Source organism: Peromyscus eremicus, chromosome 7 (genome assembly GCF_949786415.1).
Source record: "Peromyscus eremicus chromosome 7, PerEre_H2_v1, whole genome shotgun sequence".
NCBI classification, from domain to species: Eukaryota; Metazoa; Chordata; class Mammalia; order Rodentia; family Cricetidae; genus Peromyscus; species Peromyscus eremicus.
The window spans coordinates 52,872,550-52,944,305 of record NC_081422.1 but is presented as its reverse complement, the minus strand read 5'-3'; positions in this window follow the sequence as shown (position 1 = coordinate 52,944,305).

The following is a 71,756-nucleotide window of genomic DNA, read 5'->3' as shown; positions in this document are numbered from 1 at the left end:
GTGGTTTTTAGATTCTCACCGAGTCCTCTTCTCACACCACTCGTGTTTCTCAGGGCTGGAACATCCATGCCTCCTAAGCCCTTAACTGCATTTTCTTTTTTGGTTTTTTTGAGACAGAATTTCTCTGTGTAGCCATGGCTGTCCTGGAACTTTCTATATAGGCCAGGTTGGCCTTGAACTCACAGAGATCCTCATGCCTCTGCCTCCCAAGTGCTGGGATTAAAGGCTTGTGCCACCATGCCAGGATCTTGATTGCCTTTTCAATCTCTCAAGGAGGCTGTCTCTGGACATTTCCATGGTGATGACTTGCAGCTACTTCCAACCTAATGTGCCCATGTCTAAACCCACTGTCTTTCTCCTAGATATGTCCCTTTCTGTCTTACCGTCTCAGAGAATGGCTACCCCTTCACGAGCACCACAAACCTAAGGTGTTTCTGGTCTTCAGTTTCTCATATCTATGGAGTCACTCCATCCTGTTCCTTCTACCCTACTGATTGTAGTTACTGCAACTACTCGGCATTAGAGACTGCTTTCATCTTCTCTCTGCGGATGACAGACCTGGGCTTGTGTCCATCAGTCCCTACATGAGCCCATAACCTCCTGCTGGATCTTCCCATTTTTCAGATTTACCCTGAGGAGCCTCCCTCTTTCTCATCAAGACCCCCCAACCCTCATGTTGGAGTCAGCTAGCTTTCTTTCATAATTACCTTCCATTTCCTCCTTCTTTCCCTCCTCTGGGAGTCTCATATATTCCGGGCTATCCTCAAACTCCCCACGTAGCCAACAATGACCTTAAAAGTGTGATCCTTCTGCTTTTACCTCCTTATTCCTGGGATCATAGGGGAGTGCCACCATCCCTGGGGTGGACCCAGGGCTCATACATGTTAGGCAAGCAATGCACTTGATGAGTTACATTCTCCTGGTGCCAGCTTTCTGGCTTGCCCATTTATAATTACTTCAGGGCTTTCCTGCCCATACAAGATAAGTTCATCTCCTTAGTGTGGTATCAATGTCTTTTCTGGAGTTTGATTTTTTTTTTTTAAAGACAAGATCTCATGTGTACCCCTGGTCTAGAACTTACTATGTGGACCAGGCTGACATCAAACTCATGGAGATCTGCCTGCTTCTGTCTCCTTTGTGTTGGTATTAAGAGGTATGCTACTATGGCCTGCAGGAGCTTGCCCTTGGCTGGCATGCCAGTCTTGTTGCCCTTTATCACTCTTTGCTCCGTGCTCCTGAGGACTGAGCTACTCGAAGCCTCTCCCTGTTCACTCTCTGCCTGAAAAACTACCCTCTTCAGGTCAAACCCCAGGCCCTCTTGGAGCTACAAGAACAGTGTTTGTCACACGCTGGCACGGCAAATCCACTTTGTCGACAAGACAATAAGCTGCTGAGAGCAGGACTGTGCTTGCCCGTTCCCCCAAAGGCCAGCAGAATTGGCAGATGCATTGAACAAGTTGCCCCATGAGCCAAGGCCTTCAGTTCAATCTTCAATTGAACATTCTGTTGCTGTGGGTCAAAGTCTACAATTGAAAATTCTGTTGCCGTGAGTCAAATCTTTGTTAGAAAAAAAAATTCAGAATTTTCCTGGAAATGTGGCTTTATCTTCTGGTTTATAAAAAGTCACAGAGAAAGTGGCTGCTTCTATGCCTAGGAGTTCAGCTTCTAGGTATATGGTGGTGACCTGATACTTCATTGTTTTCTTTTCTTTTTTGCTTTTTTATTTGTTTGTTTGAGACAGGGTACTATGTAGCTCTGCCTGGTCTGGAACTTGATATATAGATCAGGCTGGTCTCAATCTCACAGAGATCCGCCTGCCTCTGCCTCCTGAGTGCTGGGATTAAAGGTGTGTACCACCTGCTGTTTCTTGGTCAGGTACACCAGCATTACTCTGGAGGTCAGGCCATTGCCAATATGAGTCTTGTTTTAGCCATCGTGCCCCAGAGAGGGAAATACAAGGTCTGAGTATTAGAGTTGCCATCCATCAACCAGTTAGTGAGCATTTGGACCTTGCTGGTAAGTGTTGCGCCCCAGCTTTGTGGCCTGCTTTTTGAATAGTTCAGCCAGGTTCTGCCACTTTCTCCAAAACACCCAGATTAGCTGTAGTGATCACAACTTCTTTTTCAAGTCATGCCCTTGGTGTCTGTGCCCAAGGCTCAAATGCTCCTGGAGGACTTTTTCTCAGAGTTCATGGTCATGTGTTGGATTCATGTTTGGCTGAATTATGTGGCATGAGGAACTGGGAAGTCTATGCCTTCATTCTCTTCACTGAGTATTTCACAACACTTTCCTGTCAACTGTGACAACATTTTGATTTTTGATTTTAATATGTTTACGTACAAATATCTGGAGACAACTTTTTCTATCCACTATATCTGAGAGACAAATTGCTCAATTGATCTGAGTTGGCTATTGTCAGTTTCAAGGTATGTTTTGTGAATATTGAATGAACTGCTAACCCATTTGTTTTAAATCTTTATGAAACAATATATTTTTGAGATGAACTAAGATGTAAAAAGCCAGAAGGCAGGAGCATGGTGCATAGCTCCGGGGGACCTCTCCTCCCTTCCCTGTAATTCCTATCCTATCCCAGGGGAGCCTTGTGCTGAGCCCTTCCTCACTGCTTGCCTCAGCCTCATCTGAGAATGGGATGTTCAGATACTCCAGGAAGACGGTATTCGGTGTGGCTCACAGCCACGCACACCGCCCCATCAGTCTGCCAACAGCCCTGGGAGCTGGGTGGTTGTCATCCCTGCTCCCTTCTGGGCTATCTTCTCCTGCTTTATTTCCTGCCTCTACTCTTCTGTCACTTAAATCTCCCTCTCTGTCTGTCTGTTTCTCAGCCCTGGCTCTTGTCCATCTGCATTTGAACCTGCTCTCCAGACTCTTCCATCTTAGAGCTGAGGCCTCACCGCCTCTCCTGGGGATCTTGGCTTCCTGCATAGCCAGACTTGCCCAGGAGTCCTTGCGTCTCTGCCTCTCCTGCCCCTGTTATATGCATTCCTCTTCCTTCAGCAATCTCCACTCACCTCCACCACTTACCTGAAAAACCTTCAAAGCTAAGGTCACCTTGACCTCCAAGATGCTCCATCCACAGGACACATTTGAGCCCACATTTGACTTTTCTTCCTGCTGCATTTGGACAATCAGCCACGCAGCTCTTGTCATCCATCACCTTTCCCACTGCTGGAGGACACCTGGACCTACCGGGTTTCTGCTGGCTCCAGGCTCACAGCTAATGGGCTCTCCACCTGCTCGTCTTTGAACTCTAGGGTTGCTTAGGGCTCAGCTCCGCATCTTTTTCTCTCCATCTTTCTCTTTCCCCTCCACACCCTCTTCTCTGGTGATAGCAGATCCCACTAGTGTGGCTCACTCCAAATCCAGATCTCTAGCCTTGGCTCTTCTCAGCTTCATGTGGCTTAGCTGTTATAATGAAGGACACTGCCTTCCCTGCTGGACCGACAGATACTGACTGATAAAGTTCAGGACAGTTAAGCAACTTGCTTGAGGTCACAGAGCTCATTTGTAGCAGGCTTCTTTTCAAATACCTTTAATTTTGATGCCTCTCTTAACACATATACATGTGTCTTTATTAACAGTAATCACACCTTATTGTAGCTGGATGTTCAATGATGCAGCTTCCCTGCTAAGCCATACTCCATTAAGCAAGGACCATACTGTCTTATTCATTCTTTTGGTCCCACTTTGGAGTTCAGCATTGGATGGGGATGGAGGACTATGTGTGTTGATTGACTTTTGGTTAACAAGGCTACCAACTTCTTTTCTAAATCTAATTTCCTACCAGGCACCAATGGACTTCCTTAGCTCAGCTATGGATTATGTCTCCTTTTAATTTTCATTCCACCGTAAGTCTTAGGAAGAATTACACTAATAACGAATAAGCTGGGTGGTGGCGGCACACACCTTTAATACCAGCACTTGGGAGGCAGAGGCAGGTGGCTCTCTTGAGGTCTATGCCAGCATGGTCTACAGATCGAGTTCTAAGACAGTCAAGGCTACACAAGAATCCTGTCTTGAAAAGCCAAAAACAAAACAAAACAACAACAATAAAAAAAAAACAAGAACAAAAAAATATACAAGAGGCTAGAAATGATTGTTGGCTCTGCAACATGCTCAGTGCTCCTACCCAATTCTGCCTTGTGGTCTTTCAGTCGCTCTTGCTGTGGCCACTTTCCCACTGCGGGATCCTGGCTAGGGGCACCCCAACCCCACTCTTTAAGAAATCCTCCTTTAGGGAGGTGGAGATGTTCCTCAGTTGGTGGAGTGTTTTTCTGGTGTGGGAGAAGCTGGGGGTGGAATCCCCAGCATTGCATAAACCCAGTGTGAGGCGACCACCAGTAATCGCACCTCTGAAAAGGGAGAGGCCAGAGGATTAGAAGTTCAAGACCATCCTTCACTGCATAGCCAGCTTTATGCCAGGTTGGGCTGCATGAGACTCCGCCTCCACCACAACAAAAAGATCTCCCACTCAAACCATAGTTACGTGTCTAGGAAATGGTCCCAAGGGGGTTGAAGTCTTAGCCGTGATGGGGAAACAGAGCAAGTGAGAGTTCAGAGTGATAACTGAGGTCTGCATTATTCCAGTGCCCGCAGAGCCTGACGGTACTTTTGCACTTCCCTAGAGAGCTTGGCCGCCTGGTCATTTATACCTTCTGGTTGAGAAGGGGAAGAACAGGGGCTTCAGGCTAGCTTGCTGGGGAGCCAGGGTTTGGGTGGATGAATTCAAAGGCGGAAGGTGTGAGACTGAAGACGAACTCCGGGAGGAAGGGCAGGAGCCTCCGGATGGAACAGCAGGTTCTTGTCAAACACACAATTTAATTCTGAGGCTGTAGTCCTTGTGCCTGGGAGATTTTCTAGCTTGCAATAGTGTCATTTACAGATGGATTTGCAGCGGTGAATTACGAGTTTGTAAGCAACAGCTTCTCTGACGCCTCGAAGAAAAAAAGCTTATCCCTCTGCAAATTATAAATTCATAACTAACAGTGTTATCCAACTGAATGCAAAACAAATTCATTACTGACTACATTATTCCATTGAACATCAAGTGAATGAACCAGGCAGGGGTTGTGGGATGGGGGATGTGACAGGAGATAGGAACCAAATAGTCCCCTCCTGCCTTTCTATTCTTTGTATCCTTTTGGGAATGTCTCAAGGTAAGCCAGAGTGGAGGTCCTGGGGCGATGATGTGTCCCATCAGTGACCACCACTACAGCATTCACACCTCGTTTCTGTGATGATAATCCAATCACTTCAGTGTTAGCTTATGATGCTCTGGTGGGAACTCACATGTGGAAGTCCTGAGTGCAAGACCTCAAAGGGGCATTGCTCCTTTACCGAGAGGCACGGGGCTGCCATGCCAAGAAGAGAGGTCAGAAGCCGGGTCTATGGTTAAGTATCAGAGTGGAGACATTCCTTATGTCTTTCTAGAACATTCCTCTCAGGGATCAGGCTTCAGGGTACGGAGATATCTATCTGGGTGCTTCTGGGTGGTGGGAACAAAGGAAGTGCCCACAATATGTAGATTTCAGGGTCTGTGGGAGAGGAAAAAACATGCTTTATAACCCAGATTCTGTATTCTGATGCTGTGATCAAGGTCCAATTAGTAGACCCTGGATTTTACCTCTTGTGTTGTGATTATTTTAGAAAATAAGAAAATACAAGTAAAACTAACATATATTATAAATATATAAAACGAATATAGATGTAATATATATTTATATATATACCACCCATAATTTTCTCCATTGGAAAGAGCCAGCTTTAGGGTGGATTAAACCTGAAACTCTACCTCAGTTCCCACAGGAGAATCATTCATTCAGGAACTTGAGGCTGGGCATTTAGCTTGGTAGAGTTGCTTGCTCAGCATGCATGAAGTCCAGAGCCTGATGGTACGTGCTTATGACCCTAACACTCAAGGGATGAAGGCAGGAGGATCAGAAATTCAAAATCATTCTCAGCTACAGGGAGAGAAGGCCAGCTGTACCCTGTCTCAAAAAAGGGAAAAAAAGAAAGAAAGAAAAACTGAGCATTTGATAGCCCTAAAATTTGATGTGGGGAAAGAGATAGTTACACAATTAGCTTTTTCTTTTCTTTTTCTTTTTCTTTTTGAGACAGGGTCTCACTGTGTAGTCCAGACTGGCCTTCATGGAGCTTGCTATAAAGATCAGGCAGGTTTTAAAATCACAAAGGTCTACCTGCCTCTGCCTTCTGAGTGGGATTAGAGGTGTGAGCCACCACTGCTGGGCCACAATCAACTTTTGAGAAAGAGCAGGCATCCCAGTGCCTAGAAGCTTCTCTGTACTCCCCAGCCCAGCGGGAGTTTCCTGGCATCTGTCTCTGCCTTGGTTTCTCCTCTTCTCTCTTCTCTGATGGTGTTGCCTCTCTCTGCCACCTTCCTCAGGAGCAAAGAGAAGTCCCTCTCATCCCATGCTTAGAGTTCTGTTACTGGCATATGTCTAAACAGTTGCCCCAAGAATTTTTTTTTTCACCGTAGAGTTTCCTGTTGAAGCAGAAATCTTAATGCCAACTCTTAAGATAAAATATTTTAACCTTGCCAGGTGACAATGGCACATGCCTTTAATCCCAGCACTTGGGAGGTAGAGCCAGGCAGATCTCTGTGAGTTCGAGTCTACAGAGCAAGATCCAGGACAGGCACCAAAACTACACAGAGAAACGCTGTCTCAAAAAACCAAAAAAAAAAAAAAATTTTTTTTAACCTTGTTTTGTGAGTGTATTTGTATTTTTAGGAACAGATGTTCTACACAGGAAATGTACCTTTATTCATTAGTATTATAGAGTCAGCCTATTTCTATGTCCATAGATGGGCCTTTGTTTTCTGTTTTAATGGCTGCATATTAATCCATATGGTTTCTTTAAACTTTTGTTGCTATGCATTTAGGCTGTTTCCAATTATTGCTATTGTAACACCCACATATCATCTTTGCACATTTATCTAATTATTTCCTCAGGGTATGTTCTTAGAAGTACAGTTTCTGAGAATGCACTTTCTGGAGGCTTTGCTATATTGTTACTTTTTTCCAAAAGTCCATGGCAACTTACACCCTCATCAGCAGCTTCTACCATAGGCACTCTAGCTTTGTCTCAGCCATGTCTCTGAGGTTTTCAGAAAGAGTACTAATGACTATTGTGGTAGAACAGTGACAAGTGCTAAGAGCTGCCCTAAGGATGCAGTGTCCCAGGAAGCAGGAATGGGAGACCCAGCTGCTCTTCCCAGACGAGGTTCTTGCATGGTGTCCATGAGAGGGTTGGAACTGGACTGACCAACTTTATGAGGGAAGACCGTTTTCTTTCACATGTTGGGGGCAGGTGGAGTAAGGGGCATTGATAGTGATGACATGTGATCTTGCTGTTGTGACATTCACGATGGTGAGAATGGTGGTAACTGTGGCAGATGGGAACAGGTGACCGTGGTGGAGATCACAAGCACAATGTCGTTGATAGTGATGGTGGTGGTGACCATGATCGTGGTCACGGGGAGGTTGAGTGGTGGTGATGTGGTAAAGGTAAATGTAGCATTGCTAAAGAGAGGAGGTAGTGGTCCCGATAGGACAGCAGTTACGGTGTAGCCATGTTGGTGAGTGTAAATTATGGAGAAGTTGAGGTTGTTTGTGGTGACAGAGGTGGAAGACATGGTGGCAACAGAGATGGCGGTCTTGGCACGGCAGAGAGCCATCGGCTGTGGTGTGAGATATAGTGAAAAGCAAGATGTAGAAAGCATTGTGCCTGCCTCGTCACCGGGCAGTGAGAAAGGGGTAAAGAGATGGGTGTCACACAGCGGTCTTCAGGAGACTTCCTGTGGAAGTATAAAAGTGGCTATGAACCAGGGCTTATGCATGGAGCAGACTCTGGCCTCCTCTCTCTTCCCCTGCTCCTGCCTCCCAGCAGTTCCTGAGTCTCTTCACTTAATAACATTGCCTGGGAAGAGCCTTTCTCTGAATCCCCAGGTACGGCAGGAAGCCTGCTGTGCGTGTGCACAAAGCCGCAGGACTCTCTCCTCAGGCAAGGACGTCTGGAAAACTTCAGGCTGTGGAAGGCACGTGTCTGAGAGGCCAACATCCTAGGCATCGAGGGGTTACTCTGTGCCTGGAGATGGAGCTCAGCCTCTCCTCTCAGACGGCCCACTGCTCCTGTGCAGAAGCCACTGGAGCCAAGTGGGGCTTCATTTTGGGGTGGGGAGAGGCTTTCCCCCTCTCCCATTTTAATGGTGCTAGTGACCTCAGAAGGTTTCCATGGTGACAAGACCAAGAATCCAGGGGGACTTGGTGAAGTAGGTCAAATAACCGCCCTCAGAGCGTTATCCTACACACTGGGATTGGGGAGGACTCTAATCGTGGGGCTTGAGGGAAAAAGACAGGGCTGAGAGCATGCAAGGCTAGGGCTCAGAGAGGGGCCTGCAGGAGAGTCCTGTGCCCACCTTTGTTACTGTGCCCATCTGACGCTCTCAGAAGGCTCCCTGTGGTGGCATCATGGAGCTGAGTGTGGTCCCTCCTAGGGAGAGCTGCCTGACACAGGACACCTACAGAGGGTAATTCCCAAGAGGCTGGTTCTTAGGCAAGAAGACAAGGCTAGCAGGAAACAGCAGAGAAGGGATGTGAAGGACAAGGAGGTTGGCCTTCGGTAGGGTTGGGATTGGCTACCACGGGCTGGGTTTTCTAAAGAACAGCTTGGGAACACGAGCAGTGGAATCCCTGTGACCAGGTTTAATCCAGATGTGCACACCGCCTGCACCCTGAGGTTGTGGGTTACCTGGGACATGATAAGCAACCTCCTGGCAGTGCTCACTGTGGTCTAGCCTTCTCTTCTTTCCTTCTTCCCTTCTCCAGACCACTCAGTGGTCATGACCTCCTGAAGGCTTCTGAAGGCCTCTACTGCTCCTCAGTGATTTCTAGCTTTCCGGCTGAGATGGCTTAGGCTGTGGACTCTCTCTGAGGGTAAGGAATAGAAGCCAGGAGTTGTCAGCTTGTGAGGGGAGTCATGTGTGCGTGTGTCAGGGCATGCTCTGCACGCTGCAGGTGAGTTCAAGTCTGCAGACTTCACTCTCTAAGTCGGGCCTGAAGAATTGAACAGCCATTATGACGGAAGCATGCTGCCCGATCAGGGTCCTCTGCCAAGCCCTGGGGTCAGAAGGCCAGGAGTGGGTGTCTGCCATCAGAGAAACCTGGATGTTGGCTGAATGGTTCTCTTTACAGAGGAAAAGTCCTCTTCGGAAAATCTGCCTCAGTGAATCCAGGGAGCCAGTCCTGGATTCATGGCTGACCCATGAATGTTCCAAGAAGCTCTTTAACTGGAACCTCAGTTACTGGGTCTGAGCCATGCAGAGAATGAGAGATCCCCATCATAGCCTATAGCCCAGAGCCCCCAGTGGGCATGAACTGTCCCTCAGTGATTCCAGGCTCAGTGGACTGTCTGTTACCGCTGCCCATGTCTCAAGGCCTGAGCTGTTGTTTGTCAGGGCTGCGAGGAACCAGGCCTGGGTCCTCCCCTCAGGACAGCTCCAGGCCAGGCCAAGGAAGATGGTCCAAGACACCCTCTTCCTTCCCATCCTCAGCTCTTTCTCCCCCTTTCTTTTCTTTCTTTTTGGATTTTAGACAAAGTCATATGTAGCCCAGGCTAGCCTCCAACTCACAGTGTAACTGAGGATGGCCCTGAACTTCTGGTCCTCCTGCCTCTATCATCTGAGCAGTGGGATTACAAGTCTGTGTCACCATGGCCCATTGTGTGTCTACATGTGTGCACCTACATGTGAAGGTCAGAGGATAATCTTTGGTGGTGTTCCCCAGGTGCCATCTACCTTTCTCTTCCTTGAAACAGGGTCTCTTCACTAAGTGGAACCATTAAGTAGGCTAGGTCAGCTGACTAGTGAGACCCAGGGACCTGGCTATTCTCCACTGCTGGGATTATAAGCATATGGGCCACCACCACAGCGCTCAATCTCTCTCTCTGTCTCTCTGTCTCTGTCTCTGTCTGTGTCTCTGTCTCTCTGTCTGTCTGTCTGTCTCTCTCTCTCTCTCTCTCTCTCTCTCTCTCTCTCTCTCTCTCTCATAGCATTGGGTCTAGGAATCAAATTCATGTCCTCATACTTAAAAGGCAAGCACCTCACTGACTAAACTATCTCTTCAGCCCATATGCCAGTTTTATGGGGGCTTGGGGTTCAAACCCAGGGTTTTATGATGTTAGGCAAGTACCTTATAAACTGAGCCATGACCTTGTTCTTCCTGTTTTTCTTTTGGTTCTGGGATTAACACACATAACCTTGCCTATTCTAAAACCAGGCTTTGCCACTGAGCCATACCTCAGCCTCCACCACTGAGCCGTACCCTAGCCTCCACCACTGAGCCGTATCCCAGCCTCTGCCACTGAACCATACCCTAGCCTCCACCACTGAGCCATACCTCAGCCTCTACCACTGAGCCATACCCTAGCCTCCACCACTGAGCCGTACCCCAGCCTCTGCCACTGAACCATACATACCCCAGCGTCCACCACTGAACCATACATAGCCCAGCATCTACCGCTGAGCTGTACTCTAGCCCCTAGCATTGAGCTGTATACCAGCCCCCAGCACCAAGCCGTCCCTCAGCCCCCAGCACCAAGCTGTACCCCAGCCTCCACCACTGAGCTGCACTCCAGCCCCAAAGGCTTATTCTTGAGCCTTGAATGCCCTTTAGTCTCCATTCATTCTGGAATCTCTTTTTTCTCTGTCTTAACGTTTTCCAACTGGGTTTTGCTAGTGTATCATTTTGACACTGGCCATCTTCCTGACCTCTTCCCTACTCTGTTATTAGTTTTTCAGTTGATTCTCTGGAGTTTTCTGAATAAACAATCCTATCATGTACAAATAATGATAGCAATTTCTCTTTCTTTTCAAATGTTACACTTCTTTTTCTCTTTTAATGTAATAATGTATTAGCTTCAACTTCCAGAACAATATAACATAATTATGGTAATAGCAGGCTTCCTTGTCCCACTGTGACTTAAATATGAAGGCCCCCCGATAGTGTTTTATTACTAAGAATGATGCTGATGTTGGCTGCAGATGTATTTTTTTTCATTGTATCGAGGAAATTTTTATTTGTGTTTTACTGAGTTTTAGCAGAGTGGCCAGTTCTATTAAATTCATTTCTGGTGTCTGTTAAGATGCACATTATCTTTCCCTTTCTGATAACTGATGTGATTAATTACATGGACCTGTTTTCTGCTAGGTCTTTCTCATCATTTCTGACACAATTCCTGTGCAATGGAGAGAAGATGTGTTGATCCCGGATCAGGGCAGGGAATTCAGGTGGGATCTGTACTATGCCTGAGTCCCTGGGGCTGCACTGTTCCTGGTTCCAGAGAGGAATCTCGGGAAAGCACCCTGTGATACCCAAGGCACTGAACAGGCTCAGGAGGGCCGGATGGGAGAATTAGTCACAGAGTGATCTTTCTAAAGTCCCACCAGGCTAGGCAACTTCCTTCAGTGGCTCTCTGCTGCCTTTAGCAGAAGACCCAAGCTCTTGGCCATTGCCTAGACCCTTTACAGCCAGCCTTTTTACTCATCTTCCCAGCAGCATCTACCCGCTAAGTGTTCAGAACTCCTGGCAGGTGGCACACCCGAGGAGCCTCCTCTGGAGGCTCTGACGCTTTCACATAGACGCTTCCCTGCTGGAATACCCTCCTTCCTCCCCAGGAAGGACCCACTGTCACTGCGAGGAGGGGGCTCCCCAACCTAGAGGCTCTAAGTCCCCGTGCCAAAGGCCTCTTTGGCACTTCCCTGGGTAGGGTGGGTCCTGTATTTCAGGAACCGCAGGGTGCTGAGGATCAGTCTGATCCCTCAGTCCTCTCTGAGCTCAGAGCCGTCTCCAGGACAAATGCTCAGCCAGCCTCAAGTGGAACACATTGTTTCCAATAGTGCTCACATCCTGCCTGCATCCCCTACACAGGGCAGTGACTGACCACAATCTCTGTCTCGGGGCTCCAGCAGCAGAGGATCCTGGGAGGCCTGAAGCCCTGGCACGCAGCTGCAGCTCCCTGGAGCCTCTTTAGAAAACGCAGCCGGCCTTGTTTCCTCCTCATAAACAGCGACTGAGCACAGCATCAGGCCCCAGGGGAGACTGTTCCCCCAAAGCTGCTGCCATTGGAGATGCAGGGAGGGGGGGGCAAGTGGGCCCAGGAGGAACCAGATGATTCTGGATCATGTCGGGAGGAGCAGGAGGGGGTATAATGGCTGTGACTGAATGCAGTACATTCTAGAGGTTGGTGTCTGATCCACTCTGTTTCCTTTCTTCATCTCTGTCCAGTCTCAGGCTAGTGTCCTGCCACCTCCTTCCAGGGTCTTGTCACCTGGACAATCACTTTGCTGTCTTTGCCATCACCCCGCAGCTAGCTGGAGCATGCTCAGTTCCTGGGACAAGCTGATACCCAGTGGAGGGCTGTTTGGTGGCTAAACCTGGAGTGTGTAGGCACAGCTCAGGCCGGCACCCTCTTCTTTGTTGAGCCCACCCCCACGTTTTATGACTCCAGGGGCATCAGCTTTGGTGGTGGGCTTAGACAGACCTTAGTTCAAGTCCTAGCTCCCCCTTTGTTAGCTGTGTGATGCTGAGCAGGGTTTTGTTTTTCTTTCCACCTCCTAGAACTTGTCTCTTCATCTCTAGCACAGAGGGCCCACCTCTAGACTTGTGAGGGTTTCATGAGGTGGCCGGGTGACCGTAAAACACTTAGCATGGGGCCGACACATAGTAGGAGCTCAGTTAACTTTAGTTATTGTTCCATAACCTAGGTCAAGGGAGGCTGGTTTTCTCACACATCCTCCTTTGCCGCTGAAGAAACTGAGGCCTAGAGAAAGGCAGGAGATGAAATTGCTATGTTCTTTCCTCCATCAGCTATACCCTAAGAGAGAAGGATCCACTGGAGTTAGAGCATTGGGCCCAAAGCCCCTACTACATCGGACCTTGGGTCTCTGGCTTCGTCTGCACATCCGAGCTGTGGTTAATTTGTCTAATAGACCTTTACCTGGTGCCCAGTGAGTGTCAGCACAGGTACATGCCCTTTGCATAGAAGAACTTCACATGTGATCAATAGCATTCAGGACGTATTCATCTTAATTCTTCTGACAAGCTCACAGAGGAGATGCAGTCATTATTCCATCTTACAGATGGGGAACTAGAGCAGCTCCATAGCGTTCCCAAGGACACACAGTGCACAGTGTGTGTGAGGGCCACTGTGGATGGGGACCTCACTGATGAGGTTCCCATCCTTGGATGTACCCAGACTAAGTTCTGTGATGGGGTCATAACAATTGTCAAGCACCCAAGCCTTCTAATGGTAATGGGGGGTCACAGGAGACATTATTGGGTGTGCTTGGCAGCCCGTGACTGGGTAGAGCAGAACATCACTTCCATCTTTTTGTTTTTTAAAGGGTCTTGTATGTCCTAGGCTGCCCTCAAACTTGCTGCATAGCTGAGGATGGCCTTGAACTTCTGATCCTCCTGCCTCCACATTTCAAGTGCTGGGATGACAGGCATGACTCCCTGTCCTGGTTTATGTGGTGCTGTGGATCAAACCCAGAGAGCTTCAGTGTATTAAGAAAACACTCTACTGAGCTACATTTCCATCCCTGCTTCGCCCTACAAATGCCAATCACGGAGGCCACCTCTCAGGCCATCACAAGTGTTTCCCTGGAGAGAGGACTGAGGAAACTCGGAACAGAAGAGCTCTTTATTATTCAGAATAACTGCACTATTTAATTTACTATTAATAACAGCTCTCCAGTCAACCTTCTCTTAAGATGTGAGAACTGGAGAGATGTCCCTCTCTTCCTGCGCCTCCTCCCTTCTTTTCACGGACTGCTGTGGACTCAGTCACGAGAGCATGAGCTGTTTGGGGGGTTGGTGTGGGCGGGATGGAGGGAGGCCCAGCTGATACATCCAGCCCAGCTACCATCCTCTTGTAGGGCCTGCTCTGGTGCCTTTCCCTGGCTTCTTTGGAGGCCGCTGCCTTGCTGTTGTCGGATCTGTAGCTGAGGGGAGCATGTCTGTCTTGTAGGCTGAGCAGGAAGGTCACGGTCTGATCTGGAAGTGATACTGCAGCTGAAGATGAGGGAAAGCTGTTGTCGGCAATCCTTGCCCTCCTGGACCTGAAAGCTGATGTGGGCTCGGGGGCCACAGGCAGACAGAGGGTTAAAGGGACCGGGGTTCTCTAAGTAAGTTCCCAAACTGTCCTATGGGGCCTAGTGTAAGAAGGAACATGTCCAGAGTGGGACAGGGCCTTTGAAGAGAACTAACCCCAAGCCAGGTGAATACTTGGCCCAGCAGTCGGAAGACTCAGGGGGACCAAGAATAATGCCATCAGAGTAGGAGGTCTGTCCATTTCACCTACAGCTCCACTCAGGGCCTTATTGTCCAGATGCTGGGAACATGAGGAGCTCCTGAGTGCAAAATACAATTGCTGCCACCATAGGGCAGTGGTGGGGCAGAGCCACTGGATCTGGATAGACATGAAGGTGAAGCAGAGATTCTTCCCCAGGGCTGAACTTGGCCCATACATATTAAGGTGACATCCCAGCTCTCAGTACCTATTGAACTTGACTCAGCCTTTCATATTCCAGCTCTGGTGTGATCTTGGCTTTGCTTGTTGGCCTACTAGTTACCCTACCAGACGATAAAGGTCCTTTACTTTCTCTTCTGACTTATCTGGCTGTGCAGAGCTAGAGGACAATAGCTGTCCCCAGGGAGAAGGTTGCTGTTAACATCCTGCCTCACGTCCTCTCATCCCTGGGACGTAGCCAGACAGCCTCGTCCTCTCTGTTTTGGACCCTTCCATGCCCTGGCCATCTGTAGAGTGGGTGAATCCTAGACACCCTTGCAGGGGGTGGGGGTGGAGGTTGAAGAGTGTGCTGTCACACAGTGCCGTGGGCTGGTTTCAGTCTGCTTGATGTAACACTGGCTTTTTTGCCAAGCCAGAGCCAGGTTTCATATACCTGCATGCACATACACACACACACACACACACACACACACACACACACACACACACACACACTCTCCTAACTATACACGCGACCAAGCAGGAAGGAAGCCTGGCTTGTTGTGAAGCCTCACTCTTTATTCAAGGAGCAGTCTTGGGTGTCTGAATGGATGCTTGAAGACTCCGTCTTTGCAATTAACACACTGCTGCAGTATTATTAGCCTCTGATAGGCAGGTCTGCCTTCGCCAGAAACTATAAATATGTGGGGCCAATGACTCAGCAAATCTGTTGCTATTTTTCTTGCAGGTCCGTGTGGATCTGTGTCTGTGTACACCATGGCCCCATCTCCCTGCAGCTCCCATGGCTAGTAACCATGGAAACACAGTCCTCCCCAATACCATACTCTGCTGACAAACACTGGGAGTCCCCCCAACCCCCTCCCCACCTCAGGGAAGGAGCATGGACCTCACGAGTTCCCAGCCAGCAAGGCATGGTACTGATGAAGAAGTATGACATCTGCTTTACGGCTTTGAAGGGCCAGGCCAGGCCTCCAAGTCCTTTTCCTGCTGGTTTGTGGTCAAGGCCTGGTCACTTGGCTAAGGCCAGTGCTCTGTACCCTAGTGGAATTGAGGATGGCGGGGCAGTTTGTGAATGCTATGGGCAATGTGGCAGGGGAGCTGGGGATGGAGTATAGCAGTGATGGTGGGCATTGAGGTTAATCGGTGTGGGGTAAATACTTGGGCCTCGTTCCTCCATTGAGAGAAGCAATGGAAGAGAATATGGGCTGCTAATCCTTCCTCTTTCCCTTCCCCCCTCCATCTATTCCTTCACAAAGGTTCCCATTCACACTTAACTCTGCTTGTGCCTGGCCCTGTGCTGGGTGTGAGCTCCCAGTGATGAATCAGATGCATCAGTTGGATCCCTCCTCCTTGGGACTCACTGGCTTGAAGACAAGACAGTTCCTTGAATGATTCTTGGGAGCCCTGGAGATCAGAGCAGAATAGAGGGGTGGGCATTGACTTCCTAGGGGCCTGAAGCCCATGGCGTGTGCCTGGAGGATGGGGTTCACCAGGTTGGGGGGTCACACTGGTAGGAGCTGCAGTGTTGAGTATGGGGTGGATGAGTGAGAGAGACACCTGAAGTTCTCATTCTGCTTCTAGCAGGGGCATCCCTTGAGGACGCTGCCTATGGTTGCTGACTTGTGAATGGGGATGGCCTACCTGGTTGGTCTCTGCTCCCAAGGACATGAGCGTTAGTGTACTACAGAGATGTCAGGACTGTCTTTATGTCCCCTGCTTTCTTCCCAGACGAGGGAGCTGGACTGGATGGCATGGAGACCCCCTGTCCTCAGTTTCTCCATGTTCCAAACCGGAAGAAGCAGCTTCTAACAGGGAGTTGGACTCTCACTGTGAATAGCAACAGTTGTTGGGAGCAACTTCTTCCTGCTTTGGGGAAAGCAGGGGCAGGACCACAGTTGCCACCTCTAAGGATATCATCCTTTCCCCTGGAGCTCCTCCAGGGACTGAAAAGCCCCAAGGCCAGCAGCCACCACTGTGCTGTCCTTCCCTTTCTACCCTTCTGCCTCAAGAGGGGAGAAAGGCATAAACACAGAGATGTGAGGGCCATCTGGCCAGCTCCTAGTCTCCAGGCCACTTAAATCCCAGTTCTCAGATTCCCTAGGTGCTTGAGGATCTGATACCACTTAGTATTTATTTGTCAGCTCATAGAGATGTCACAACAACCCTTTCACAGGGGTCGCCTAAGACTATTAAAATACAGATATTTACATGACAATTCATAACAGTAGCAAAATTGCAGTTACGATGTAGCAACAGAATTAATTTTAAGGCTGGAGGTCACCACAACAGGAGGAACTGTCATAAAGGGTCGCAGCATAGGAAGGTTGGGAACCACTGCCCCATTGATGTGGAGCTCCTATTGTTATTTCCAGATGGGAAATCTGAGACTCAGAGCTTAGAATCTGGTCCCAGGTCACACAGACGCAGGGCCAGGGCCAGGACTTCAGTCCAGGTCATCAGTGACCCTTTATGCCACTCGGCAGCACCCTGACACCATGATGAATTCCTACCAGTGGGGACCTGGAGAGGACAGAAATAGTATACACACAAGGCTGGAGAGATGGCTCAGTCAATAAAGCGACTGCTGCACAAGCATGGGGACCTGATTTTGGAACCCCAGAACCTACATAAAAACTCCGCATGACAACCAGGCATGATTACTCCTGTAATCCTGACACTAGGGAGGCAAAGACAGAAGATCCCCGGGGGTTTTTGCCCAGCAAGTCTAGCCTAATCAGTAAACTTCTGACTCAGTGAGAGACCCTGTCTCAAAAACCAAGGTGAAGAGTAATTGAGGAAGGTACTTGGCATTGACCTCTGGCCTCTACGCATATGAGCACACCTACGTGAGTTACACATTGTCGTGCACACAGAGTGGTATGTATGCGATTGTGAACTGAAAGCAGCTTGTCTGCAGGAGGACAGGTATTCAAAACAACTCCAAGGTGATGCCTATATAGTGTGACTCAGGGTGCAGATTTACCCCACCATTTCAACAGTCTGTTTTTCTAGGTTAGAGAAAAGTGAAGTGGGTTTGGGGAACTTGTCAGTTACAAAAGGCTGTACCTGTGTTTCACTTAAACAGTGAAAACAACGTACATGGGACATGGGTTCCAGGCTCCAGTGAGTACCAGGTGGGGCTATGGTAGGCAATGATCTTCAGAGGGGGAAATTCTTCAGACAGATGTTACTGTTATGGGCCAGGTCACTTCAAATGCTTTCTCTGTCCTTCAGTGATCCACAAAGCAGCTTCCCTGCCCATTTTAAAGATGGGAACTCTTACATCTATAGACAGCCTGGCCCCAGCAAAGACTCCTGGCAGCAGTGGATGCATAGCCAGAACGGGCTATCCCTTGTGATCAGATTGGTGACTACCCCAGTTGTCAGTGGAGAGTCTTCATCCAGTGACTGATGGAGGCAGGTTCAGAGACCCATAGCCAAACATTGGGCCAAGCTTGGCGAGTCCTGCTAAGGAGAGAGAGGAGAGGTTGTAGGAGCCAGGGGGTCAGGGTCATAGGAGGAAACCCCACAGAAATGGCTAGCTTGGCTCATGGGAACTCAGATTCTGAATCAACAACAAGGGAGCCTGCATGGGACCGACCTAGGCCCTCTGCATATAGGTGACAGTTGTGCAGCTTGGTCTATTTGTGGGACTCCTGGCAATAGGAGCAGGGCTGTCCCTGGTGCTTGGATTGGCTCTTGGGAACATATTCCTCACGCTGGATTGCTTTGCCCAGCCTGAATACGGGGGGGGGGGGGTGCTTGGTATTATGGCAGCTTGATATGCCATGCTTTGCTGATGCCCATGGGAAGCCTGGCCCTTTCTGAGCTAATACTGAGGAGGGGTGGATTGGGTAGTGGGGTGGGGGGAAGAGAGAGAGTGTAGGAGAAGAGGAGGGAGGGGAGGCTGTGATCGGGATGTAAAATAAATTCATAAATTATTTTTTTAAAAAAGGAAAGAAAAAAATAAAGCCAGCATGGTCTGAGGTCAAGCATTCCATGGCTGTGGCTTGGTTAGTCTTTGCTCCTGCCTAATGAGCAAATGCAGAGAACCTTGAGCTTTGTCTTCTGATGGTCCTGGTTGTGACTTAACACAGTCAGTCCCAGGTTCTCAGAGCTTTGGTTTTCCTGCCTGCAAAACCGCATGGCTGCAGCTGCCTTGAAGGGCCTTTGTGAGGGTCCAATGAGATCCAGCCTGCCAGGTGGCCACTAGGCGTTGGGAACTCTATTTAAGGACCACAGTTGACTTTTTCTTCCTCTTTGTCCTAGGCATGCCATTCTAGATGCCTGGTTCAGTGAGACACAGCTTCAGCCTGAACCCTGGCCTGGCTGTATAGAAACAACTATTACATGTGGAACACATAGGAGTCATGTTAAATGCCAAACACGTAAGGCCCCGATGCCACCCTGCCAACCTGTTATTTCCCCACTGGGCAGATGGGAAGTGGAGGTTTATGTTTTACTGGCCCCACAAAATGACTTAGATAGATTTCCCCCCTTTCCTAGCATAAATTTCTTTCTTCCTTTCCTTTTTCTTCTTTCTTTCCTTTTTTTTTTTTTTTTTTTTTTTTTTTTTTTTTTTTTGGTGAATTAAAATTGTCCAGATAAAGCCTCTAGGCCTGGAATACTTTCTAAGAGTAGAATTTTTGTTAATTCAATCTGAAGCTGGGTGTGGTGACCTTTAATTCCAGTGCTGTGTGGCAGAGGCAGGGGACTCTCTGAATTTGGGGCCAGCCTGGGCTACAGAGTGAGTTTCAGAACAGCCATGGCTACACAGAGAAACCCTGTCTTAAAAGAAACCACCACCAATAATAATAATAATAATAATAATAATAATAATAATAATAATAATAAAAGGAAAAAAAACAAATTCAGTCTGTTTACAAGTTCTGGGGTAATTCCTGTTTCCTATTCCTTCCTCTTTCTGTTTGGTAAGTTCCCTTCTATCAAGAAGGTGAGAACAGTTCCTACCTATCGGGCTCCTTGGGTGGAGACTCTGGGTTGATGAACTTGTACTTACTCTGTGTGTGTTGACAGATCAGCTGCTCTGTGCCTGGAACACAGCAGATCTCCTCACACGGCTTCTGGGTACTTAGTGTCACTTCTTTCTGTCAGAGCCGAAGAGGGCCAGGATGCAAGCCAGTGCCTCATTTGGGGTAGACTAGAAGTTTGTGTCCCCTACAAAATTCGTATTTTAAAATGCTAATCCTGGCGCTGGAGAGATAGCTTAGCGGTGAAGAGACTGTTCTTGCAGAGGACCCGAGTTCTACTCCTAGTACCTTCATCAAATGGTTCACAACTGCCCATGATTCCAGCTCCAGGAGATCCTGTGCTCTCTTCTGTGCAGAACACACACTCACATGCATAAACCCTAGGCAGACATACATATATATATATATATATATATATATATATATATATATATATATATACACACACATGATTAAAAAATAAAAATTTAAAAATTGCTAAGCCCTAATGTGATGGCATCAGAAGGTGGGGCCTTTGAAAGGTGATTGGGTCTTGGGAGCCTTCATGAATGTGGCCAGCACCTGCTTGAAATCCCAGGGCTGGCAAGATGGCTGAGTGGGTAAAGGTAATTGTCACAGAGCCTGATGACCTGATTCCTCCTGGGTCCCACATGGTGGAAAGTGAGAACCAACTCCTGCCATTTGTCTTCTGACCTCATGGGCTGTATCATGCATGTGTTCAAATGCCTGAACACAGACGCACACACGCACACACGCACACATGCACGTGCACACACACTGAATGTTAAAAAAAAGAAACCCTAGAGAATTCTCTTGACCCTTTTGCAATGTGAGCATAAATGGAAGACAACTTTTATATGATTCAGGAATGGGCCCTGTCCCCGCCCCCAAACTGGGAGATGGTCTTTGGTTAGGAAGCTTGACCCGTGGCATTTTTGCTATATTAGCTTGGACTGATTAAAACTCTTTTGAATTTAAGGCCTGAACTTCCTAAAGTGCCTAAGAGATTTGAACGAAGTCTGCAGGTTGCTATCCATTTGACACTGGGACAAGGGCATGTAGGCACACTCAGACACCCCAGAGAGCCAGGAAGTAGGCAAGACCAGCCAAATCACACTCCTGAGCTCAACAGCTCTGACAGAAGCAACTTGAGGAAGGCAGAGCTTGTCTTGTTTCGTTAATTGAGGGGCAGGAGTGCTGCAGGAGGCACTCTGGTTGCGTCACAGGAGCATGTGCAGATGTGCAGCAGGTCACAGGGTTCGCACAGGCAGCAGCGGGAAAAGGGATGGATACTGGTGCTCTATTTGATTTCTCTTTTTTCTGTTTTAATTCAGTCTGGGACCCCCATCCACTGGACAGTGCCATCTGCATTAAACCTCTCTGGAAAGGCCTTCACTGACACACTCAGAGGTGTGTCTCCTAAGTGATTTCATACCCAGACAAGTTGACAATGAGGACTAACCCTCACCAGGAGCTTCTCTGGTCAATAAGCCCTCTGACCAGACACAACCAGAGGTGTGTCCTCTATTCTTGCCTCCCCCTTCGTCTCCAGCTCCCATAACTGAGTCCTGGAGGAGATCTCCATGAACTTCATGATCGCTTCTGCAGCTGCTAAGCCTAGCCTACATGGAGATGTCATTAACTCCATCTAGACATGGGCCCCTGGCCAAGCCAGGTGTGTGGAGGAGACAGACTGTAAGGATGGGAACCTGCTTAGTTTTCTTGCCTCTGGGCTCACATCCTTCCCCTTGCTCTATGAGGCTGTATAGTACTAGACATGTGGTTAGAGAATTCATCCCTAAGATCAGCTTTTTGGGGACTGTTTCTAAAGATCTATGAGGCAAGGTAGTCAAGGTAGGCCTACCACTCTACCTCAAATTGGGATGTCTAGAAAATCCCCCATACACCGCAGAGCAAGGCATGGGGACCAGTGATAACGTGCTAACCCTTCGGTGTATACAGCTAGAAGCTCGTCTTGTGGCAGAGGTGGACACACAGGTGGCATTACATCTTTGGTCACCAGCGGTGCTATCAAGGGTCAAAGGTGCTGCGGTGAACAAAGGGAAAATGTCTAACCTATTCTGGGCATGGGTGAGAGGTAGAGTGACTTCCTGGGTTGAGTCTTGAAGGGTACACGGAGCTAGGCAGGAGGTTAGGCACTTCTGAAGAGGAGGAGGGGACCACATGGTCCCTGAGTTCAGTCTGTGTTAGAGAAGTCCCTCACTACTCATGAGAAAACAGGGTAACTCTTGCTTCAGGGGTGGGCAATCCTGGGCTACCATGCTGCCAAGGCCTTTCTCCAACTGGCATTGGACAGATATTGATGGACTGGGCCCCGGAGAGCCGTAGAAGAAAGTGAGAGGAGAGCAGAGACCCCTGGGTAGACACAACTGTGAGGCCTGGCCGTGTCAAGAGCGGTTCATGCCTTTGTGGAAAAGGACTGTCACTGGGGCCAGTGGAGGATCTGGCCAGTTGGTCAGACCAGTGTCTGAAGTGACGTCCTCTAGGGGCTGGAGAGATAATTGTGGGCACAAGGGTCACCCACAGCCACTTGGGAAGGCCTTAGGCACATGGGGTGAACTGCTGCTTTCTGGACAGAGCTTCATAGTGTCTGGGAACTGGGCCTTGTCCCTCTTGTCCCCACTAAGCCCTCCTCTTTCTCGTCACTGATGTCATTGGACACACCCTTCCACTTCCAGGTTGGGTCTCACTGGTTATCTTCCCATCCTGTCCCTGAGCAAGGTTGTTAAGGTTCGTCTGAACTTGCCTGTGACTCTCCCATCCAGCGTCAGAAGCACAGCAGATCCATTCTATGTCCAGTGGGAAAGACTCAAGAATGGGACTTTAGAAAGCCTATGTGACCTTGAGCAAGTCAGTCAACCTGTCTGGGCCTTTAGTGATACCTTATGGCAGTAACTGCTTGAAACCAAAGTGGGTTAAACACACACACACACACACACACATACACACACACACACACACACACGCACGCACACGCACACGCACATGCACACACACACATACACATACACATACACACACACACACACTGCTTCTCTCCCAGCATGCCCACCTATCTCCCTGTAACACAGAGGGCAACCTTCAGGCACCCTTCCTGTCCACTGGCTTTCCAGTACTAGTGTAGGCAGTAACAGACTATCCCAAGGCCAGGATTAGACATCTGCCTTCCATCCAGTCTTAGGGCTCAGTCCTACTTGGTCCTCTTATCAGCTCCAGGACCAAGACATGGAGGACATCTGTGATCATGTGACATCAGAAAATCTGCAGAAAGGTAGAGTCTACACTCAAGCAAGACCCGGCCTCGTCTCTCTATATCTGATGACTGTGGCATCGTGGTCACCCAGGAAGGATTCCCTGTTCGCTTCAGTGTGTGCCATGCTGTGTGCCCATGCATGTGACTTGTCATAGGGAACCTCTTCTTGGTGTTCCTACAGTGAGAGCTTCAGCCCGAGCTCCAGCTGGGAGGAGCACCCTCTGCTGGCTTTGGGATGATTGCCCAGCCTGCTCAGTTGGCAGCACTCTGTGCCCTCTGCCTTGCAATCCCGCCGTGCAGATCTGCTCCTTCCAGAGATCTGCCGGGTCCCTCAGATCTAAGGAAACCCCCTCTTCCAGAAAGTGGCTCTTGACTCACAGGGGCACCTACAAGAGACATGCAGATTAAGAAGGGCCTTCCAGGCCTCCAGCCAAATGCTAATGGTGGGATTTCAAGCCAGGTCTCCGAGATTCAGAATCATCCTTCCACACTGTGGATCTGATCACCAACCCGACCCCAGGAGACCGTGGGGTAGGAAGGACACATCGTCCTGGGCTGTCCATGCCACTGTCCAACCATCTGGAGATAGATGGCCACGGGAGGGCTGGGGCAGGGTAATCTGTGACCAGGGCTTGGGAACTTGGTTTAGGGCTTGCAATAGCTGGCTGGGCTCCACCTCATCAAGAAGATTAAGGGTAATTGAGTAGCGGCTCTCAGAGGCTACTTGAAAGTTGGAGGTTGGCCCAAAACCTGCCCACTAAAATGCGCTCACGCCAGGGATATGAGAGCTCCCATCAAAAGGCGGGAGAGCTTCCAGGCATCCTGTGGCTGGAGGAGACCTGTGGCGATCAGAGCAGGTCTCTTCTGACACAGATATGACACTTGATGCTCACCAGTCTGTGAGGGACACCTCCCCATTACTGTCCTCATCATTGCCATCTCACAGGAGAAGGAAGTGAGGCTTCGTGGAAGTATTCCTGAATCCCTGTATCAGGGCAGCCTATTGAGGTCAAGTGCTATAGCCAGACTCTGGGCAGAGTCCCCCTTGCTAAGCTCCAGGAACCACCTTCCTTATTGAGTCAGACGGAGACAGGAACGAGGGCCTTGGGGTTGAGGGATCAGACCAGCCTGCATACTAGTCCTTTTTACTCCATCCTATTCTATGGTTCTTGCAGGTACCTGCGGAGGCCTGAAGAGGGCATTGGATCTGGAGCTGGAGTTTCAGGAGGTTGTGAGCTGCCCCGTGTGGGTGCTGGGAACACTGGTCCTCTGTAGCAACGAGAAGCACTCTTAACCAATGAGCCCTCTCTCCAGTCCTACAACATGGGCCCCAGTGACTTTTGAGCTCTTAAGCTTTCAGTAGCCCCCACTACCTCCAGGACCCACTGCAGGCCTCCCTGCTGCCTTCCTCCCACATCACCAGCTCCCCTGCCCCCATTTTCCGCCATATGCTTGTCTCTTTTCTCCTGTGACTTCCTGCCATCCTCTGGTCCTTTACAGCTCTCTTTCCATGAAGCCTTCCTGTGTTCATTGTGTAACTGGGGCACGTCACAGAGAGCTCTGTCAGCTTCTCCACCTTCATCTTCATCTTCACATCCTTTCGGCGAAATAAAGGGAAGAAGAAAGGGAACCTGTGTCCCTCTTCTGAGTTCCCAAAGCAAACCTGGTCCCAGTCCTGTGTTCCATTCACTCAAAAAGGAGCTCATGGCACATACTCTTCCTTTGAGCTTCCCCATTGTGGGTCCTGAACCTCTGAGCCCCAGAGCCAGGACACCAGGGCTCTGTTGTGCACCCATCTGCACACCCTGGAAGGCTTGGAGTCCCTCTTCAGCCCCGAGGAGAGCTGAATGTTAGCTCCCAGATTTGTGCGCTGCGTGAGGGTGGAGCCAACTAGGCCCCGCCCCCTCTCCAGGCCTGGTGAGAGTGCTCATTATCTCCCTGCCATGCCAGCCAGGCCTTGGGGTAAAGCCAGCCCCAGCTTTTGATGGGAGACAGATTTAATTACCTTCTCAGGCAGAGGGCGAGGATAATGAGGAGCCAATGGAAAGCTTGGCAAGGCAGCTCGTCCTGTGGCCCCAGGCACTTGGCCTGCCCACCCCTACATCCAGCCTCTGGGGATTTAGGGTGAGCAAGACACTGGACTCCCAGGCGGCTGTGGCCCTTGTGTGATGCCACCACGCCCCGAGATTGAGTCACCACTCTCTGTCAGGGTTACACAAAGTACTCCCACCCAGTGTAGAGGGATGGTCAGCCTTCTGCAGCAGCGTGGCATCCTGGGACAGATGGGAAGAGAAGCGGCAGAGGCAGACAGCTGGGCTTCTGGGATTGTCTGAGATCTGAAAATACCGATGGAATGGGAAGTTAGGACCAGAGATTGTGGAGGAGCTTGCGCAGGGTGTGGGGCAAAGCTTGTCACTCCGGTTAGGGCATCGCGGCCTCCTCCGAGCGGTTGCTTGCTCGATCCGGTGTTTTCTTTTAAGCTTTTATAAGATTTTCCTGGAGCTTCCCTTTGAGTCTGCTCCTGAGTTCTTTTATTAACAAGACTAGGAATCCCAGAGAGAGGACCCCAATTTCCCTGGTAACCCAAATGGGGCTCCCCAAAGTTTCCAGTAACATTATGGCTGGACTTGGGAACTTCACAGAGTGGTTAAGTACTGGGGTGTTCTTGGATTTTTATTGGCAAGGATGAGGAGGAAGAGGGGAGCTGGGGGGACAGAGGAAGGCGTCTGCTCGGCAGTGACAGGGCTGGGGGAGAAGTTGGGCAGACAAGTGAAGAACATTCTGTGGGGCCCATCCTGGATTCTGGGTTCTTCCTTGAGGGTGACACAGGGTATCTTTCTGCTTCCTGACTTTTCTGCCTTTCCCTTAGAAATACTGTCATACTGGGCTCCATAGCTACACATCAGTCTGGCGGGGGGGGGGGGGCGATGGAGAGAGGAGAGATAAGCCTGAATGCCCTAGGGAGGGACCGGTGAAGGAGGACAGGGTGGATGGTGGTCCTTCTACCTGGCCCTCATCACAATTCCCCAAACTATCTATTCATTCCACTCTGCATACTGCTCCTTCCCAAAGGGGCAGCTGGAAGGGTAATCAGGTGGTGGGACACTTAACACTGCAGCCCATACTACCAGCCGGGAATTTTCTCTTTTTCTTATTCCTAGGCAAGTTAACTCTTATCTTCCAGGTCATAGTTTCTTGATCTGTAAAGTGAGGCTTGAAACAATCTCGGGGTTGTGGTATGAATTTAAAAAAGAGAGACAGAGAGAAAGATAATGTATGTAAAATGCCTAACATAAGGCCTGGCAAGGGGCAGCACTCCCAACTGCTAGCTGTAATGATGGTTATTATTATTAATCCCGTTGGGCAGTGTTTCTCCACCTTTGAAAACTCCAGGTTCCTTTGCGAGAAGCACACAAGCCTCAACCTCCTGTCTTCTGCCGCATAGGATTGAAAATGTCAGAGAAATAAAGGGTTGGGGGGGGGAACCCAAGAATTTATTGGATAAAACCTCCCACCCGTAACCATGGCTCACAGTGGGCTGGGTCGGGGAAGGTAGTCTAGGCTGCATTTCTGAGTGTGGTGCCCTCGGCTCGGGGCGGCCACTTGGGTCGGGCTCCCCTCTTCCCGGGTGCCCGCAGTGTCTGTTGGATCCCCGCCCAGCCTCCCAGCTCTGGAAGCAGTGACTTTGAGCCAAGAACGGAGGAAGCTCTATCGAATACAAATACCTTTGGACCCTCAGATCCCAGCCGGCGCTCTATTCTCATGCTAATGAACGGAGCCGGGGAGTTCGGGAGGTTTTGAAGGGGAAATTGCCAGCAGAGGAACCCAGCCCAGCCTGCCGCGCTTCTCCTTTGCCAGGGCTAAGACCTCCAGGGTCATTGTCAGCACAGCCTTCTAGTACCCAGCACCAGCTCTACCCCAGTGCTCCTGTGGTTCTGCAAGTCCCCTGGTTGGCTGGCCTCCATTGTTCGGGGTCTATGAACTGGACAGTCCCTTTTGAATCGAAGTAATAGTTCACTCGACAGTGATAGCTGCTACTCACATCCCCCCTCCCCAGTCCTGGTGTTTGGGAGTGTGTACTGAGCACCACAGCTATTTCCTGCAGCCCTCATCATTCAGTCTGCACAAACAAGAGCCGGAAAGGACAGCAAATTGTCCCAGGCCTTGTCCCTGTGATGCCAGGCTCCAAATTCAGATGTGTGTACTCAGGGCTACAGCTGTACCACATAGGCCTTAAAACTCGGGGGTACCAGGTTACATCACCCTGTGACCGTGAGTTTGGGGTTGCTGGGCTTGTAAAAACTCGCTGCTGATGACCCACTTCATTTCTGGTGTATTATTAACTCCTGACCTTTCACCCAGACCTGAACGACCCCTGTTTTAGTTCAGTGAACTCCTTCCACTCTTCAAGGCTTACATTGCTTGTATCAGCTCTGCTGTATAAAGCTGCCTCAACCCCCCCCCCCCAAACTCCACTCTGTTCTTATTGTCCAGATCTCTATGATATCCCTCGGGTGTGGCTCTGCCTCCTTCCCTTGGCTAGAAAGTGCTTGAGGGGCCGTCCCTGCCTGGTTCACAATGCCAATGTCTAGCATAGGGCCTGGCACTCAGCATGCTTCAAGAAATGTTTGAAGGATGAGCGCTGACTGAGAAGGATGGTCCCCATGGAGAGGGCTGTGATCTCCACGCCAGTGAAGGGGTGGGTGGGTACTGAAGTATATGTGTCACAAGCTCTCAGCATCACAGAGCTCTATACCTTGACTTCACTCCCCGATCTGTGCTGGCAGTGTCTCCTCAGGCACACCTAAAGACAGGTCACTTCAGGCCTCAGGGCCTTGTGTAAGGCCGAGGAAGCATTGACTCCAGAGTAATTGCAGCCCGGCTGTGCAGGGCATCAACATGGCATTTGACACCCGCCATCCCCTACCTTCTAGGGGAGGAGTGGAGAATGTGGCTGTGGACCATCACTACAGCCTCCTGCCTTTGCGGGGCGGGGGGGGGGGGCGGGGGGGGAGGGGGGGGAGGAGGATGGGGATGGAGGGATGGGGGGTGGAGAGAGCATGTGTGCTTCCTGTTGGAGAGTTCCAGCCCTGTAGGTAATCAGGCTCTAAGCGGAGGCACACCAGCATCCTGTGGCAGCCTGACTATTGTCACGTCACATGAGTCACACGGTTCCCAAGAGCATCACACCCCTCCCCAGAGAAAGAGTGACTTTCCTCATGTAGCCTCAGTCACTAACACCCTGCTCCCCTACCTCTGTCACATAGCACAGACATTAACTAAGCCTGCTTCCTTGAGACCTTCCATCCCCTCAGAAAGCTTTAAAAGGAGTCACGTTGCTTGGCTGATGGGACTGAAATGCTTCTTCAGACCCTGTGGCCCACTGCCACCTGCAGCTTTAATAAACCTCTAACCTGCGAGACAGTTTGAGTCAGCGTCTCTCCTTCCCCTCCTTTTCTTCTCTTCCTGCCTAAAACCTAACACTCCTCAGAGGACTTCTGAATGGAGTTCCCACTCCACCTTGGCCAATTGCTCTTTCTTGAATTTTCCACCCACCCTGTTGTAGACTAAGAAAAGCCCATGTTAAGGCAGTGAGCTGGTGAGCAAGCTCCTGCCTGGGGAATTCCTTTCTTGCTAGGCTCTGACCTGACTCCTGTCCTGTAAGAGCCTAGCCTGGCTTCTGAGGGGTCTCCAGGTTATGTGAGAGGTTCTGGGGGGGGGAGACGTATTCAGGGAGTCATGTCCTGAAATTCATCTCCATCGTCCAAGAGAAGGAGGGAACGCTGGCTGGTCCCCGGCTGGCTGGTGGTGCTGGGGTAGGATGAGGAGAAGAAAGGCATTGGAGTTTGATGGGAAACTCATTTTGTCTTAATTGTATTGTGCACATTAAACCAGAAACTATAAGAGTGAAGGCAGAGCAGAAAAAGTGCTGGAAGGAGTTTGCAGGGGAGGAGCTGGGGTGGGGAGGCGTCCCAGACTCATTTGGGGTAAGGGGTTGGGCTTTGCAGACCTCTGGGCCAGGCAAGGATGGCCCCACCTGACTCTTTCATCTTTAAAATTTTATTTTTGCATGTGTGTGTGTATGTAGTGTGCATGTATATTTGTGTGTGTGTGTGTGTGTGTGTGTGTGTGTGTGTGTGTGTGTGTGGTGTATTCAGGAGCAGGTGTGTTGAAGCTAGAGATTGATGTTAGGTATCTTGATTACTCTCTACTTCATATATTGAGGCAAGGTCTCTCATTTGTACCCAGAGCTTGCAGATTTGGTTAGTCTAGCTTTCCATCTGGCTCTGGGGAGCCTCTGTCTCCTTCCCAACACCCCACAGAGGACTGGGATTACATAGGTGGGCTAATGTTCCTGCCCACCATTTTATATGGCTGCAGGGATTAGAACTCAAGTACTCAAATTTGTCCGACAAGCCGCTTTACCCACTGAGCCGGCCCCTCCCACCAACTCTTGCCGGTTGGGCCTAGAGAAGGTGGTAGGTAGAATGCAGGAACCAGGTCTCTGCAGAACTGATTGATTGTCAAGCATTATGGCAGGCCCTCAGCAGGACCTCCTCACTTGTATGATATTCTTCATTGGAACCCTTGAAGCAAATTGTTGAGGTGGACACTATAGCTACCCCAGTTTCCCATGAGAGACCTGTACAGAAATGGACATGCCTTTCCCAAGGACACACAGTGATTCAACAACTCCGTATAGTCTAGTGAGTTGAGTTTGACTTCTGCATTGAATATGGAAAGGACAATAGAGGCCAGGCCGCTGGGGAGGATGGAGAAGCCATTTAGATAGACCTGATATTCTGATGCAGACCCTATCCATGCAGCCAGCCAGCCACCTAGGAGTAAATGCTTTGCCTGGTTCATTTGTCCCACCACTTACTTCCCCACGTTTGCCTGACTCAGTAGTCAGAATGTAGCCTGGCTCATGGAGAAGCCCCGAGTCCTGTTTGCCAGAGGAAGGGCTCTCAGAGGATCCAAGGAACAAGGAATACTTCCTGGAGAAGTATGTAGGGACCCTTGGCTGGGTCTCTTGTCCTCTCTAGAACCATGATGTCACCTCTGCACAGCAAGAGCTGCCCCCACCTTGGGATGGCAAAGGAGGCCATGGCTGAGGAAAACAAGCAACTCCTGAGGGTGACTGAGTCTCCTGGGAAAGGGAAAGGGGTTAGCCCTGCATTCAGTAGAACAGCCCTCCCCACTCCGCTCCCCACCTCTGTCCTACACTCCCAGGAAAGAACCCTTGGGGTCAGCTCTGCCTTTCTGCTAATCCAATGGGGTGTGTAGTTGGTGGGCTGCAGAATGGCAGGTTGATACAGCTTTCTCTGCCTATTCCTGTACTGTGCCAAAAGCCTCACTAGAAGCTTCAACCTGACTACGCCGTCTTGGTTTCCAGGGTCTGTATTCTCAGTACCAACTTGGCTGCTAAAAGAGGCACCTATGGATTCTGGGCCTCCATCCAAACTCTGAATGGCCCCTGATCAGCATCTCACAATGATCTAAACTTTCCAAGTCTTTACTGGAGAACTCATGGTCTAAGGCCGTCTCAGAGGGCTTGGAGGATGGAGAAGCCATTTAGATAGACCTGATATACTGATGTAGACCCTATCCATGCAGCCAGCCAGCCAGCCACCCGGTCCACCAACGACAACAATGTGATCAACAAATGGCAGTATTGAAATGCCTTGATTTTGAATGTAGACTTCATCAGGGCTCAGACTGTGGACGGTGTTAGGACTCATTCTGTGACCAGTGCCAGGGCTTAGGATGTAGTCAAGATCAACACTCAGTGTGTGACCAGGGTCAGGGCTCAGTGTATGTCCAGGATCAGGGCTCAGTGTGTGACCAGAGTCAGGCTCAGTGTGTGAGCAGGGTCAGGTTCAGGGTGTGACCATGTTTGCTTGATGTGTGGCTAGGATCAGGCTCAATGAGTGACTAGGCTCAGTATATGACTAGGATCAGGACTCAGTGTGTGACTAGAATCAGGGCTTAGTGTGTGGTCAGGTTCAGGGCTTGCTATGAGACCACGGTCAGGGCTCAGTGTGTGCCCAGAGTAGGGAGTCAGTCTGTGGTCACGATCAGAGTTCAGCCTGCCGCTGTCACCAGCAGCTGACATTTTCAGGGAACTGACTTTCCTTAGAGTCGGATCACAAGGCTTTGAGCACTGCCTGCTGGAGTATGGTAAAGGTAAGCCTCAAGAACAGTGGTTCTCAACCTGTGAGCCACATATCAGATATCCTACATATCAGATATGTACATTACAATTCATCACAGTAGCAAAATTACAGTTATGAAGTAGCAACAGAATACTTTTATGATTGGGGGTCACCACGACATGAGGAACTGTGTTAAAGGGTCGCAGCATTAGGAAGGTTGAGAACCCCTGCTGAAAAGCATGGGCTGTGGAGCAGCCCAGGCTGGGTACTGACACTGGCTCACACTTGCCAGCTTTCACCTTAAGCAGTGCCCTGAGCCTTAGTCCACACCTTGAGTTGCTTACCTGTAAGTGAAGACGATGTTTTGTATTTCCTTGATCCACTTTGTGCTGCTCTGAGACTGATATTTGAACAGTTTGGGAGGTTGTGATATCCAAAAGTGAGGGTCTGGTATCTCTAAGGCTTTTTCCAGCAACATTGATACCCCATTTCGGTAAGTGAGAGGGAGGACAAAAAGACCCATTTTTCGCTGAGGCGGTGGTGGCGCACGCCTTTAATCCCAGCACTCGGAAGGCAGAGCCAGGAAGATCTCTGTGAATTTGAAGCCAGCCTGGTCTACAGAGAGAGATCCAGGACAGGCACCAAAACTACACAGAGAAACCCTGTCTCGAAAAACAAACAGACAAAAAGACCCATTTTGCTTATTTTATTATTAATTTATGTGTATGGGTGTTTTACTTGTCTGTGCACATGCATTCCTGGTACCTCAAGAGGCCAAAAGAAGGGGTTGGATCCCCTGTTATTAGAGTTATGACTTAATTATTAGTGACAGTGGGTACTGGGAATAGAACCCAGGTCCTCTGTAAGAGCATCCAGTGCTCTTAACCACTTAGCCATCACTCCCACCTCCATTTTGTCCTTTTAAAAGGAGCCTACTAGGAGCTGGCAGGATCAGTTAAAGCACCGGCCATGCAAGTGAGGACTGAGTTCCCCTGAAACACACATAAATGTCACGTGGGTCTGGAGGCCTGCTTGCCTGTAATTCCAGCTTTGCAAGGCGGAGACAGAGAAACCCCAGAACAAGCTGGGTAGTAAAACTAGCCATATTGGTGAGCTCTAGGTTGAGAGACCCTGCCTTAGTGAATAAAAAGGGAGCGCTATCGAAGGAAGACTAATTGTCAACATCAACTTTGGGCCCACACATGTGCTTGCACACATGTATACTCACACACATAAAAACATGCACACACACATACACACACAAGAAAATGGAAAAGAAAAAAAAGAGAGAAATAAAAAGAAGCTATCCCTGGAGGCCCTGCTGTGGGGACAGGTTAATTCCCACATGAATGCAGGGTTTTCCACCTTCCCACCACTTCTCATTAGACCTCACTCCCAGCATTGCTGCTTGGGGATTAAGATTCTGACGCGGGCTTCTGGAGATGCATGTGTAAACCACAGCAGTGCCTGAAGGTTGGAAAGGCATATGAAGGTGAAAAGCTGGGGTTCAACCCCGGCTCCTGTGTGTACCTAGCTGGTATCCAGGAGATGCCAGATCATCTCTTACTGAAGGCCCTGGGTCTGACCACTTGCCATCCAGTCCCTAGGCTGCCCTTGCTCACTGCAGTAATGGTTAGAGGGCCTCTGCATGCCGGCAGGTCCTGGGAAACTTTAGCTGGAGGCAGGAGGGCTAGGAGTAGAGGAGCATACCCCGATTTAAGTGTCCTTTGCGGCTCCGAGGCCCTGACTCTACAGAGGCAGGTGTCAGCCTTTCCCAGAGGTCCCTCCAACCCCTAGGCTTTGGGAGTCTGTAATTGATTTTGGCACGCTCCTGCCAGCTGCTCTTCCTAATTTGCATGCTTTTCAAGAGCGTGGAATTCCAAGCACAACCTGTCCTTCCTGTCCCATCCAACAAGACGAGCACCTGTTCTCCCCTTTCCTCAAAGGGGAGATGAAAACCAATGCCTGACATTGCAGAGGTGATGAGGATGGGGAGGGTCCGATTGTCAAGGGAGGGCTGTGGGTGTCATGGGTGGGCCTGGGAGGCAAGGTTACCAATCTTGGGTGGTCTAGCAGTCATCAATCAGAAACAAAGGATGAGCTCAGTGATCGCAGTGGATTCAGTGATAGCAGAGAGGCATCATGGATCCAAGCCAGGTCAGGGAAGGCCCATCCAGCTGAGCAGACTCAGGGCAAGTTCCTTAATCTGTCTGTGCCTCAGTTTCTTTCTCCACAAAATGGGGTGCTGTGTGAGTGTGGCGGGGGAGGGGAGCTACATGAACACATAATTGTCAACTATTCTTAACTCTGGAGTGCGTTCCAAAGATTTCTGATTTTTCATTCCCATTAATAAAACAATGGTTTAATACAATTTCAAATGTAAGTACATCGGCATGTTATGATTTTGTAAACCGTATACATGAAAGAAACCATGTCTATAAAATCATTATTATAAAAGGATAAAAAAAAAGAATAAAAAATACCAACAGAAATTCTAGTATTTTCCCCATCCCAAGGAATTCCTCCTTCTCCATGGACTAATAAGTAGCTTAGATTAATTGTAGAAATTCCGCCAGGGTGGATGGGAGAGGAGAAGCTGGGGCAGTGGTGGGGGTGGCGGCGGGCAAAGAGACACGTGGGAGTGCTAATGCAGGTGATTCAATCATTTGCGATAATCCATTTGGAACAGCAGCAGCATCTAACACGGGGCGTGATGACGGCTCCACAAATAGAAAGTGTCCAGGGAGGCAGCTGGAAGCCCCGGTTCCAAGGGCATGGGGTGGCACCTGAATGACTTCCTCCTGCCCAGGTAGCCCACTAGCACACAGCACAGTGATCGGAGTTGCTCCTTCCCGGGGCTTGTGTCTCTGAGTCAGTTTCTCTTCTTCCGGAAGCTCTCGCCAATGGCTTTTTTTTCTCCTCCGTCTCCCCCAGGAACGAGTTCTTGAAAATCTTTTTAGAAAAACTTCTCTTTTCACCTTTATTTATTAGTGTGTGGGGAGGGGGTGTACATGTGTGAAGTGCGTGCGTGAAGCTCAGAGGACAGTTTTCACAAGTCAGTTCTCTCCTGTACCGTGTGGTTCCTGGGGATTGAACTCAGGTTATCAGGGTGAGCAGCAAAGGCCTTTACCTTTGAGCCATCTCACGTGTCTCTCTCTCTCTCTCTCTCTCTCTCTCTCTCTCTCTCTCTCTCTCTCTCTCTCACACGTGTCTCTCTCTCTCACACGTGTCTCTCTCTCTCTCTCTCTCTCTCTCTCTCTCTCTCTCTCTCTCTCTCTCTCTCTCTCTCTCTCTCTCTCTCTCTCTCTCTCTCCTCTCTCTCCTCTCCTCTTCTCTCTCTCTCCTCTCTCCTCCCCTCCTCTCTCTCCCTCTCTCCTCCTCTTCCCTCTCCCCTCTCTCCTCTCTCTTCTGTCTCTCTCTGGAAACCACATCTGTCTTCATCTGTCTTGTCGGCCCAAGAGGTCTGGGTGGAGTAGATCTCAAGTTATGGCTGCAAGAATGGGCCCCCAGACTGACCAATCAGATTGTAGTTGGCTGTGTCACATGTTACAAACCAGACCAATGAGAGCCTGCTCTGGGACTCGCTGTACTGCGAAGCTTGGGCGTGTGTGCTGAGGGCTGCTGTGGACCCAGGCAAGTGACAATGCCAGGTGAACCACATGATTCAGCTACACTGAGATTCAGTCCTGTTTGTGAAACATATTCAGTTCCCCCACCCAGTTCTTAGATGTTTAGTTTCTTCTTTAACCAAATGCACTTTTTTGTTTGTTTTTGTTTTTGGAGACAGGGTTTCTCTGTGTAGCTTTGGAACCTGTCCTGGAACTTGCTCTGTAGACCAAGCTGGCCTGGAACTCACAGAGATCCGCCTGCCTCTGCCTCCCGAGTGCTAGGCGCCTGCTAAATGCACCTGTTTGGCGAAAACAGCCTCATCCTCCTGTGAGTGTAATGTTCTGCCGCTGAGCTTTCTGTTCCGACTCAGCTCACTCCCTCACACTGTCTGAGCAGTCAGTCCTCTGCTTGGCACAGGGATCTTGACAATGTGGCCTCTTAGGACCCCCCTGCCCTGCCCTGCCTCATCAACCTGACCCCTATTGTTAGTCTCTCCATTCCCTCATGCTCTTCCAGCCACACCAGCCTCCTGGCTGCTTTTCGGTGACAGCTGAGCACGCCTGCCATCAAGGCTTTGCCCATCGCTGTCCTTTCTGCTCATCAGCCCCTAAGCCTAAGTAATTCTCAAGGCTCCCTCCATCATGGCTCTATCACACCAGTAAAGCAAATTTGCCTACTGGCCCAAGGATGGCACCTCCTACACCCACATCGCTCCACTCCTGTAGCTTAGCACTTGGCTTTAATTCCGTGGTTCTCAACCTTCCAAGCACTGCGACCCTGTAATACAGTTGGTGACTCTCAACACAAAAATTATTTTTGTTGCTACTTCTTAGTTAATTTTGCTACTGTTACGAATCGTAATGTCGACATCTGATATGCAGGCTATCCGACATGAGACCCCTGTGGAAGGGACATTTGACCCCAAGGGTCACAACCCACAGGTTGAGAACCACTGCTTTCACTGCTCTTCCTGTTACCATCCACTGGCCGGCTAGCTAGGACACCCCCACAGGGCAGGCCTTTGCTGTGTCTACCGAACCACTCCAGCCTGACTCAGAGGTGCTCATAATTGCAGGTCCGTGACGGGCTTCTATTCTGCTCCGTGAGGCTGAGCTCCACTGCATCCTGATCTAGGCCATAGGTGAGAGGTTAGGGCCCCTATTGTCCCTCTTCCCCTCCCTCCTCTCCCTCCTCCTCTCCCTCCTCTTCCTCCATTCCCTTCTCCACTCCCCTCCTCCCCTTCCTCCCCCTCCTTGTCTTCCTCTCTTTGCTCCCATCTTCTCCCCCTTTTCTTTTCACCTTCCTCTCCCCTTTTCCTGCTCCCCCTTTTCACCCCCTTTCCTCCCTCATTCCCCTTCCCTCTTCCATCTTACCAGTTTAATGGCTGGTCCCTGGACGACTTCTTGGGAGGGAGCCTGCCTTCCTGTCCTCAACCTTGCCTGACCTCGAAGCAAGTCTACAGAATGAAGGATCCAAACGGGGCTGGCGAAGGAGGGAAGCAAGGAGGGCCTGGTAGCTGATCAGGCAGCACCTTCCGTGATACCCAAGACCACGTGGAAGGAGCAGACAGTCAATTTGCTCCCTAATTACCAGCTTCACCGTGGACATCCTCCGAAGATGCATCTCTCCTAATTGAAACAGCAGGGTGGACTGCAGGCTCTAGGCAAGCATCCTTTGCCCTCTCCTGGCAGAGCCAGAGGCAGGCAAATGTGTTTCATTAGAAGAGAGTTGGTGGGGAGGAGGTGGTCACAGTGCCTACTGCCTCCTGGAAGTATTATTTGGAGACCTGCAATTTAGATGCACAACGAAACTGCTGATGGAGATGACCTAATGCAGGAAGGAGAGGGCTCCGCACAGGGCTACTCCTCCTGTCTGCAGATAGCAAGAGGCCTTCCTCTCCTTCCTGAAGAGAGTATCTTGGTTCATGCATCCAGACTCAAGATCTTAGGTTTACTAGGAATGTTGGCAGAATTCACACTACACCCCCTATATCCATATCCCCGTATTCCCCTTAGTTTTTTCCAGATTGCAAAATGGCCAGGTAAATTTCCCAGGATCCTGTCGAGCTAGAGGTCACCAATTATGGTAGGGTAGATTTTTTTTTTTTTTTGAGCAAAGACTTTTTAATGAATATTTTACAAATACACCAGAGAATCATGCAATGCTGCCTGCATTGGATGCAATCCTGGGCCACAAGTCTGCACATTCCTTTGCGACTGGACCTGTGATAGCAGAACCTTTCATCTCGCCTTTATTGTTTACTATGATTCCTGCATTGTCTTCAAAACAAAGAAACAGCCCATCTTTTCTTCGATATGACTTTCGTTGTCGATTTACCACCGCTGGGTGGACTAAGGAGGAGAAACAGGGCAGCAGTTATCACCTGGCAAAGCCCCTTTTTTCTTAGTTCTGGTTTGCCTTTCTTAACTGTGGCCATCACCATGTCGCCCACACCAGCAGCAGGAAGTCTGTTCAGTCGTCCCTTGATTCCCTTCACAGAGATGATATACAAATTTTTGGCTCCTGTATTGTCAGCACAGTTGATCACAGCTCCTACCGGAAGACCCAGGGAAATCCGGAATTTCGCTCTGGAGGACCCACCACGTCCTCGCTTCGACATCTTGAACGCCCCGGTAGGGTAGATTTTTAAACAGGTGTTGTAGGGAGGATGGCGGTGGGGGAGTTCCTCTTAAGTGAAATATATGCAGATGACAAATTACTGTTTTTTTTCGGCTTTGCTTTTGCACCTTGTCCTGAATATGACTAGGATGGTTGAAACATAAACAAACATCTTGGGGCCGTGAGGTTGAAAGTTGTCTACTAGAAATGGGGGCATCATTCTAGATATCTCTCTAGAAGGAACCTGAATTCCTGCTCAGCGGAGCTGTTATATCACTGTGAACTATTTATCCCTAGATCTGTTTTGTTTCTGAAAAAAGGGTTTCTCTGTTTAGTTCTAGCTGTCTTGAAACTCGCTCTGTAGACCAGGCTAGCCTAGAACTCAGAGATCTGACTGCCTCTGCCTCCCGAGTGCTGGTATTAAAGGTGTGAGCCACCATGTCTGACATAGATTTTTTTTTTTTTAAGAATAATCTTTTTATATGATTAAGTCACTGCAGCTGGGTTCTATCACTAGCTAATGAACTCAAGTTCTGTGAAAGATTGAATTGGAACCAATGTATGGATTCTGGAACCCCTATATATACACTACCCGTGCACACTATTTTGCATATGATTTAGTGTGGAGAAGGCTGGCCATCTCTGAGTAAGGAGATTACACCATGGCCTGGTCACTGTTGCTTACTGCTTTGGGGCCTCTGGGAGCAAACACATGACCTGACAGGCAGTGTTTGTTTTATTGACATCCCCTTTGCTATTACTGTTAAATTAAAATTTGGTATTGCATAATAGAAAAGATAGTAGACTGTGTCCTTGCCAAGTCCTGGGGGACACTGGATTCCCACAGACTGGCTTGTCATCAATATAGACGACACTTCTCTGGGCTTTGAGAAGGGCTGGGCAGAGGCCAGATGAGAAGAGAGAGAAGCTGGACACAGAAAATGGACAGCAGGATGGAGAGGACTCCTTGGAGGTGGGAGGAGTCATAAGTCCAGAGGTACCCCCTAAGCGCAGCTCGTCTTGAGAGAAGGCATGGACCGGAAAGGTACCTGGAGGCTGGGTTGGTGAGAAGCCTGAGGGGACTTTGCCTCTGTTCCCCATGGAGGGCTGAACAGTACAGCCTCCTCCGAAGACACAGGGATCATAGCCTACCAAACCCTAATAGGAGACAGAGTATGAATTCAAAATCTTTCCCTGTTGAGAACAGCAAAAGGGCCTCATCTGTGGGGGCTACCCAGCAGGATCTGAGGCCAGAGACCTCAGGGCCACTCCCGGGGCCAGGGTACCAGTGGTCTGCACACTCGTTTCTTTATGGGTGTGTATCTGTGAGGCTGGGGAAGTTGTCCATGCTGCCCCGCCTCTCTGAAGAGCAGGTGGCCTTGAACTCAGCCTTCAGGCCTCACTCTGCCAGGAGTTTCCCTGGTTGTGCGCCTTCTACCACCCCCCCCCCCAACCCCCTACCTAGATCCCCAGGCTCTGTGGCTGTTAGAGGTGTCAGGATTGAGGCTTTGGAAGCCTGATGATTGGTAGTTTTCTTCCTGCCTCAAGGAGAAATTGCTCTGATGTTGCCAAGGGCCCCTCCTCCCATGGCCAGCCACTCCAAGACTCCTCCCCTTCCCCTGTCACCTGTCCTCCTTCCCTCCCCTCTCCCCCACAGTGACAGAGGTCAGGGAGACATAAACAACCCACAGTTTCCAATTAATTTTTAATTGCCACTTGAAATTCTTAATTGCAGCTGAAACACTATCTCTGATGGAGGCCTGGGGTAGGGGTAGGGTGGGGGTGACCCAGTTAGAGGTGCTGAGCCAGTAGGGGAGGGATAGAAGGCAGCCTGGTCAGTGACCCTAGGGGCCCCTAGAGTTGCGCCTCTGCCTCTTGGGGGGCCAGAGACCCGGGCTCCAGCCCGTTCCCTGGGCAGGAAGGCTGCAGCTGCACCATCTGTCAGTGTCTTATTACAGTAGTAGAGGGTCCTGAGAAGACAGTGTGGCAAGTTCTCCTTGATCAGTTAGAACCTTTTCCTGGAGCTGGGACCAGAGTGGCCTCAGGAGCTACCCGGGAGCCCTTACAGGAGATCAGAGCAGTTCCCACAGGGCCTCAGTCCTACCCAGGAGGCCTAGACTCCTGGAGAAGCCTCGAGGTGATGGTGTGGTTGGAAGAAGGATGAGCAAATGTCCAGTCTTGCAGGAACTAAAGAATTTCCTGGCACATGGAACTTCAGGTGCTAAGTCCAAGAGAGTCCCAATAAGCCAAGCTGGTTACCCTAGGTTGGATCAGCTGCCCCCCTCGCCCCCCGACACACCATCTGTTTTGGGGAATGAGGAACGACATTGCTCTGAGGCTCTGTAGTCTGCCTAGCCATCCAACCACAGGAGAAACCACTATTTTTGCCTACCCTGCCCCCAGCCCTGGTCTCCCCAGCTAGACTTGCGGTACTCTGCCTAGCCCTCCACATGTCACTTACTTGCTGCAGGTACTGGGCATGATTTCTACTCCCAGTTGCATAAATGACCCCCTATCCCACATGGTGTAAAGCTTGACTTGGGCTTCCGTTTCCCCTTCCTCCAGCCCAGTGCTAGCCTGGGTCACATAGTGATGGGTCACAAGGAACTGTTCGAATCAGGAAGGGCCTAGGGAAGGTTCGCCTGTTCAGAGGTGGTAAGAGCTCGCCCAGGCACTGGCTGGGGTGAGGCATCCACACAAATTGCTGGGAGCAAGGCCTGCTGTAGCCCTCTGTCTGCCTACCTCCTCCAGACATGCATTTGCAAACTTTTGGTTAAGACATCTGTTTCACCATAGGCGCTAGTACCTGAGACCTGACAGCTAGAGACAACAGAACCTGTGCAGAACAGCTTGAAAATCTGCTGGGGTAGCAGAGCAGGTGGAGTGGGTCAGAGTGAGGCAGGGGCTGTGGCTGCGGAGCAGTCAGGAGAGGGGCCTGGCCAGGGTCAGGGACTGGAGAACCAAGAGGACTTGGGGAGGATGAGCTTTCCTGGGGAGCTGGGGAGCACTCCATGGTTAACCCTCTGTTGAGTGAATGAGTGAAGGAATTTATGAGTGAACAGGAGCCAGACTGGGGTACTAAACAGAATTTAGTAGGCTACCAGACACAGTCACCATTTTGGGCAGAGAGGGCTCTTAGGAACAGACCACAGCTGAATATCTCCCCCCCCCCCTTCCCTAGATGCTGCGGTCACTCCAGGGACACAGTGACTGTTCCTTTCCTTGCCTGGCTCCTCTCTGGAAGACCCCTTAACTATCACCAGCCAGCTCTATGGTAGCCCCAGAGGTCTGGATTCTAATCCAGTGCAGGAGAACAGCCTTGAGTGGGTTGGGGAGACACAGTTATGAGACAAAGGGGCTCACTTCTGCTCCTGCCTGGGCTGCTGGAACCCAAGTCTCTCTAGGTTAACTGAGTCCTGTCACTGAGCCCAAAGCCTGGGTAACTCGCTGGCCTGGCCCCTGGACACAGGCTGCTCCAGCTCCCCACGCTGGCTGTGATTCTTTTGTCTGAGCAATGTGGCTGCATCCCCCGCTTGCTTGCCCCCCCTCCTTCCTCTGTAAGCCGGCTCCCTCTTCCCCACTTCCTTGAATCTAAGGATCTCGTGAGTCACTCCACTTTGAGCTGCCAGATGCCAGATGCAGTTGGGTTCAGAGAGGAAGCCAAATTTCCCCGTTATTTAAACAGAGCCCTGGGCTAATGGAAACCCCTAACTGCTGTCGTCCCTGCATTTTTCAGGAAGGTGGGAATAGCTTCATAGATAAGGCTCTCCATCTCCCGGGTTCTGGCCTGACTGCCCTCCCCCCTTTAAGCTTGGGAAGTTTGTCTTGCTGCCAGGATGCATGGTACCAGGTCAGCTCACTGCAGCCCACGGTATGCTCAGAGCAAGTGCCTATCACCAAGCCACTCAAAGCTTTTTTGATCCAAGCCCAGACCAACCCCCAGGGCATCATCCAAGGAGCTGCCAGGGAGAGCTTCCTCTGTCCCCAGCTCCATGCTGGTGCTGTGGGGGAGACGGGAAAAAAATAAAGAAGGTCCTCGCCTTCAAGGAATCGTCAGTCTGTTTAGAGAGAGAGAGAAAAAAAAATCATACAAAATAGTGGTTCCTGTTTCTCTTCTTGGATCTCCTTCCAGACACGACCTCATTTAATTCTCACAGCTCCTCCATGTGAGTGAAGAAAACAGGTTCCGAGAGACTGACTCATCCAGGGTCATGTCTGTGGTAGTGGGCTGAGCCTCAGCCCAAGGCCATCAGGACGCAAAGCCTGGCTGTGTTTTTCTTCAGTCAATCTGGGGAGGAGACAGAGACAGTTTCTAGGAGAGGGAGTCCAACAACCTCTCTCCCTGTCTTCCTCAAGTGAGACGTGGCCTCCAGGCTGTCCTGGAACACCTGCCTCAGCCTCCCCTGGGCTGGGATTGCAGGTGCACACCTCCATGACTAGCATTGCATATAGTTCCTATAACCCAATTCTTGGCATGCTGATGCCATGGAAGGCTCTGTTTCAGTGACCTGGTGGGAAAGCATTACAGACCAATCCTGGAAGGGTCCCCTGGAGTCCAGTTGAGAGAGAAGACATCATTACACTCTCATCATTTGGCTCATGGGCGGCATCACATGCTCAGACATCTTCCTTCTCTGCTGGCTGACTGGCACCTCAAGGCTGCCAATCAGGTGCCATCCATCTGTAGCCTCGGCTCCAACACAGAAGTTGGCACATAATGCCCAGAGAAACTGCACTGAAACACTTAGCATGTGATAACCAGCCGGCCCAGATCTTGGCAGTCTAAGCTGTGGGCTAACCTCAGACAGCCTCCTGGTCTTCCAGCTAAGCAAGGCCTCTAACTGGTGAAATCTGGGGTCTCTGGCCCCCCTTCCTTTCCCACTTGATCACTTATCTCTAGGATGAAGTGGCTGCAGGCTGTTTAGTGTTTGAGGGAAATATCCTGCTCTGGAAAGACATATCCCCTCCATAAACTTGCATTGTGTGTTTGATCGTCTCCCATAAAGGAAGAGATGCATCTTTCAGTTTATGTTTACAACTGTGTAACTGAGGGAAAAAATCGATTCTCTCACTCTACATTTTCTTCAGCCAGACTCTCCCTCTAACCCCTAGAGTCTTTCATCTGGGCCAAAAGGCTGATACCCAGAACTTGGGGCCAGAGGCTTTTTAGGTAGGTGGGAATGGCCCCAGCTTCAGGCTGGCTAAGGGTCTGGCATCGACTGACATAGGAAGGGCCTTCTGATCCCTCTGGTTGCCAAGCTCTCAGCCAGAAGGCAGGGATTGGCTAAGAGAACATGGCATGTTCCCTCCAGGCTGTGGAGAGGAAGCAGGAGGCAGGGTCAATCTCATTGCCCTGAGCAGCCTCAGGATTGCTGTCTCCTACACAGAGCCTTCTGAATTGCCCTGGTAAAGGAGGCTCCTCCCTCTGGTGGCCTCCCTGTGGGACTCCCGCCTGGACTGATGCTTGTCTCTTGAACTATAACATGGAGCAATGGTCACCTGGTGGATATGGCAGTCACTCTCACCTCCATGAAAATAACTTGGCTCACATTTTAGCTCCTCCCTTCCTCATTGTGTGACCCCAGACAAGCTGCTTAACCTTTTTGAATCTCCCTTTTTGAATGTCCCTGACTGTTATATGAAGGGCATTGGAATATAAAACTAGACCATTAGATTTAACACCAGCATCTAACACCAGCATCCCTGTCCCATGCTTTCTTCTCCACAGCCTTTCCCAACAGGCACTGTGTTACACCGCATCTGGCTTGGTGCACTGCAGGAGGACCTGGGGCCTGTGTCTTCTGTTGCAGTCTGTTGGCACAGACAGGAGACTCCTCAGAGCCAGCTGGACTGGTAGCACAGAATGGGCAGAGTCCGCCAGGCTGATGCATGGTCAGGGCCAGCTCTGTTCTCTCTCATCTGGGACTCCAGGCTAAAGAAATACTGTCAGCCAAACCTAATCCTGAAGGTTGTTGCCAGCACCAGGCTGGAACTCTTTGGAGTCAGAGATCATGTCTTGCCATCCATCGCCAGGGTCCCCAGTGTCCAGCAAGGGGCATTCATCATGGGCCCCAGACCCTTTGTTTTAAAGGCCAGAGAGCCGATGAGAGCCATGTTAACCCAAACTGTGCTGGCAGGTGCTGGACTGGGAGCCTCTGTCACAGAGATCATCTGGCTAAACCAGACCCAGGTCAGCAGTATACTGGTCCACCTGCTCAGCCCATGGCTCAGTGGATCTCAGTCATTTGGTTCCATTCACGGAGTAGCTCTCTGAATATAAGGTGGTACAAGGTAGCCATGCTTCCTAGTATGTATATGGGCTTAATTGTTGAATGACCTTGGACTAGGGCTACCTGCCTTGAGACTCACTTTATTTTTATTTTATGTGTATAAGTGTTTGCCTGCATGTATATGTGTGCCATGTGTGTGTCTGAGGCTTTCGTAGGTCAGAAGGGAGATCAGATCCTCTGGAACTGAAGTAACAGATAGTTATGAGCTGCCATGCGGGTGCTGGGAATCAAACCTGGGTCCTCTGAAAGAGCAGCAATTGTTCTTAATTACTGACCCATCTCTTTGGGCCCCAAGCCTCAGTTTTGACACCTGCAGAATGGGTGTGTGTAGAGATTTGGACATGAAGGGTGGGGAGTCTCAATTAGGACACACTTTCTAGCCAGCCCTGCCTTGTTATAAGTCAGAGTAATTGCCCTTAACATATCTCTTCCTTCCCTACTTTAAACTTTTTGATAGATTCATAAAGAAATCACCAGGAGTTATTGTGCTTTGTTTTGTTTTTGTTTTTTGAGACAGGGTCTCTCTGTGCTGTCCAAGCTAGCCTGGTACTCACTATGTAGACCAGGCTGGCCCCAATCATGAAGCAATCCTCTTACCTCTGCTTCTCCCAGAAGCAGTCTCAATTAGGACACACTTTCTAGTGTATATCCTGCTATCATGCTTATTCTAAAGATGAAGAAACTGAGTCAAAAAGGGGAGAACGGAACAGGGAGGTGCCCCAGCACCTTGGGAGCAGAGAGCTCTCTCCGCTGTCGATTCACGGGCACTAACTTAGAGGGGCCGAAGGGTGGCAGTGGGGCCCAGGGGTGTGTGCAGGCTGCTACCCACCTCCCTCCTGCCCACCAGAGGCCCGCTGATCTCTCTCCTCCCTCTGCCTTTTAATTGCTTGGAAACAGAGCTGACGGCAGTGGGAACGTCTCAGCCACTGCGGGTCTCATGACTGGAGGCTTTTGTTTGTTCGCAGAATCATATTTTTACACTCCGGCTTCCGCTAATTTATGCCGCAGACCGAGCTCTCCCTCGCTGAAGATGGCGTGCTGAAGAGAGGAGAGTCAATTCCTGGCTTTATTTAGCCATCCTGGAGCCTATCAGAAGCCAAGCAGGGGATAAATGAACAACAACAAAAAGTAATAATAGCTGGGCTGGGTGTTTATTTTCTAGCGGTTTGCCTCCTCCAACGGGGCCTGCCGCGTTCCCTCAGCGCATCCGTCCGTGGAAGCTGTGCTGGGAAAATTAAGCGAGTCCTCATTTAAGATGGAGCAATCAGCCCCGCTAGTCGCTGCTCAGCACCTATAGAGGCTCAGTTTGGCTCAGCTCCAAGATGAGAGGGAAGGGAGGTGGGGAGGCCTCACAGCAGCCCCCAACACACACACACACACACACACACACACACACACACACACACACACACACCACCTTCCACATCTCTGTATGACATGATGAACCATGCCTGCAGAGCCATAACATCCCATGGGTAAGAAGTGGTCTCCGTTGGTGGTAACCAGAGAGGGCTTCAGGAGCCGTCAGTCTGAGTCAGTCTGACTCGTACTAGGTCAGAGGCAGGGATGAAGACGGCACTGTTAGGAAAGCAGAAGGGAAGGGTGAAGGTTAGCAGTAGGCTGGGACTCCATTCTGGAAGCCGAAACCAGAGGGAAATCTCTCCTGTGCAGAGCTCTGGCCCTGCAAGTGGGATTCGGGGCAGAACACTCAGCACTGATCATAAATAAAGATTGGAGGTTTCCTCACTTGGGCAGGTGTGCCCAGATGCTCCTGAAAGGCCGGGACGTAGAGTACTGTCTTTTAATTAATAACTGAGTCAGGGAGGGCCTGAGTCAGGCCTGTGAAGGTCAAGCTCATGAACATAAGGTCAGGAGAGCAGGAAGAAAGGGGGAAAGTGAGTCAGAGCTGGCACTATGCCTTAAAGCTGGCATGCATTGGGCACAGGCTAGCTCTTAACTCTTTCTTTCCCCCTCAGGACATACATGGCTATCTTGTCACCTGCTGTGTCCACCAAAGGCCCTCTTGTCAATGGGCACAGACATACTGATTATATTCACCCATCCCTGCCACCCACCAGTCTCTCTTTGCTGGATCTACCCCTGCATTTATCTACCTATCCACCCCCCCCCCCCATACCTCTATCCACACCCAGGCACCAAGTTCACGCCTACGCAAGAGCAAGTTGGGCAGTGGAGGCAGTGAGAGGTTCACCAGCAGTCAGCAGGCAGCCGGGAGGACTTTAAAGATGGCATCCGCCTAGAGAAAGTGCCGAGGGCCTGACTGCTAGACTTGGAGACTTGGGAAGCGGCTGTGTGAGCTGGGTGCTAAGCAGATTCATCTTCCTGTGGCAGACGCATGTACCAAGCTCACGGGGACTGATATTTATATACGCACCCGATGCCAATTTATTAATTTATAATAAGATGCTACTCAAGTGCAGCGGATGTTTGTCTTGGCAGCACATCCTCTCTCCCAGTAGGCAGGCTACACGGGAGGTGAATTACCATCAAAATGCTGGGTTAGGGATTTGCAAGAGCTAGAACTTCCGAGGGCCCTGGATGCTGGTATACTCCTAGCTCTGGTGTCTCTCTCTAGGGAGAAAAAGCTCCTGGTGGGACTTGAAGCAGAGGGCTGGGGATTTGCTATCTATCTGATAGGTTATATATCCTGTGGAGGCCCAGTTCTGCCTCCTACCTCCATTGGCTCAGGGATCAAGAAGCCGAGGTCCTCGTTGCCCATGTTTTACACAGCCTGTGAATGAAGAATGGTTTTTACATTTTTAAGTGATTGAAGGAAAAGTCGAGGGAAGAATAATATTTCTTGACATACGATAATTTTACGGCATTCAAATTTCAGTGCCCCCAAATAAAGTTTTATGGTATACAGGCATATATCATCTCTGGAAGATTGATGAAGCCATATCTGAATTGAGTCATTGCCACAGACTCTTTAGCTTGGGACGTCTAAAATCCCGACTTCCCTGGCCTTTACAGGATTTTGTTGACCTTGGTCCAGGCCAGTGCCTCCTCTTCTGTAGCCTTTATGACTTTAGAGGATGGATGCCACCCTCCAGCTTTGAGGCTGTCCAATGATCACCCAGACCATGGGTGCTGCCCAAGTTTAACTAGAGATGGATTTTAGGTGACCTCTAGATTTATATGCACCTCTTGTGCAGCATAACCACCACTCAAGGATGTCATCAGCTCAGCCTGCAGCTGGCACACAATGGTACCTCCATACACTGACCGTGTAAACACTTGCTTCTGTCTCCCTCTCCACTCATCCCCAGTGTGCCATCCTTTGTTTGCCGAGCCACCCTCCTTGTTTACTAAAGGGCCTCCCACCTCCCACCTCTTGAAAACATCTTCAAGCCATCTGTGCTAATCAGGTAGGGAGTGGGGATGTGGGCATTCATGTGTGTATACCTGGATGTATAGACATGCATTTAAACCTTCAGTGGAGAGGAAAGGCTGGAGAGATGGGCACAGTCCTTGCAGGTGGAGGTTGGGGGACCCTGGGTAGGGTGGTCCACTTCCAGTAAGAATTTTCACTAATGGAAAAAGAACAGTAAAACTGCAACCCTGTGGCCTTCTGGAGCTTTGGGACTACAGAGCAGCGAGGCACCATCATCTGGCATTCTTAAGAGGCAGCTGTGTGGGAGAGAGAGAAAAAAAGAGAGAGAGAGAGAAGAGCAAGCGAGGGAGGGAGAGAAGGGGAGCGGCACCAAGGAGAGGAGCTAGGAGCCCAGGGGAGGGAAGAGAGCGGAGACAGCATTCCAGCTATAGTGGCTCGGGGCTACTGAGTCATTCCTGCAGGGCTGCTTTGCCCTGAGTCTCGATGTGGAGACAAGCTTGTCTGGGAGGGTCCAGGGGTGCTGTGGGCACAGCTGGGCACGCAGGCATCCAGCATCCAGGGTGTGGCGTACCTTATGGTCCTTCTGCCTAACTGGGGACTCTTGGCTCAAGTTTCCCTGGAGAGCAAGGGGGATCTGATGGATTCTGTCCAAGCTTCAGTGACTGTCAGGGTGACAAACCTTCAGATATGGAGAAGTCCCTCTGCACCAGGCCTGGGACCCAGCATCGGCTCCCATCCACCTCAGATGGCTCTCCCTGGCTAGGGACATTAGGCCCCAGGTTGGGTATGGCAAAGCACACCGAGGTGCCTGTACACGAGGGCCCTGAATCCTAGTGTGTGAGATCCTAGCTTCAGGGGTAGGCGCCTACTCCAAACTGCCAGGAACAAACAGGCATGTCCTGGTGATTTCATACCTGCCAGACTCAGCCAGGATCCCTAACACCCAGGGCCAAAGGCTGAAAGGAAATAGAGAGAAGCTAATTTCCACAGTGGGAGGTCTGCTGGAGTGGGGGAGCCTCGACTTTCCTGCAGTTTGTAGACTTTTAACTCCATTTCCACCTACCCTCCGGTTTCATGGACAGAGAACAGAGGCATGGGGCCAGAAAGAGCTGAAAACAAGTGCAGGGAGTCAGGTCTCCTGAAGGTCTAGATTCTAGACTCTACAGCTTCCATCGATACAGACAGGCAGCACACCCTAACTCCGCCTCAGGCTCTGGTATCAGACAAGAAGAATCCATTGTCTACCTCTATTCCTGGGCAGTGTGAGTCACAATCTCTAGGAGTTCAGAAAGCCACTCGAGAATGCGGCTCGTTCCGTGGAATGCCTCCCTAGCATGCACAAGGCCCTGAGTTAGGTAGGCAGTACATAAACTGGGAGTGGGGGCCATGGCTTGTGATCCCGTCACTCAGCAAGCGGAAGCCGGAGGATGGGAAACTCAAGGTCAACTTTGGCTAAAATAAGTCTGAGGACAGCCCAGGGTTACAGGAGGCACTGTCTCAAAAACCCAAAGTTCAATTCGGAATTGATCCTGTAAGCCAATTTAAGGAGTGAAAAGGACTCCTTGTAAGTGGCCTGGCACACAATAGGTGGTGAAAGTGTATTAATTAAACAGGCAACACGAAAACTTTGGGGCATAGATCCTGGGGCTGGAGAATCGAGCATACCTCTATGTAGGAGACACCTGCTTTGTATGGAAGGAGAAGGACCATTGCCACATATAAAGTCCAGTGCTCAGGAGTGATAAGGCCAAAAGTGGCAGGTGTGGTTCTTCACCAGGTTGACAGAAGGGGAGGGAGAACATTCGAGAACATTCTAGAACATTCCAGGCAGAGGGCCTTAGCCTAGGCCAAAGCAGAGAGGTGTAGGATCTTCTCAGATGGGCAGTCACAACAGAGCTCTCCCTGTCAATGCAAGGCCCATAGTTCCCCAGCACCCTCCCTCCAGTGGGAACCCTGGGGAAGCTGACTAGCTCAATATTTGCTAACACCAAACACCATTTTGCCTCATCAAATTTCCTGATGGAAAAAATGATTCTGTAATGAGGCCCCAAGTTAAATAGACTTGGTGTTTGGAATTATCTGGCCTCATTCTTTGCCAGGATAGATAGGAATTCTCAAGATAGAAGGATGAGGAGGTTTAGCTTGATATGTACATGCAAGGAGGCTCCTTGACTATACACACACACACACACACACACACACACACACACACACACACACCCCAGTTCTGATGTTTTCCCAGACCATTGCTCTGCTTCTACCAACCTTCCAGTTGCTGGAAAAAGTTAGACTGGGGGCCAAGGACTGTGAATGATCCCAGACTACTCTTTGCCCCTTTCTACTTCTCCATCAGGAGGGAAATGTAACTGTGCCTTTATCTGTGCTCATTTGCTGAGCCCAAAGAACTGTAGGTAGCACCTCTGACCCTGCTCAGTGACTGGGAGGGACACTCTTAATTTCCTCTGTGGCCAGAAGCCAGGAGACGGTAGCCCTGGCAGGCTTCAGTCAGAGGGCCTGTGGACTGAATAATGCCTCAGTGGGCTCCATGGAGATGTAATTGGGTCTGACAGACCTTGACTAATCTGTGTTTGTCTTATTCAAACTCCTATAATTCTCGCTCCTGCCTGCTCAGCCACCTGCATGCAGCCTTGGGCACTACCTCAGCTAAGACAGATTCAAGAAGGGAGGATGGAAGGCAGGGACAGGCCTCAAGACTCAGTCCCAGGGCCAGAGGAAGATGATATATTAGACGCACAGGTCTAGAACTAAATTTGGGAAATCGGAACTCTGCTCATGTCTGTCATCCTGCCTTTCCTGCCCCTCCCAGTCCCAAACCTCTGTGGATGGTCGAGCATGTTCTCTGTTCAGGGTCAGAAAGCAGGGTGTCACTCAGCCAGTAGTTGCTGACTGGCACTCGTCTCCTGTCATCTCATGGGACAGGCTGTGCTTGGCTGCTGCGATGTGCAGATTATGTCTGGGGGTGAATGTGTAATGTCACAGGTACAGGGACGAGAGTGGGAGAAAGGCTATGCTTGCTTAGCTCCAATGACCCCCACCAGTGCTGTTCTTCAATGTTGGAGACAGTGTCCTCTTTCCATTGGCCTGCCTATCTTGCTAAGGAAGGAGTCAGGCATGTCCCCGTGTGCCTAGACCCTAGCCACAGTGCTCTGGAGACAGGGCTTGCCAGTGGAAAGTCAGTCCCAGGGCTCTGGACTAGGTGGGCAGGTGTGTTTCCTCCTATGGGTGTTGGGCAATTAGATGGTTGTTTTGAGGGACTAGAGGATAATCTGTGTAGTGGTGAGGTATATCAGTAGGGAAAGCTGGAGGAGGAAGAGGAGGAGGAGGAGGAGGAGGAGGAGGAGGAGGAGGATTTCGATAAGAAGAGGGCATTATACATGTGAGATGCTGCCAATCCAAACTTATAGGCCAAGAGAACATTTCCTAGGGACTTAATGGGGAGCCAGGCTCTGATCCAGGGCATGTACATGGCTGAATTTACTTAAAACAACCAAGGCTCAGAGAAGTCAAACAACCTGAAGTCCAGGGTTACCCAGTCCACAAAATAAATGGTGAGGTTAGGATCTGAACCCAAGATGAGTTAGCTCCAGAGACCACACTTATAACTGCTCTGCACGAAGTCACCTGTCTGCAGCCAGGGTCTGGTGCAGGAGGCTGGTGTGGCAGCACTATGGGGGAAGGAATTGCAAAGGGACTTAAACTTTGAGAGTGGGTCTGATACAACAGGAGTAGTTACAGCTTTGGGATGTCACTTAGACCCTTGCCTCACTGATACAGCTACAACCTCCAGCTCCTGTGAGCCCAGAGGTGCAGGAGGGATGCTGAAGATGATATGAGGAACTTGCCCAGCCCTTCTGCCATTTTGGCAATGGAGTTTCCTTAGGGGGGCTAGCTGTGTTCCAATCCTGCACAGCTAGCATCCTTTCTGAAACTGAAACTTTTAGAGCCTAGGAAACGGCCCCTTCCCTGCAGGCAACCCTGAATGGGAGTTGCCCAGTGGCAGCCAGGGGGCTCCATGCTGGCCTATAGGGAAGCTCTAAGGAATAAAGGAGATGATAGCGTCAAGGACTCAGCAAAACACACACACACACACACACACACACACACACACACACACACACACAAAACAAGGGAGGTTTGAGGCTTAGCAGCCTCCCTTGCATCTTACTTCCTGCCCCTGGCCTTCTCCACCATTTGTCTTTGTGATCTACTGATATCCCTTTGGGGCCTAATTGGTTCAAATTGAGTTTCCATTACTTTCCAGCTCAAAAACCCTAAAAGGTAGTACCTCTCAGAGCTGGAGGAAACAGGACCCTTGGGAACATCTAGCAAAGTGAGTGTAGAGCAGAGAGGCCCCTGATAAACATCCACTCAGCTGCCCCAGGATAAGGGGCTCCTGGTACATTCTATGTCCAACCCTGATCTGGAATGCCTGGGCCAGGGATGAATGGGGCAGTCCAGGCCCTGGCAAGAGAGGCACACCCACAGACAGTGAACACCATGGCATGTGGCCCTGCTTGTTAGAGCCTGTGCCTGTCCCTACCATGGGAAAGAGCCTGCTACATCCTTGTGGCCATGCCAGCCTGACTCAGGCACAGCAAATACCATTTCTTGGTTTTCCTGTATCCGTCTAGGGTCTAGACTGAAAAATCACCAGCAGAACAGCAAGCCCTCAGCCCCGAAGGGTCATAACTGACCTACCTTTCCTGGGAGCTGTCCCTCCCAAGCTGCCAGCTGAGGTTTCCTCTGGTGACTGTAGCCCAGATATCAGTGCTGATGTTGGCAACTGCTGCTCCAAGCCAAGGGACCAGTGGTTCAGCTGTGTCTTCCTTCTCCTCTCTATGTCTCACACTGTAACATACACCGTGTTGCTAAATTGTTGTGTGTTGTATGGGTTCGCTGAGAAGGTGGCTCTGGAAGCGGGGTGGGTACCCCCATTTTAGAGCCCAGTGTGCTTGCATTGGTGTTCTCCAAGACTCCTTATCTAGGGATGGGCTGGCCCCACTAACTCTGGGACGGGGAGGGAAGAGAACAGATGAACAGCCCAAGAGCAGAAACATTGTGTCCTTAAAAAGGGCTAGAAGATAGAACCATTTCCATCAGCGCTTACTATTATTTATCCCATGGTATAAAACTGCCTACGGTGGGTCTGGTAAGGTAGAAGCTCATCCATGGAAAGAAAGCTCAGCTGGGAGTTGACGGCCTCAACGTCTCCAGCTGGTCTCTGGGGTTGCTTTGCGTGCCTGATTTGATGGTGTTTTGCTGTCTGCTGCTTCTACCTGCTACTTGCTATTCATTCTTTCAGCGTCACTTGCTGTATACTTAATAAATTCCCAGCCGGGTGGTGGTGGTGGCGGCAGCGGCGCACTCCTTTAATCCCAGCACTCGGGAGGCAGAGGCAGGCAGATCTCTGTGAGTTCGAGGCCAGCCTGGTCTACAAAGTGAGTTTCAGGACAGGTACCAAAACTACACAGAGAAACCCTGTCTCGAAAAACCAAAATAAAATAAAAAATAAATAAATAAATAAATTCACACATTCAAAACCCAAAACATGGCTACTGTAGATGGTTCTTTGGAATGTAAAGAACACACACCCCGCTCTGCTCCGATGTCTGTCTGATTTCTCATGGTGTATTATGTGTTCCCTGACCTCAGACAGCAGTCTTTCTGGGTTAGATGCTAGAGCCCAAATGGTCAGTGGTTACATCTGACCTGCACAGACAAGCGTCCTTTGCCCCTGTGCTGCCCGGCTAGAGGGCCCTGCCTGTGGCCTTCCTGAGAGTGAAGACCAGTAACACCAACCACTACCAGGAGCTACTTTCCAAATGTAAAGGAAATGTCATTCCCTCCAGAACAAAGTCCTTAGGACTGACCCCCACCACACACACACACACACACACACACACACACACACACACACACACACACACACACACAGGGGCTGCTCATGAGCTGATAGAAAGGTGAGCCAGGAGAAGAGGGTCCTGGAGAGGCCCATAACCAAAAGAGAAGGGCCCTCCAAAGAGCCCTCATGGCACACCCCAGCCTTCCTGGTTGAGGAGAGGAGGTTCCTGGCATACAATGCTCAAAGCAGCCTGTACCAAGCTCAGGTCAGGGTCTGGCTCAAACCAACCTCGGAACTATCCTCTAGGAATAAGCTCTGGAAGTAAATCAGGTACCTCAGGGCTCCAGGCTCCCCCTAGCACCTAGCAGGAATGGAATTCCTTGTAGCTTGGCCTCTGGGTAGCGCTGTTTTCTGCCCTGTAACTGCTCCACAGAGCAGGCTCAGATGCTCTCAGCTGCGTTTCTATGCTTCTGTCTCTCTGTTCTCCATTTACCTCTCTCTGGGTTTCTTCTTCTTTTCTTCTTTCTTCTTTCTTCTTCTTCTTCTTCTTCTTCTTCTTCTTCTTCTTCTTCTTCTTCTTCTTCTTCTTCTCCTCCTCCTCCTCCTCCTCCTCCTCCTCCTCCTCCTCCTCCCTCTCCTTCTTCTCTCCCTCCCCCTCCCCCCTCCCCTTTCCCTCCTCCTCCTCCTTCCCCTCCCTCTCCTCCTCCTCTTTCTTCTCTTCCTCCTGGACCAATGAAATCCCTGCCTTCCTACTATCAATTCAACTTCTCCCTTTTCCCAGGTTCTATTTTGGCTCCCCCTCCCTCTCTCTCAGCTCTGACTGTCTGTCAATGAGCTCCATCATCTGATAGATCTGTCTGAGATATATCTGTCCAAGAAAACTCTCTCTTTGGTTCACTGTCAAGGCCGTCACTCAGTTCAGACTTCTAGTGGCCTTGGTCTTAAACTGCTACAGAACCTTCCAAGTGGTTCTGCTCTCTTACTTGACAACACTGCCAAAAGTATTTTCTCAAAGCCTGCTTCTTGCTTTCTCTCCCAGATCAAGGCCAAGTGCAGTTCCCCGGGGCTGTCACTGCAAACCACCCCTCTTGCTGATGTGTGCCCTTCCTCTGTCGGGCTTCCCCAGCAAGGGTAGGTGCAAAGAACAGGTGACCCATGACCTACATGAGACAGGGGATCTTCAGCTTTGGCCCTAGATCCCCCGGTTTGAGAACATGCCACAGACCTAACTAGAGTGTATCTTGGGCTGGTGGAGGCTGGAGACTGAGTCAGCCCGGGAAGACAGTAGGGCTTCTGATGTTTGTGGGCAGGGTCAAGTCGATGCAGCTGCGTGGGGTGATACAGGGGACACTTGCTCAGACTACCTTAGAGCCGTCACTAAAGGGTTTCCTGTGGATCCTGGCCATCAGGTGTAAAGCCCTCATGTTGGCATCACACCAAAAATGGTGTGTGCTTACTGACCCACCCCTGTGGACTTTGCATGGAATACTGGACCCTAACAGGCAACAAAGTATTCATGACCCCTGTGTTCAATTGAATCATATGAAATTGGCCATTTTGTAGATCAAACACTGTCAAATACTGGAAAGTTTTTTTGTGATTTACCTCATTATTTGAGAAGCCCAAAAGTGTGTATGTCGGAGAGTGGGGAGTAGATAGGTAAAGAGGCCCATGACAGGATACTGTGACAAGCTTAATGGGACTCAGGGCAGGGAGCTATGGAAATCCCAAGGAAAGGAGGGGCCTGAGCCAGGGCATCTGGCTTTCCATAGGAAATGACATCAGTAAGAGCTGAAGGATGGACAGGGTAGCCAGGCAAGTATGGGAGCAGAGGGAGAGAGGAAGAGAACCAGAGGACGTGAGACTGTCTGGGGCAGGCAGAAAGAGCACCTGGAAAGGTTCAGGTATGGAAGAGAACCCGGCATACTGAAGACCTGAATGAAGTACAGTGGGGCCAATGTTTAAATTCAAGGAGACAGGAAGACAAACACGGTATGCACTCACTCATAAGTGGACATTAGACACAAAGCCAAGGATAAACAGGCTGCAATCCACAACCCCAGAGAAGCTAGGTAAAAAGGAGGACCCTAAGAGGGACATGCATGGAGGGCCCCAGGAAGGGGAAATAGTTAAGATCTTCTGGGTAAACTGGGAAGGGGGAGTTGGGAAGGGGAACATGAGGGATTCAGATGGCCAAGTTGGAGGACAGACAGGGAGAGCAAAGAAAGAGTTATCTTGATAGAGGGAGCCATTATGGGTAAGGGAGAAATCTGGTGCTAGGGAAATTCCCAAGAATCCACAAGAATGACCCCAGCTGACTCCTAGCAACAGTGGAGAGGTTTCCTGAGCTAGTCTTCACCTATAATCAGATTGGTGACTACCATAATTGTCATCATAGAACCTGCATCCGGTAACTGATGGAAGCAGATGCAGAGATCCACAGCCAAGCACTGGACTGAGCTCCTGGAGATCAGTTGAAGAGAGGGAGGAGGGATCATATGAGCAAGGGGGTCATCAAGATCATGATGGGGAAAACCACAGAGACAGCTGACCCGAGTTAGTAGGAGCTTACAGACTCTGGACTGACAGCTGGGGAACCTTCATGGGACTGAACTAGGCCCTCTGAATGTGGGTGACAGTTCTGTGGCTTGATCTGTTTGTGGGGCCCCTGGCAGTGGGACCAGGACTTATCCCAGGCGCATGAACTGGCTTTTTGAAGCCAATTCCCTATGGTGGGATACCTTTCTCAGCCTTGATGTAGTGGGGAGGGGCTAGGCCCTGCCTCAACTTGGTATGCCAGACTTTGTTGACTATCCAAGGGAGGCCTCTGAGGAGTGGATGGGGAATGGGGGGGGGGGACTGGAGGAGGGGAACGAGGGAGAACTGGGGTTGATATGTAAATTAAAAAAAATTTTTTTAATAAATAAAAAAGTAAATTCAAGGAGATGAGTGAGAAGGAACTTGGCAGGATAATAAAGAGCACCAGGTGGCGGTAAGGATGTTGGATTGGACTTCATCTTCAGTGTGTGTGGTGGTGGGCAGGGCTGTAGGCCAGAGGCCAATCTTGAGTACCGTTCTTCCGGTGCCGTCAACCCTGGTTTTTGAGACAGGGTCATTTCATTGGCCTAGAACTCACCAAGTATGCAGGCTAGCCAGGCCAGAAGCCCCAGGGATCTGCTTGACTCTGTCTTTCCATAGCTGGGATTATAAACATGGGCCTCCATATTTGGCTTTAAAACAAAACAAAACAAAAAGTCATGCTCTAGGGACTGAACTCAGGTTCATGGGCTTGCACAGAGAACACTTGACCAACTGAGCTGTCTCTTGAGCCCTGAGGTTTCACCTGGAAGGTGATGGAGAGCCATTAAACATTTTAACAGTGAGGAGAATGAAAGAAAGCTTCCAGAGCGAGGGGAACAGATGGAGGAGGAAGACACTCCAGGATGAGGGGGTGCTGAGAAGGCTCTCGGGCTCAGAGATGGTGCTGAGTTGGATGTGGTCTCTGTGGTGGCAAGAATGAGTGAGTAGGGGTGGCTGGAAGTCTTTGGGCCAGAGGGTTAAAGCACTCAGCCTTCAGGCCACGCCTGTGCTGCCACAGTTCTCCTTTGGGGATTCTGCAATGTCCCCATGCATTCTGGTCTGTTGTCAGAGGACGGGACGTCTTGGGGCTGGGAAAGTAACTCAGTGGGTTAAGTGCTTGTCATGAAAGTATGAAAAACCTGAGTTTGGATCCCCAACACCCACAAGGCAGGCAGATGCAGCGGTACACATCTGTCTGTAACCCTAACTAGAGGAAAAGGCAGGCAGAGTCCCAGGGCTGTCTGGCTAGCCAGCCTAGCAGACCCAGCGAGCTTCAGGTCCAGTGAGAGATTTTGCTTCAAAACACAATGTGATAAGCAATTGAGAAAAAACATCCAGTACCAGTCTCTGGCCTCCACACATATGCACGTACACCCTTATATATGTGTGCACGTGAGCAACATACATGACAAAAAATTTAAAAAGTGAAGAAAGTGTGTATGTGTGTGTGTGCTGTAACAAAACGGGCCTGGGTTCCACAGGACTCAGCCTCCAGGCTCATCCTCTCATTACCTCCCTTCCTCCTTGAAGTCTCTAGTCCAGCCTCAGCCTTTGATCTCTGCCTCTTGTGAGCTTACACTGAGATGCTGAAGATGGGTTTCACGGTCCTTGCTACCTTTGCAAGCCATGTCTTACGCTTCTGCTTTCTCAGTCAGGGCTTCTGATCCTGTGCTCCAGTTTTCCCTGAGGAGGAGTTCTAAGCCTCCTCATGGCCTCCCCTGTCTAACGTAGCCATGTCTATGCCTTTGAGTGCCCATTGTCCCCAGAGAACTCTCTATCTTTCTATCTCAGATCCGAGCTGTGGTATCAAGTCTAAGGGTCCAGGCTGTGGCTCTGTGTTCCCAAGGGTGAGTTCTAATGCCAGCTCCCCTTAGGCATGTTCCCTCAGAGTCACAGTTCCTTCCTCCATTCTTGGTCCAAGTGAGAATAAATATTTCCTTTAAAATGCCAGGGATCTGTGGGAGAGGCCTGTCTGTGCAGCAGAAGCCTCTAAGAGGGTAGGCAGGACCACGTTTCCTGGCCAGCCCTCTCCCACTCAGTCTTAGATTTCTGCCTTCCAGCATTAGTAGAAGATGGGCTCAGGCCTGTGGAGCAATCTAGGTGAAGCCATGAAGGAGGATGGAGAACACTCTGGCAGAGGCTGAGGCTGAGGAACAGGACTGGAGGAGCTGATAAGGATGCAGGGCTTCCAGCCCCCTCGGTCATCTGTGACAACGGGGTTGAAGGTCAGCTGATCCAAACTAGGAGTTCCCAGTGGCTTACCCAACAAGGACCGGCTCCAGGTGCTATGAATCAGGCCTGCTTTCCCACCATCGGCTTCACATTATTCTTGTGAGATGCAGCAGTTTCTGTGTGTGCCTTGTCAGTGGTTTTAATCGATGCAACATCATTATTCATGCCACCCAGATGTCTGTCTCTTGAATCTCAAATGCAAAAATGGTTCAAATGGCCTTTCTTAGGGCTGGTGAGATGGCTCAGCACCTGTCACCTGCCTGACCACATAAGTTCAGTCCCTAGGATCTACTCAGCGGAAGGAGAGAACTGACTTCTGCTAGGTGTCCATTGACTTTCACATGTGTGTTGCCACATATGTGCACAGGTACCCCCCACCCCCGGCATACAAAATAAATAAATGTAATATAATATAATAAAATATAATATGATATGATATGATATGATATAATATAAATTGAAAACAAACCAATACCCCTTCCTGAAGTAATTGGCAAGGGAAGGGAGAGCTGTAGCTTCCTGGAAGACGATTATATGTGCACATGATCCGGACCTCATCTGTGTCCAACCTTTTAACCTGGCAGCACCATGTTTTCATCTGCAACGTTCACTCTCAAGACACACACACACACACACACACACACACACACACACACACACACACTGCATGATGTTTTCAAACAAATTTAGGGTTTGGTGTGGGGCCGTATTCTGAGCTATCTTTAGCTGCGTGTGGTCCTTGGTCCACAGGCTAGCCACAGAATGCTAGGTTCTGTGAATGGAAGAAGTGTCTGGAGGAGGGTGAGGGCTGGGTAAGCGATCAACAATATCCACAGTGGCGAGCTTGAAACTCCTCTTGACGTTTTCTCTCATTGCTTGGAAAGAAAAAGGTGATTGTTTTTTAACAGTAAGGAAGCAAGGGATGAGAGTCCCGGCAGGTGGGGCTGAACCGGACGTGTGGCCTCAGTTCTTCCACCCGACTTTTCTGCTGCTCACAGCACTTTTCTGTCCCTTGTCTTGTCCAATCATCATAATGACCCTGTGACAAGGCAGGGAGGTGATTAGTGCTTCCACTTGACAGTCGAGGAAGAGGAGATACCAAGAGCAAAAGCGACGTTTAGGAGAACCTGTCCAGCACCCCTCTCAGCCACACCACCTGACACACCAGTGTGTGATACCATGTATTTTTAGGTTCCCTAAGAAAGGAGTTCGTAAGTTTCATTGTCCCAGGGGGTTGGCTATGGAGTCCAGTGGCCAGGGACTCAGAAAACATCTAAGATATCCGGGACATCCCCCTCCCCACCTCTGACATTTGCCTTATGGACCTAGATACAAAGACCAGCTTCCAAACCTGTAACACAGGTCTTTCCCTAGGGGTATTTCTTAAATAACCTTGCTTCTTCCCAGTGTAGCAGCAGAGCTTGGTTCCAGCTGCTCCTCCCATATCTGTTTCCTTTCATCTTTCTTTTTGCCATAAGGCTAAATAGTTTTTTTTTCTTGTGTGTGTGTGTGTGTGTGTGTGTGTGTGTGTGTGTGTGTGTGTTGTGTATAGATAGATGTGTGTGTGTGTGTGTGTGTGTGTGTGTAGGTAGGTGTGTGTGTGTAGGGGTGTGTGTGCTGTGTGTGTGTGTTGTGTGTAGGTGTGTGTGTGCATGTGTGTGGGTGTGGGTGCATTTGTGCCACGCTGTCATGTATTGGTTAGAGGATACCTTTGGGAGTCAGTTTTCATCTTCCATTGTGGGTTTGGGTCCTAGGTCCATCTTGCCTCTTTAAATTCAAACTGCTCCCCTCAGACACGAACTCTGGGATGTACTCTGGTCTTTCCCCACAGATGTTTTCCCAAATCATCCATTGCAGGCACACAGTCTTCTGCTTCAATTTCCCCAGCCCAGCCTCTAGTCTAGAAAACACAAGCAGTTTATTTGGTATTTTCCCCTGGAAGACTCCAGCACCTCTAGATCCTTTCTCAGTGTTTTAGGATTATTTTTTCATTTGCAAATAACAGAAGCAGGAAACATGATCCAAGTGAGCTTTAAAAGAGAATTCCACAGAAAATTCCAGACCTAGATCACACTGCTCTGAGAAGACAGGCACATGTACATAACTCAGTCACATGTCAACTCTTGGATTTTCATTCCTCAGTACTGGCTTTGTTCAGGCAGATCTTTATCAGACCTTAAGCAGAGGGCTACAGAAAGTACAAGCATCCTCAGCAGAAAGAGAAACGCCCCTTTGTTCTAACAAAGTAGACCAGAGGGGCTGAAGAGATGGCAGTCAGTGAAGTGTTTGAACTTGAATTCAATCTCTAGCACTCATGTAAAAGCCAGGGCAGTGTTTTGCACCCGAGGCCAACTCTGGGAACATGGAGACAGGAAGATACTCAGGGCTAGCCAGTCTAGTTGAATCAGAGAGGTCCAGGTTCAATGCGTGTCCTTGTCTCAAATATGATGGTGGAAGACTGAAAAAAAATATACTCACATAGGTGCATACAGACCTGAACATGCGCGCGCAGCGCGCGCGCGCGCACACACACACACACACACACACACACACACACACATACACACACACACCAGATCTGAGCCCCAGTGGCTCAAATGATATCACATGATCATTCTAGTCAACCATAATGGCCAGGGGAGTGGATATTGTGATTAGCCAACTGTAGCCACACAGTGGCATGGTTATCTAAGAAAGCAGAGGGGTGTTGCACCCAGAGGAAAGTGTTCTTACTGAGTGAAGGGGAGCTGGTCAGGTTAGGAGGACAGATACGCATTGAATGCATGCTGGGTTTGCATCACTTCTCCCGCATGACTGCCATTTTCTCTTCCGTTGCCTTTTCCAGGGCCTGTGACAATGTTCAAGTCCCTCCCAGCTCATATGAAAAAAACCTGTGCTCCATCCTAGGCTAGAACACACCCTTCTTCTCGTCCACTCTTTAGCCTCACCAACCCACCCTCTCCTTTGTCTCCAGAGCTTGGGCAACATGGAGCTTGCCCCGCAGCTCTCTACAGCCCTGCTCTTTGCACCTGCCTTTCTCACTCGCATCCCCTCTACACCACCGCTCGCTCACTCTCTAGATCAAGCATCCTCTCTGGGACGGGGGACGTAGCCCAGTTGGTAGAGTACTTGCCTAGCCAGCACAGAGCCTTGGGTTTGAGTCTCAATAATGCATAAACCAGAAGTACTAGTGCATTTCCGTAATCTCATTACTCAGAAGGTGGATGCAGAGGATCAGGGGTTCAAACCTAGTTTTAGCCACAAGTTCAAGACTAGCCTGAGCTATATGAGCTCCTTCCCCCCTCTCCCCTTTTCTTTTAGATTCTGAGCTCCTCAAGGACAGAGATGTTTAGGTCATGGTCACTGACTAAAAAACCACTTCTCAAGGAGTTTGTCTTTTGTGTGCCCCCCACCTCCAACCTTACTGCAATGCCAAGTCCTCTAGAATCCCACAGGTTTGCGGGGAGACCACAGGCTTAAAGAGGCATGAAGGCTGGCTAGATGCATTCCCAATTAATTCAGTAGATGCTTAATGAATATTTTATGTGCCAAGCACTAAGATAAGCGATGGAACCACGGAAGTGATTCAGGCATGTCCTGGAAGTCACTGTGTGATGGAGAGACGAAGCCATCTAAGGGGCTGCTCTTCCCTCGGTCTCTCTCCAGTTCCTCCCCTCCCACCTGACACATAGTCAATGCCTAATAAACGGTTGCTGAACAAATAAATGAATAAATGAGTGAGTGAGGAAGCTAATGCCTTGTAGGGGAGAGATAAGGTGCTGCTGGGGTGTGGGGGAGGGAGAGACTGCCAGGGAAGGATCATTTCATCATTTCTTATTTACTGAGGCATGGTGCCAGCTTCTGGAATTCTGTGAAGGGGCATTTGTCTCCTGTTCTCAGAGATTCCCACAGCCTGGGGGATGAGACCAGATGAGAAAAATCAATGCTCGGAATTACCGAGCATAGATATACTGAGAGCTGTGGTCGGAGAGGGGCGGAGGAGGAAGGAGAGAAGGTTATAGATTTATTGGCTGGTCAATTGGTGTGCTTTAGAATGTGAGCTGTACGTTCTCAGGCCTTTCCTCAGCTTTCAATGGGAGCCCTAAGGAAATATGACTCCAGTTGCTCAAAGAAGATTATGATCAATATAGGAGAAGGCAACCCATGGACACCATAGGGTCTAAATATCTGGTGACGTAAATTCATGACAAAAGAAGTCATATAATAATAATAACAACAACAACAGCCCTTAGATTTACCATGGGCCCAGGTGGTGAGGGAGGGCTCCTGGAGTAAGGACTCCCTTGAGACTAGACATCTCTTAAGGTCTCTAGTGGGTGGCTGGGGACCTTTTCTGACAGGGTTTATTCGGTAGGCAGCAAGGAGTCTTGGGAGAGGGCTGAGGTAGGGAGATGTGGTTAAGACGGGCAGTTTAGATCAGCTGCTCTGGCTAGAACGAGGAGTGTGGGCTGGATGTGTGCAGCAAGACCGAGTGCAGGGCACCGGTGAGGAGGCTCTGCCATGTGGCCAGTGAAAGGCGATGGCCTCCGCCACATCTTTCAGCTGAGGTAACCCGGCTCGCAGAGCTGGGAGACCATTTGAACAAGTTTCTTCAGGAGCTAGAGGGATAGCTGAGTGGGTACAGCGCTTGCTGCTGTAAGCAAGAGGTCCTGAGTTCAAATCCCCGGCATCCACATGAAAGCTGGGCACGATGGTGCACACCTGTAATCCCAGCACAGGGGAGGCATCAGAGGAGGCGGACCAGATCCTGAGGGCTTGCCTGCCAGCTAGTCTAGTCCCACTGGTGTGCTCCAGGTTCAGTGAGAGAGAGCTTGTCTCAAAAAGTAAGGTGACAGACAGAGGAGTACACCTGAAGTGGACCTCTGGCTTCCACACATGCCTATGTCACACAAACTCTCTCACACACAAACATACGCATGCAGGCAGGCATGCATATACAGCAAACCAACTGGTAAGAACCCTCTGTTCACGGTCAAGGGAAGGCTTGGGGATGGTTCCAGTTTACTCACCCATTCAGTATTTGTTGAGATAGAACTATGAACGAAACACTCCCCGCTCCCGACTTTCTTGAACACCTACCATAATGGTCATCTCAGTAGCTGTAGATTGCTCCCAGGGGAGAGCAAAGTGTCAGGATAACACATCTGGAAGGTTCTCTTGGCGGGCAGTCAGCATCCCCCCTTCTCCCACAGCCCCTTGGCTAATAAGCCGTGAGCCTCTTCCATTTGATCCCAGCAGAGCCTAATGAAGTGGATGGTGGTGCCCATTATGTAATGACAATGTGTGGGCAAGGACTCCCCGGAGTGCTAGTGACAACCACTTTCCTTAGAGGGACGGAGGTAGCGGGCAGCGGGGAAGACACTGCCATGGATGAGGCAGACAGGACATAGGGAGACCCCCATCCGAGGCAGGGGGTAGATTCTTGGATGCCTGACAGTAGCCCGAGGACTTCAGGGTGGGCTATGCCACTCATCAAAACAGCATGGGTAAGCCACAGAATGCTAATCAGATGCAGAACTCAGGATCTAAGACAATCATCACAACGCAAAAAAAAAAAAAAAAAAAAAAAAAATACACAAAATAACCAGGCAGCCTTTGTAATTAACTTCCGCTCCCTTCCAGCAGTCATTTGGAGTTAATGGTTTCTTAATTCAGAGCTCATTTGGTGACTTTAATTTCCAATTAATTTTGCCGATTTTCCTCCAAGGCGTTCATGATGTGATAGAAAATTCCTGCATGGCGAAGTCCCCACCCCAAGGGACCTGGAGGGGGTGGCAAAGGGAGAGGCTGAGGTCAGGGAAGCCTGGACTCCTTCCTAGGTGTCTGGAGGCTGAGGCTCCTGGGTTCTGGAGGTCTTTGGGGGAGTTTAGGGCCCTCAGAGGGCCCTCTTCCAAGAGCCTGGCAAGAGCTGATAAGGAGCTGGTAACACCGGTGCACTTAGATTTCTCTTGCAGAAAGATCTGATTTGTAAGAGTGAATCAGAAGAGTAGCCCAGCCTGGAGAAGAGGGTACTTTTCCTTCTGCCAGGCAGTGGGGAAGGGTGGGGAGGTCTTGGTCTAGGCCAACACCATTGGTGCCCTGGGCAGCATAGCAATGTGAACCCAGATACTGTTGTCCCATACTCTTCCTCTGCTGTCCAGAGATGGCACCACTGGACTCCAACAGCTACCCTGCTGTCACAGACCATGTCAATATCCAGTGTCCTACAAGTGCCTGAGGTGCCGGAACCCTGAGGACCAGAGATATCTCAAGTACTGGTACTGTGGCTCCACTGTGCCACGCCACTCCCTACATCTCACCTGGGGGTGGTACTGAAGACTGAAATCATGTGCAAGAGCCGGAGAGATGGCTCAGACCTTAAGAGCACTTGCTGCTCTCTCAGAGTTTGGTTCCCAGAACCTACTGTCACCTGTAACTCCAGCTCCAGTGGCTCTAACGCCTTCTGACCTCTGAGGACATTTTTTTTTTTTTTTTTAAAGCATGGTACAGAGGGACAAGTTTCAGGGCTCAGACACCAGCAGGTGCTAGCACTGACCATGCCTTTTACTTCCTCATCTTCCCACCAGGGGTTCTGCTTCTCCAGAGAGCTCTGCTATGTGCAAAATGGTTAGTAATGAAGTCTATCCATGTTGTTTTTGCTGCTGTTGCTGCTAAGTTTTGGAACAGGGCCTCAAGCATCAGGTTCCATGTGTAGGCAAGGCTGACCTTGAACTTCTGACCCTCGTCCCTCCATCTCCCAATTCCTAGGATTACAGGCACAAGCCACCATGCCTGGCTTGCTTTTTGAGACAGAGTCTTATCCTGTAGTTGAGGTTGGCCTAGTCCGGGCTACCCTTGAATTCAATGGCAATCCTCCAAGCTCTGGGATTGCTGGGGTAAGCTGCTATGCCTGGCTGTGACAAAGTCTTGACAAGTTCTCACATTGTGGCTTCATAAAGTAAAAACACAGCTCTTCCCAGGAGATCTCCTGCCAGAGAGTAAGACGTGGAAAAGCAAGAGAGTCAGTTCCTACAATCTGCAGGTGTCAGTGGCTCTGTGCCTAGGGGCCAAAGAGCTGCTACTGAACTGGGTCACAGTGACCTCTCCACACCCACTCTTGGAAAATCCATTCATCCTCAAGCCCTGGTGGGATGCCTGACTTCTCCTGGGGTCCTCACATGCCGTTCATGTCCACTCTCCTAGTTAGCATTAACTGTCCGCTTGGCACGGCCGAGAATCACCTGGAGAAAGAATCTCAATTGAGTAATTGCCTTTATCAGGCTGGTCTGTGGGCATTGTGTGAGAAATTGTCTGGAGGATTGGGCTGTTTAAGAAAGCTAGTTGAACAGCAGCCAGACCAAGCCAGAGCATTGTTCCTCCACGGCTTCTGATCCAAGCTCTTGAGGGCCTGCCTTGGCTTCCTTTGCTGATGGACTGTGACAGGGACCTAGAAGCCAGGTAAACCCTTTCCTCCCCACAGTTGCTTTTGGCCAGAGTGTTTTGTCATAGCAACAGAATGAAACCTCATCTGCAAATTCTCAGAGGCAGTCACAATAACCACCATTGCCTCTTGCCTTCCCTGAGACTGAAGGAATGGTCCCCTACAGACACCCCACCTCCAAACATGCGTGACTTGGACTCTGTGGAGATTCTGCTCTGCACCAAGGGACAGGCACTTGCTATGTCACATGAGGATGTGCCCTTCTCCCCAAGGCCCTCTCACTGAGGCAAGGGAGCTGCAGGAGGATATGCGGCACTCCTTACACTCCCAAAGCTGTTAGTGTGAAGAGAATGTTCTCTCTGATCTTCATTTCCCCTCCAAGGAAGAGAATACCCGATGCCCTGAAGCAAGGCTGGGGCAGGGCAAGGTGGTAATGGAGGGTAAACAGATGTGGCGTAAATGTTTTTTCTTTTTCTTTTTCTTTTTTCCCATCTGCCTCTCCTTCTTCTCCATACATTACACAGCAAAACCACATTCAAGGACCGCTTCCTCCCCACAGGCTGGGAAGGCAAACAGAGGTCCAGGCAGTGCACTCTACTTACCATTATTCCCTTGGTCCCATCCACCTCTTCTTCCCTCAAATCTCCCAAAAGTGTCCATGACAGAAGCTGCTGTCAGGTCAAAGGGCCCGTGGGGAAACTCCAGGCACGAGACCTTGCCAAGGAAGGGTGCTTAGAGATCTGTTTGTGTGTTTGTCCCAACTTCAGCGAGCAAGGAGCTTCCAAGTCCAGCCAGCCCTTCACCCTGAGGGGAGGAGGGAAGCTCACAGGTCACACAGTGCTCCAGACAGTTAGTTAGGGAGCTCAGAAAGTTACAAGACTCACAAGGCCACTCCTTGAGGGAACAACAATAACCAGGTGCTGGGGAGAGGAGACCTTCTTCGGTGGAGCTGCCAGCAGACTGGGTAGGAGCTGGAGATGAACAGCTTTCGTGACTTGCCATCAACGTCGGAGTAGGCTTTTCAGTGACGTCGCTGCCTTTGAGACACCTGTGAGTCACCCCAATAAACTCTGGTTCACATGACATCATGTCATCATCACTGGCCCATCTGGGGTGAACGGATCACACAACAGCAGAACCAACTTTACACTGAGAGCCAAGGCTACGAGGTGGTGTGCAGTGTAACCACAGGGCCCACCCGTGAGGCTGGAGGTCTGCCCATACGGAAGCCTCTGTGTCAGGGTCCCCGCTCTTCGACCTCTGTGTTCCACAAGCTCAGCTCTGACCATCTCCTCTTTTCCATCAGAAACTGTCCTACCTTTCAAACCTTGATGTGAATGCAAATGGGTTCCTTGGTGTCTCACGGCTGCTGGTCTCTGAACGATCTTCCCTCCTATTACAGGTTCCAGCTGAATTTTTGAAGCCACTGTTTCTCAAATTTGCCTCTTGCTGTCAGGACCTTTGAAAAAAATCTCTCTCTTTGTCTGTCTCTCTCTGTGTGTGCGCGCGCATGTGTGCACAGAAGTGTATATACCATGATGCATGTGTGGTGGTAAAAGGATGACTTGGCGATTGATCTTCACTTTCTACCTTTTGAGACAGGGTCTCGTGTTCTCCCCTGTGTACCCCAGGCTATCTGGCCTGTAAGCTTCCAAGCATGTCCCTATCTTTGTCTCCCATCTTGCTGTAAGAATGCTGGAACTACAGGCATGTGCTAGTGCAACCAGCTTTCTGTATTTCCTGGGGATCTGAACCCAGGTGCTCGTGCTTTTACGGCAAGTATTTAACCCATGGAGCCCTCTTCCAGCCCACCCCAGGACCTTGGCACTCTTGCTCAGTTTGTGTGGTGGAAATTCATCCTCAATGTGGAGACTGAGACTGAAGGAAGATATTGACCATGGGGTCCTGGCACTAAGAGCCACCAACCTCTCCCCTGGTGCCTATGCTTTCTTCTGACTCCCCAGATGTGTCCCCCCAGATTCTGGTGAACATGGTAGAATTGTGGTCATCAGAGCATTCCGTGTCTGGAATAGCTGGCCACCCTCAGAGCCTTAGCTGCTGGACTTGTCATTTGGAGTCCAAGAATTTGTGTTTGTAACCAGTTCCCAGGAGGTGTCAACACTGCTAGCCCAGGGACCGCGTTCTGGGACGTGCTGCCCCAGATGTGGGGGAGAAGTAAACTGTGTGCCTCTGTCTCTGAGAAGTCCTAGCAGCAGCTCTCACCCACCCTGGCTTGTCACTCCGAGCCCTGGGGAAGGGTTTGGGTTTCATTCTTATAATAAAATCACTGACAAGAACATACAATTCTCTGCAGGAAAAATAATCACAGTGATCTATACAGTGGTATACTGTAACAATATCAACAGCAGTGATAATAATAGTAATAACGTGATTATTATAGAATGTCATTGACTCTAATGTGCTAAACCCAGATGGATCTGAGCAATAGAAAAGAATTACTGATATATACAAATACTGCAGATGCCTAGCTTGGCTGTGTTTGGAGCCACTGGAGTGATGGTGACATCTCTCCTAACAGGCACAGTTGCTCACTGAGGCCAGGTTTTCAAAGAACTTCTTGCTGGTTTTATTTTGGCAGCAATGGCAGGAAGCAAGGGAGGTGGGCAAACCACTCTGATTTATCACCGAGGCTCCCATTTGCTCCTCCAATCAGCCTTCATTCAGTAAGTGTGTTTGAAAGGCTTATGATGTCAAAGACTTGGGCAGCAGTTGGGGTAGGGTTGTAGAAAAAACACAAATTAAACATAACTCTACACAAATCGCAATGTAAATTAAATTTGAATTCAGAGCAACAACTGACTTACTTTTTCAGTGTAACTACATTACCTGTGTTGTATAAGCCATATTTGGACACCCCCCCAATTTATTCATTACTCATCTGCAATTTGGATTTAATGCGATGCCCTGTGTTTTTATTGGCTACACCAAGCAAACCTATTGGAGAAGGCAGGAGGTACGAGAAGAATGGGAGAGATGTCTCGTATTCTCAGAACAAGTTCACAGTCTGATGGGAAACAAAAAGTATTCAGGCAGAGAGTTCCAGTCCACACCAGCAACCGTATTAGAACCATCACGAGCAGAGGAATCATTTGTGACCTTCGCTGGTCTTCATCTTTCTACTGGGAGGTCCTGGTGGGGCCAAGAGGCTGTACCGTCAACCTGTTCTGGTGGCTACAGGTCCTGATGACTGAGATGATGGTGATGGAGGAAGCAGAGGGGCTGGAGTGGGGGCGAGAAGACTCAGTTCATCTTTAAGGGGTGGGGGAAAAGCTGCTTGGGGAGGAGCTAGCTGGTGGGCTTGGCCGGTAAGGTGGAGGGAGGATGTGTCCCCGGAGGAGCACTATCTGTAGAGTCACAGGGACAGAAAGAAGCCTGGGATCTGAGAAAGACATGGTAGGGATGTGGTAGGAGGGGAGGCTTGAGACTGAGGTAGTGTAGGACTTGGCATTTGAGGGTCCGTGGGATAGACGGGGCCTCAGACAGACTACCACAACCCACTGTGGCCAATGTTGAGCTGAATGAGCATCTGAGGGGTAGTTCACTCCACCTGGAGGTCAAGGAAGGTGTCCTACATTCGGCTTCAGGATCTCGGGGTGGAGGGAGAAACATGTCTTTTTCCAGAGAGGAGAAAAGCCAATAGCCCTTAGCAGGCATGCCGCCCTTTAAAAATTTTAGTATTTGGGGCACCGGGTGGGGACCTGGTTTGCATGTGCCACCGTGTGTCGGTGGAGCTCAGGGTGCAGTTTTCAGGAGTTCTCTCCTCCCACCATGTGGGCCCTGGGAATGGAAGTCAGGTGTCTGACTTCATGGCAAGTGACTTAATCCCTGAGCACTGTGACAGGACACTGTCATCTATGAAGTCACACCTGAGAACACCATGCAGTACAGTTCCTGGGGAGAGGCAGGTTAAAAAAAAATTCACATTTTAAGTAATTTTACAGTTTTGTATTGGGCCACACTCAGCTAACTTTGGCTGTGTGAGTGTAGCTCGTGGGCCTCAGACTGGGCATGCGTGCTAGAGGGACCAAAGTGGGTCTGTGTTTGGGACGGCTATGAGTTTCTGGAGAGCAGTGGTCCCGTCTGAGCTGTCACAGCATTCCCAGTGCTTAACATAGGTCCTTATTAGTATAGGGCAAGAGCACAGCCAGGGGATGGGGTGGCTCACAGCGCCCCCTCCCCCCAACTCCAAGACCTCTCTTGTCTCACTTACACCTTCAGACCGTGGTCAGAGCATCAGCAGCAGAGAAACTGGTGACGTGGGCGGACTTGAGCTTGCTTCCAGGTGGGGTTCTAGAACCATGAATCGTGGCAGCTGTGTGGCCTTGGGATGCTGCAGAGACCGTAGCAGCTTTCACAGGGTCTCCCCTGACTAGAGTGTATCACGACACCTGAGGCGGGTGGCTACTGTCCTTCCGTGTGCATCCTGTCCTTCTTCCTCTCGCAGCTCGGTCACCTGCATGTCAGCTGAGTCCATGCCCCCCTCAGAATAAAAATCTTCACTTCCTGGCCTTCCTAGATTTGGTCCTGAGCTGAGTTCTGGCCAGGAGGGCAAGGCAAATGTCCCCTGATAGTGAGGGTGGGTGCAGGACAAGAAGAAAACATTACTCTAGGCATTCCAACCAGGAAGGGAATTAACATCAAGGGCTGAGCACTCATGAAATAAGGTGAGCCAGGGAGAGGACCTTAATGGGTAAAGTGCTTGCCACACAGGCGCGAAGACCCGAGTTTGGATCCCTAGAGCCCATGTAAAGCCATGCACAGCAGTGTACATGTCTGTAGTCCCAGCGTTTCTTTGGTGAGATGGAAGGTGGAGGCAGGAGAATCCCTAGAGCAGGCCAGCTAGCCTGGGGTATGCAAGTGTTGCAAAGCCATGTCTCAAGATAGAAGTCGAGACCGGACATCCAAGCTTTTCCTCTGGCCTCCACACATGCGCTGTGGCATGCATACGCCCACCTTCATACACGTGAACATGCACACACATACCCAGATGAAAATAATACCAATGCACTCAAATCGTTACCAGGGATAGAAGCGTGAAGGTTGTGGGAAGTCCCAGGAAATAGCTGCCCCTATACAAGGTGGCCAGACAGGAGACTAGAAGAGGTAACTCCCGTGAAAACTGCCAGGAGCAGTAGGCTGGGGTCGCACACTTCTGCTGCCCAGGAGAATGGGGCCTCAGCCTTCTTCCATAAAGAGCAGCGAGTGCGGCCCATTGGCCAGAGCCTAGTGGCAAAGGAGCCTGAGCAAGGCAGTCCCAATGCTCCTGAGCGTTGCAATACACTGAAAGCGTGATGTGTACGTGGAGGGGGGCCATGCTGAATGCCACCTGATAATAATCACTGTCACTCCTTTCTGTTAGCTGCTTGATGAGGTCAGTTCATTCCAGGTGACCCCAGAAATGGCACAGGAGCTGAGACCTTTGTGCCGGTGAATAATAAACTTGTGCCTCGTTGAAGTCACTGTTTGAACTGCTGGGACTGTTTGAACTGCTGAGCCACTGTCCCGATGTGCCTCGGAGAAGTGTAAGATGAGGTCTGAGAGGTGTCACTTCCAGCATGTGCACTATTGATGTCACCAGAGGACCAATTTAGCTCAGCCATCCATAGTAGAGAAATAGCCCTCAGACAGACAAAGCAGTATTCAAAACTGTGGGGGGTCTGTGCCGAATGAGTGCCCTTGGATCTGCTCAAAGCAGCTGCATGGAGCTCAGAGGGATTGAGGGGTTGGGGGAGACTTCCTAGAAGAGACATCACATTGCAGGAGATGGAGAAGAAAAAAAAAAGGCTTTCCAGGGAAGGTCTCTTTTTCCTTCCACTCCAGAGCTACATCAGCTTGCCAGCTTGCCTTGCTTCCAACCTTTATCCACTGTTGGTCAGCACTTTGGGCTGTTCCTGGCCATAGGGTCTGCAGGAAACCAGGACCATGGGTGTTCTGGTGGAGCAGCTTGGAGACTGGCCTTGGAAATGGGAAGAAATGGGGTTAGGATGTTTTTATAAGGCAGTGCTGAGGATAAAGTAAATGCATTCAAGAAAAAGCTTGAACAGTGGCTCACCCTGCCTTCTTTGTCCTGGGGCTCCTCACCTCCAGTGGTGCCTTTAGCTCACCTGTAGCCTAGGAACTAAAGACTATCCTGTGGACCTACATGAAGACCAGGGGCTGGCCTACACTCAGCCAGCTGGTCTCTTTTGATCTGTCATTGGTCAAAGCAGGTGTCAGGATGTACATTCAGAGACCAAGGTTAAGGTTTGATCTGTGACCAAGGTGGGACTCTTCGGGCTAAGAAAAATCATCCTGGGCAGGCTAGAAACTAGGTCAGGGCAGAGACCAGCTTGTGACAAGGTTGGCCTTAGCCTTGGGTCATAGCTTAGTCTGGAACAAGGACTAGAGCTCTCTCTAGGCACCGGTGCAGAGTTCAGCCTGGGGCCAGAGTCTGGGTGGTTTGGTAGGAAAGGGGCATGAAGCAAACACTGGGTGTGCTTGTTCAATTTCGTGCATTGCTCAAATAACAAAGCAAAATTTGGGGCTATGTTGGTATATGGTTATGTTGGTATATGGTTATGTTGGTATATATGTAATTTCTTTCTTTGAGTCATCTTTACCCTTCCTCTGATTTCTGGGGCCTTCTCCTCAGTCTTCCCTCAAGCCTGGGGTCTAGACCTTCAAGCCCTTTGGTAGAAGAGAGTGTGCAACCTTTAAGGGAGCAATAAGCTGTTCGTATTCTCACAGAAGTTCAGTTAGTCTTCTTGCTGAAGCCAGGCGT